The 63,538-nt window shown below is 37.0% G+C and overlaps 1 protein-coding gene across 1 annotated transcript; it reads right to left on the bottom strand.

Annotated features, from left to right (window-relative positions):
- Window positions 1-20,938: 20,938 nt before the first annotated feature.
- Window positions 20,939-55,347, bottom strand: LOC125241706 (beta-galactoside alpha-2,6-sialyltransferase 2). The gene is made up of 6 exons (XM_048150303.1): window positions 55,329-55,347; window positions 54,811-55,158; window positions 23,898-23,995; window positions 23,373-23,518; window positions 23,019-23,149; window positions 20,939-22,249 (listed from the first exon to the last, which is right to left on the bottom strand). The coding sequence occupies exons 1-6, from the start codon at window positions 55,345-55,347 to the stop codon at window positions 22,002-22,004; spliced, it is 990 nt and encodes a 329-aa protein (XP_048006260.1). The 3' UTR covers window positions 20,939-22,001.
- Window positions 55,348-63,538: the final 8,191 nt, after the last annotated feature.

A 63,538-nucleotide genomic window follows, 5' to 3' on the forward strand; every position in this document is an offset into this window, starting at 1 on the left:
CGTTGCGCCCTCGGCACGACCTACCGCAGCCCGCGAGATTGGGAGAGCGAGTGTGCGGCGCGCCGACACCCGCCGCTTATAACGGCGCGGCGGCGGCCGCCTCGCGCGGCCGCGCCGGCCGCCGCAGGAGCCGTCGCCGCCGCCGTCCGCCCGCCCTACACTTAAACTTGATGAAAGCTCGCCCAAGGAAACTGCACTCTAAGCACCCACTTAGTACATACCCTTCAAAAAATATAGTAGACTCTTCGACAGTACTGCAGCCTTCAAACTACTTTCTTCTTCTTTTTCACAATTTGATTTTTTTAAGAATAGAGCTACATTTTGTAATGCCCATCCTTTTTTGCGGTAAGTGCCTAATCCAGTGGTCGGAAGATTTCAAAATAACAACGCTCAGAAAAACGCCCGTCGTTAAGAAAATTTTACCTTGTTCCGTATAACATACTTAAAGTCTCTTATTTGTACTTATATCAAAATTTGAATATATAGGTACATAATATACATATACCTACCCTATATCGGCTTTAGACTGTGCACGAACAATTTCGACTCATAAATGGATCCTGAATTTTGGTTATGATTTCAAAACGATGGAAGTTTTCCCCATTTATTCCGTTTTAAGTATAAATTTTATTATACATAGCATATTCCTCTTTCGTTAAAATTTTGACCAGTCATTTGCCATTTTGAAATAATTTAGGTACAATAATCAAATGAAATAAGTATAATACATATTTTAAAAGAAAGATACTGATTGTCCCAGAAACCTACCTGCAGTTTATTTAAAGCGACTAAACTCTAACCCCTAATGGCGCCAAAGACCTTGTTATAAATCTCATGCAATTTTCATGTCATTGCCGACTAAGTAAATATATCCAAATCCATATATATTTTTGGTGCAACACGAGTTCTGAGTTCTGGACAAACTACTTCTTTACATGTATTCCTATAATTTGTCTATTTGCATACAAGTAGACAAACTTGATCACACTTTGGTCAAAAGGTTGACAAATTTGCCATACAGAACAGATAGATAGTTATAATACCATAGGTAACATAGAATTTCACAGTAGTATTGTTATTTACTTATTTACAAGCATACAAAGAGAGGAAGTCCATTAATTAAAAAATGAAGCAATCAGTCACCAATTATCCTATAATTGAAATAATGTAGGCAGAGAGAAAAATAACAGGCCACTAATTGCACATCTACATGCAACGATATAAGACAATTCATTTAGCTCGAGTCATTTTACTGTGATACTTTTGATATATATATTATACTTTTATTACCTACTATTATATTTAAGCTTGCATAATAACATAAAAAGGACGAATATGGAGTTGCCTGAACAAGAGATTTGCTTTGGCAGAATATAATTTGTGTTCCTGAGATGTCTTTAACAGCGACTCTGCGGGCTTAACCTATACTATAACTATACCTAATTATATTATATTTCTTCACCTCCTGTAGAGGAAGGACCAAAGTAGTAATTAGGAGCTTCTGGAGCATTGTACACTCGAGTTAGTAAATATCGACACGCATAAACAGCCAAATTTATGTAAACCCTACCTTACATACTGTGTAGTACAGTAGTGTACATCTATTTGGCAGTTTGTGCGTGTCCATATGTAATTTAGCTTGGCTTGACTGTACAAACACAAGAAGTACATACTAGTATTATAATATAATAAATATTGTTATATTTCTTCTAGCAATATATATATTTCTACTTAGGTACCTATATGTATACACGTAGGTATATAATTTATAGAATTCTTTAATATTTATTGATATATTCTTCGTTGGTAGAGTCATAACTCAGGTAGTAAACAAATTACTATTAGCTATTAGGTACCACGGATTTTTTCAAGGTAGGTATATCGGACTAGTACGTTATACTTCATCCCCGCAATTTTCCTATACGACGCAGAGTTATTGAAGTTTACCGAGAAACAAAATCATAAATATATCATCATATTTTCCACTAAGTATTTAATCTGTAGTATCAATTGCATAATTGAGGCAAATGTAACACGCGCCTTCCGGTTTACTCACGACTTCTTACAGTTTCAGACCAAACGGAATGTTTGTATTGACATAATTGGATATTACTAGAATGTACTCATAAATATACCTAATGATATAAATTAAATATAGTAGTTACATGTATTCCTTTAACCATGTTTCGAAGAAGAACTTAAACGGTTGGTAGAAAAAACTTTAGCCGTACATCTTGATTAACTTAAAGTACCTAAACAGTTATACTTATTTGGTCCCATGTTCCAAGTATTCCTAAGTATTCCGGTGTCAATACACGAATAATGGTGGACATTACCTGCGTTTTCAAAAGTTAATCAAAGGATAAACTTGTTGGTAACTGACGTTTGATATTTTCCTCTCCATTATTCATCTCGGCCCGTTCCATTAGTAGCTACACAAGCCTCAATTAGAAGTAATTACTCGTGAATATTTTATTTATATAAATTAAACTAATTAGCAGTTTTAGAATTACTCAAGTCAACATCAACAATAATAAATAGTAAAGTGAGACAGGACTATTGTAGCCAATAAGCCTGACATTGTCATAATAGATCGATCGCAACGCCGGGCCGTGCTCGTCGACATCACCATCCCCCATGATGAGAATCTCGTGAAAGCCGAGAAGGACAAATCCAGTAAGGGATGTTGATTCGACGATCATTGTCCCGATAGTCGTTTCAGCGAACGGTCTCATAGCGAAGAGTCTCGACCAACATCTCGAGAGACCTTCGCTAGGTGGTTGGTTCAATTGTCAGATGCAGAAGGCGGTGATCTTGGACACGGCGCGGATAGTCCGACGGTTCCTCTCTCTGCAGCCCTAACCACCAGCAGCTTGGGCCCTGCCCCGCTGCTGGCGGCACCCTAGGTTAGGTTTTTTTTAATATGTTTATATTTTTTTATTGTTTTGTAAGTGGTTTTGTATTTTACTTTTATATTCGTATTATAAATAGCCTAGCCTAAGACTTAAAATAAATAAAGAGAATAATAATAATAGTAAAGTGACAGATAAATGTTGTAAGTTTAAGCGTGAATAAACCGAACTCCGTTAAAAGGTTCCAAAATGTTAAAATGTTTACATATTTTAAACAAAATGTTCATGCATGATTCAAACGTTTGTATATTATATTAAGTAGTTGAGCGCTCGCGCTAGTTGACCCAGTAGTAGACGACGCGACCTTAGCCGATGACTGGGCCATTGTCTGGTGTGACTAAACGGGGGTGGTTCCTCGAACCAGCTTGTGGGGTTGGTGGTGAGCTCAGCGAGGTCAAGGGTGCTGCAGTGCCGCCTTCGCCGCAGCCGGCGGCGGCTGCCAGAATAAATCAATGCCATTATTATAATATCAACATTATCATATATGCGGAAAAGCCTTACTATCTGCTGGTTAATAAGTATTCATTGAGATAACTTAGATGGAATAGTGGTATTTTTTTCAAACTTTCACGATTTTTACACATATTTAAAATTGCAAACGGGACTTACTTAATCGCGTATTTACTATGTTTTAAACACTATGTTTTAAACACTAACCTCCGACGTTTCAAGGACGGCATTGTCCCCGGTCTCGGAGCAGACTGGCTGAAGTTGACATCAACATCTTCTAGCTGTACGAGTTTTTCGAACTACCCGCACCAGGTGCGGGTAGTTCGAAACAAAACATAGTGTAAAACATAGTGTTTAAAACATAGTAAATACGCGATTAAGTCCCGTTTGCAATTTTAAATATGGTATTTTTTTGTTATTAAGACAGATAATCATTTAATCCATTCTACTGCAAACCCGTATCCAAATCCGTTTCACTTACGAGCTTTTATTTAAAATCAGTGTAATGTTCAAAATTCATAATGTTTTGATTTTCTTTCGTATGCTGGATGGCATTCAAGTATTATCGTATCAGTTTGACGTTGATGAAATACCCCGAAGGAAGCCATTAAAAACTCCGTGTTTTCGTTTAAAAACGAGTTGCCTGTTGAAAGGAAAGTACTTACACAATCAGAGCTGGATTGTATAGGGAAAATAAATATTGAAATTGAAACTTTTGTTCAAAATACCTTTGAATTGGAATAGGTCAAGGTTTATAACTGTAGGTAGGTACTAGTATGTATCTAAGAACGTTCCAAGTAAAAATGTATTTAAGTTTTACGCCTAGATAAAATTCTAACATATTACAAATAGTACGTCTAGGCAGTATCTACTACATAGATCCCAAGTTTAGGTAAGGTCAAGCGGGAGAAATGCGACTACTAAAATTAAAGTACAAAAATTGCCTAAAATAGATTCCGCATACTTTAAAATGCGATTTTTATATGGGATGCAGAAATAGTTATAATTATCCCGCTGAGGGGGAATTCCAACTATTGATAATAAGTTTCGTTACTGTGAACCTACACTGGTAAACCGGATATCGTGTGGTTTGTCAAAGCGTAAGGAACCTAAATAAAACACTAATTTTTATGTAGGTCTGTCGGTTTGTGTAAAAAAACACTTACAAGATGTCAGCGGGGTAATTAAAACTGGTCTCCATACTAAGTAGTGATGGCAATTGTGCCTATTAGAAATCTGTCGATACTGTGTCTATAGGTGCATACCGTGTACCCACGCACACCTTCTTCTCTGTTCATAATCAGACCAATAAGGGGCTAAATGCTTAAAATAATCGATGATACACAATGACGTTCAATAAAATATACTTTTAGCCCTTTCCAGAGCCAGAGTCACAAAGTGAGGTATTAATATCGATACCAAACCTCGAATCGAGTACATCACTAGTGTTGTTGATTTTTATATAAAATATGGCGGGGCAATTAAAACTACCAAATAGTCGAAATTAGCCTCCATCGCAACTTAAGCGGGGCAATTTAAACTATCGCTTAAATACTATTAAAACATGAAAATCAGAAGATTGAAGGACATACAAACATTTATTAAAATAGTTTATAATTATGCAACTAATTGTAGAAAAAAATGTTAAATCGCATTAAAACCATATTTTTTATGGAATGTTTGAGAGTTACTATTACCCCTACTGACCTTACCTATGATTCTAAAGTCGTCCTAGGCAAGTATCTAATTAAAAACAAAGTCTACCAAGGTTATTAAGTTGATAGCTACCTATTTTTATTTCGCCAAGATAAACTAAGTAGACTAGATAGAAATCGCGTCAAGTCATTTGAATTAATTTTCAGTATAGTCAGTCACGTCTAACATATTAATACCTAGGTACCGTACAATATTAATGTACCTAGGTACTTATGTATTTGTATTTTGACGCTGTCCATATCAATATCTTTTGTCGTGACTGTACTTAGGTATCTACAGCAGGTACGAGTAGGTAGGGAACACAGTAGGGAAGGTTTGCAAAAATTAGATTCTAAATAACGAAAAGTCAAATGGATTTCTTTAACCTAAAAAACTTTTGGCTAGCTAATCGCATGACGAACAATCCATCATATTGTAATCATGCCACGCTTCCCAATAATCGCATACCTGTCGATATTTCCTAAAAGTTGTAATAGTTAGCTTTTGTTGGTTCTGTGAATCGCGTTGCTGGGTAAACAATTGGTTCACCCCCGAAGCAGCGGGTGAAGGTCGCTGAGTCAGGTCACCCCCTGACCCTGCTTGCCTGCCGCCCAGCGTTGTGCAATCCTTTCCTAAACCGTTATTCACCTCTAAAACCTAACCATTGTTTCAGCTGAACTGTCCTTAGACGGGAAACCTATTAATTATTACATAACTCTTTAATTATTGTCGATTAAATGATTAAATTCAAACAAATCGATTAGTCAGGCTTGACGGATTGTTTGTAAGCACTGTTCGTTACCACGCCAATCAATACATTATGAGGTGAAAGCTGAAAGACTGAACATGTACTGTAAATATCTTACAGGTTGAGTTTTGAATGCTATAAACAACTGTTTGTGTGATTGTGACATAGATTTATGTAGAAATGGCTTTATTACGGTAACTTCGATAAAAGGTGTTAATTACTAATCTAGTTCCTGTACTGATGAAACGTTTGCGTGTCGCATCTCCGCGACATTCTAGGATCTAGATATACTCAGTGACAATGTCCAAGATGTTGCAAATGCTTACATCGTCCTAACAATCATCGTAAACGACTTATAATTGTTAGGATAATGGTTGTTTACCTGCCTTGTCACAACTGTCTATAACAAATGAGTGCCATATAAATAGCTTTTTAATGTTTTTATGGCAATGCCGCTTGGAAGCATTAAGGTTTAATTGAAATATTTTGTTCCATAATCGAACGACACTGTCTTCATATAATTAGGTACTTTAGACATCACTAAAAAATATTCCGGACTTCTGGGCGTGAACGGAGGCGAAGGTCGTAAAGCTTACCAGACCCTGAGAAGACCTCCAATGTTAGGCTTGTGGACCTCTAAGCTGTCGCTAATTGTTATACACATCGGTCCATTTCACATAAGATATATGTAACATCTTCAAATTAGTTCAAATATCTACAAGCTTTTATGTACTTTACAATATTTTCTGTATTTGTTTATGAGATAGGTTGCAATCAATGCCCGTTAATATGTACATAGATAGTGTTTGTGACATTGCAATGTACCTGCTTACTTAGGCTAAATTGAGCCGAAGACTGATAGTGATGACAATCCCTAATTTAAATTGTATACAAACGAAACAACCATATCGACTTCGTTAGAACAGCTTGCCGAGTGCTTAATTGTTCAAGAGAGTCACAGCAATATAACAAAAATCAATAACACAAATCAGTCTCAAGTATCGTACACATTGTCTATATATATGTCTACACACAGGTAGCGTGTTGTAAATATTATTTACATTTTTAATGCTTTGGAAGTGTTGTTTGTATTATAGAATTCGTGTACTTAGAGAAAGTGTTATATTTCTGGTTCAAGGCAATTTATCTACTTTTATTTGGGAAGAATCCTAAGAAGGATTTTCTAGTTTTACTTACGAATAGTTTTTAAGATGTAATTACCACGAAAAGTAATAAAATTACTATAAGTAAATCAGATGTACAATATTCATTCTGACATTTAACTCTTCGATCTATAAACGACGTACTTAACGAGTACTTTAATTTGTTGACTAAAAAGCACCCTGAAGAAAGAGTATGTACTTACCTATTATTACTTGTCATATTTCTTTAAATCGCTTGTATTTTACTTAATTCGTAGGTAATGAAATATAAAATAATATTTAAGTATATGAAATTAAAAGTTGTGTTTACCTCCGGTGTGAGCAGCCTCTATTAAGTTGGGCGGCTAAAGCTAACTGCTAGGGCCGCCAAATCCTCGACATACGCCTCTGAGTAGAAGACAATAATTCAGCCTCGAACTATTTGGCAGAAATGAGTGCAGTGATCCTCTGTTATAATTTAAATGATAATTAGATGGATTAGTTCGTTGAAGTGACTTGTAATTCTAAGAATTAAATTGATACTTGAGGTATGAAATGCACCTTAATCTAATTCAAAAATACATATAGTAAATTATATTAGCCATTTTATTACTTAAATACATTGTGGTAGTAACGCATGTATGTTGCTCATATGTGTACAAAGGTTATTATAAGTAGGGTACGTCACGGGAGCGACCATAAATAAATAGAACAAAATAGTCAAAAGTAATATTAATGAAGTTACTTCCTAGTTAATTATTCACTTGTAATAATTAACCGTCGGGAAATCCCACGACACGCCGAGAACCAAGTTGAAACCACTAATTCCACTACTGTGGTTAGCATCGGACTTGTTATAATGACAACGATTACAGTTAATTAATAAGTAACAAGGCTTGACGTTTGTTTATCCTCGTTAAATTGGGAATCACTAATGCTCTGTAACGTAAATCCGATGTCCATTCGACAATCTACTTAGTTGTAGCAAGGATTATTTATATAGGATTTACATACTTCATACTAAGAATCGCACTTCGATTTTTTAGCGCCACCTATAAAGTACTATCATAAGTACACTGATGATGCCTACAATTTTTTTTTCAAAATGTGTATTGTCGTGATATCATGATTTTAAAATGAAGAAATATGTCATTTGTTTTTATAAAAAATAAAAATACGCAAAAATATTTGGGGAAAATATGATTATGGCCACTTCCTGCGCAGGCGTTGCTGCGAACAGCGCCATCTAGTTTTAAGTCTAAAAGGCCCATACATTTCAGGGGTACGCTTTTTTGTATGGGCTTTGGCAGTCTAGTATTAAAGCGTTCTTGGTTGTAGTAACTATTGTATTGACTTTAGGTTACCAACAAATGTAAGTAACGTAAGGTGGGAGAAGATTGAAGAGATTTACATACGGGTTAAGATGGAAAGCCGCCCGTGGTGCTTTATCACAGAAATAAATCAAGATTCAATCTTGATTTAGTTCTGTGTGCTTTATTATACGGAACATATTTCATCTTATCCTCAAGTTAATCCCTTCAATCTTTCCCCACCTTACCTTACTGTAAAAGCCTGACAGACTAAAAGCCTGACTTTTTGAAGCTCGGCCATTCGATTTCGTGAAATTCGTTCAATAATATCTCCACTACTAGCGATTTCAATTCTACTAACAGAATCGAAAACGAGTGGTCATTACCAGTAGTCTTAAAATTACTAGCCGTTCTTTTTCAAAAATAGCATTTACGGCGTTTTCCACAGACTTTCGAACGGCGAATTCGGGCGTTCGAAATTCAAAAATCGATCCCCCGGTGTCGATCGGTTAAATCAAAGACATATGTAACTCCGTACCTATAGACGGATAAAGTCTAAGAAAAAAACGTACCTCAAAGCCCTAGAGAAAAAGGTGCGGTGATCTAGATGGCGTTACACCTTTGGGGAACGCTCGGCTAGATGGCGCTAATATTAATATTTGACATTTTAACACATACCTATCAAGCTAACAATATGGGCCAAATTGTCAAAACAGGTTCAAAAGTTTTAAGCTTGTGTCGAGAGATGGCAGTCTATGCACTGTGATTACACATTTTACTTCGACAGTAACTCTCTATAATACTCGATCCTCTTTGGTTAAATTAAATAATGGACGCTGAATTTTACCGATAGTGATTTGGTAACTCCTAGGTTTTACGACGGTGACGACATATATTTATTATTAAGTATTTATTGTAGGAGTACCAACAGCTATCACATAAACAATTTATAAGCGTTAAAAATAAAAACAAATACCCAATTACAGGAACTCACACGTGGTAGTATTTATGATTATGATGATATACGTAAACTAAAAGTGTAACTGAATGTAGGCATTATTGCCAATCATGAACTTCCGGTCAGCAGTAGGTAGGTAGTACCTAATGAGAAAATGCTTCACTTGTTCGATCTACGAAGTGGCTATTATTTCAAAATAGTATTATGTCCACACAAGGGAATACTATGTGGGTAGGTAGCTAGGTAGTAGGTACATCCTGCCAGTAAGAAAAATACTATGAAGGAAAATACTTGAAAACTAGGAAAACATATTTACGTGTTTATTAGAGCACAGCGAGGTTTTAATAGTAGGATTACGTAGGACTTTGGAATATTGTAACCATAAAATATGTGTGTGTTCATATTCTACCGAAATATTTTTTTATTGATATTGAATTAAGTATCAAAATTTAAATATTAAGCTAAAATAGTGATCATTTATCATCCTCCTTGCGTTATCCCGGCGTTATTCCAAGATTTGGCGTAAGCACTAGTTTTTACAAAAGCGACTGCCATCTGACCTTCCAACCCGAAGGGTAACTAGGCCTTATTGGAATTAGTCCAGTTTCCTCACGATATTTTCCTTCACTGAAAAGCGACTGGCAAATATCAAAAGACATTTCGCACATAAGTTCAGAAAAACTCATTGGTACGAGCCGGGTTCGAACCCGCGACCTCCGGATCGAAAGTCGCACGCTGTTACCGCTAGCCACCAGCGCTTGTGAAAATGTGAAAATAGTGATCATTGTGATCAAATAAAAAAGTGTGCTTGGACTGGACTTCACGATATACTCTCCCGGCCGATTTCGACCACGGCGACTGTTTCAATTTCCATTTCATTTCCACGATAAAACATATATCAATGTTAAGTTAGTTACATTAAGTAGGGCAGACTGTCATAAGGTCTTAAGGGAGCCCACCTAAATGCCTGGAAAATAATACCTACTACGATGAATATCATATACCAAGTGGTATAAAACTTCTTTATTTACATAATTATATCAGAAACTAAGACTAAACTTAAAAGCTGGCTAATATCTAAAACACGCCCTTACGTACCAAGGATGCTGGCGACATTTCCTCGCTGTATCGCAATGCTGATACGTTGTGCCAGCTCTTCGGTCGCCAGTTACCTCAACTAGACGCCTCGCGATTTCCGTGCTGAGATCCCATGGACCTAGATTTTCTACCCCAAAAGGTACAAAATGGTACTTGTATTATGTCTCAGAAATATCATACCTAAGGAAAACGCCTACGGTTCTTACGAGCGACAAAGAATACCTATATTAACTCATAAATGCACTGTATAAGTGACCTCCAATAAATTGGCATCTTACCTATTATAAGCTCCTTTCGCTCTGTTTTCCACAAAACGCAGCTTGAACTGTGCTTTGAGCGGCGTTAAGTAACTGTAAATTTTATAACAGTTGCATAAATGCGGCGTTACATACCTAAATGGCCCTTAAGCTTCATAAGAATCTTAAGCAGTGAGGACTTGTTTACCAGAACTTCTATTAGAAATTCTGGAAAAGGTTTTTATAGCACTCGTAGCATAAGGACCCTTCCAGAAAGGATAGCCAAATGATAACAAATGCCACAGCCACGCGGTGACTAATTCGAACCCGTTAATGTAATCCAGCCCAGCCTATTGATTAACGCCACACTAAGTACAGGATCGATTCATCATCATCTTTGTAATATGAAGCTTTCACAGCAGGACCTATTTATCTACTATGCCACGAGTTTTGACTACGTACGTCAGTCGATAGCGTAAACGTGTACTTTTTGGTTCTAAGAAGTGCTGAGCCCTGTTCACGTTTTCCATACAATGACTGTCATTTTCCGTGACCTTTAAGCTACCAAGTAACGTATTCTAAAACGTCGGGTTGTCAGAATCTCATGCTCTGGAGTTATTGTTCCGTAGGTAACTATAAATATGGAATAACATTGGTTGAAGCAACTTTCTTGATAGTTAGCAGAGATGTTAAAAAATAGGTAGTGCAATGTATTTAAATACAAAACGCATATACTTTGGTTTTTTACCTATTTCAAATAGAAATACAAAATAGTTTTACAAAAAGGTATTTGAAATACAAAATGCAAAATTTTCAAAATACCTTTATTCAAATAAAATACTTTTTTGACATAAAGTAAAACTTTTATTTTAAAGATGTGTTTAAAACACAGAATCACCAGAGAGCCCAGAAACCTGGCTCTATAGAATTAACACGTTAAAAAGTGAAGCCAAAAATTGACTGTCTTTATGTCTTTTACTTTAATATTAAAAAAATCGAATGAAAGAGTTATATTGAACAATAGTAATATCAAAGAGGATCGAGTATTATAGAGAGTTACTGTCGAAGTAAAATGTGTAATCACAGTGCATAGACTGCCATCTCTTGACACTGGCTTAAAACTTTTGAACCTCAGTTTTGACAATTTGGCCCATATTCTTAGCTTGATATGGTTTAAAATGTCAAATATTAATATAAGCGCCATCTAGCTGAGCGTACCCCAAAGATGTAATGCCATCTAGGCCACCGTACCTTTTTCTGTATGGTACTGAGGTACATTTTTTTTCATAGATTTTATCTGTCTATACGGAGTTATATATGTCTTTGGTAATATTAATAAAGCATATATTACAGCTGTACTAAATAGAAATGCCTACAGTCATTAGGTATAGGAATCAATATGGATTTTCCCCGATTTTTCGATCACGGTCAGGGTGCTTTGGGATCTTGCAACAAATCGCTTACTATTTATCGAACTTTGCAAGACATTAAATTAAGCGCTTCCGAACGTGTTGTTCCGGTCAGTACATAACTTAGACAGACAAAGAAAAAATAGAATACGCGCTCGGTACCACCTACCTTACGTCAAAAAGTGACAAAAAGCATTTTGTATTTTGAAGTGGTAGAAAATACAAAATACTTGTACTAAAAAGTATTTCAAATAAAATACAAAATAGTTTTCGATAAAAGTATTTAAAATACCAAATACAAAATAGGTATTTTGTATTTCTATTTGAAATGCTTTTATTTATTTATCTCTGATAGTTAAGGTAACGGACCCAATCATGGACAGTCTAAGAAAAATTTTCGACTGTTTTTGATATTTCACTCATAAAATGTAAAAATTCTACCGCTAAGCGTGTTAAATCTTGAATGTCCTATCCTTCTTTTACATTTCAAGCGTATTGCAGAATGGATACTCCTATTAGTTTCTTCATACTTAACAAATTAAAACTAGGTGTTTTTTCTCCAATTATGGACGGCAGTTCTCCAGTAATGGATCCCCCATTATGGACAGTGAAATAAGTTTAAAATTTTACTTTTAAAGCCAACTGTTACTCAATGAGTCAATTGTATATACCATAAATACAATTAGTTTGAGTTATTTTAACATAGCATTGTTTCTTGTAAATTTTGGTTTTGTAAATTGTTCCTTGTCCATTATAGGAGGTAGGCAGTTTTTCGACTCCAGTAATGGACACTCGCAAAATAACGCCATTTCTTTATATCTTTGGAGCAACAAACTAGTATGTTTTATACCTTATCTCATGCTTAACGCAGTAATTAAAACGCATTCAAGTTAACGACGAGTATTATTTTTTTATTATTTTATACATGAACTCAACTCTCTTAGCAACATTACTAAAAATTCGTCTTGATATTTTTTTCAGTAAACTGATGAATTTTATCTTGTCGCCAAATCGTTCAGAAATAACCGAATTAATTGAAACTTCAAAATGAAACAGCTCTACAACTCTAGTTTATGGTACATAGCCGTTAGTTTTTGGAAACTAATTTTAGATACTTATTTTTAAGGATTTGTGTTTTTTTGTCCATAATGGCATCACCGTCCATTATGGGGTATTTCACCTTAGTCTAAAGACGTTTGCGAAACCTAGCATTTAAATATTCGTGTATAGCATGGGAAAACAAATATAAAGAAAAGTTAGTGCATAGTTATCACTCCATTCACTAATATTCTAATTAAACATAGTAAACCACACCTAATTAGGGGGGAAAAACCATTTTTGGAATCACGCGCTATTACGCTCTTTCTCGCAAGCGGTTAAGCAAATCTTTGCTTCCTGTAAAACAAATGTAATAACTATAAGTTTTCTATAAACTGTGTCAGTCCAAATCATCATTTTATCTTACAATAGTGAAGACGGCATTTAATTGAGTTTGCGGTCTGCGCGTCAGACAGCGTACCCTACATATCACCCACACGCATGCGTCAATGTACTTATACAGTGAAAAGCTCTTAAATTCAACTGTGGATGATTCAGACGTGAGTCAGTGCACCAATTACTGACCGCGGCATAGCGCCGGGACTCCGGTTCGGGCCGGGAGCGGGACGCTTCTTGGAACATCAACTGGACCACTACTTACGTCACAGAATAAAATAATAGTACTTGGGAACAGGAAGGATGCTTCCTACAAAACTACAAAACCGAAGTTTGACAGCAGTTAGGGTCGAATCGTGTCCCATTCTAATGCATGGCACTATCTCTTTCGACTTAGGTTTATCAAAATTCACGTAGCTAATTATCTAATCTGTGATAGCGCGCGCAAAGGGACGTCAAATTGTACCAACCCTAATAATTGCCATTTAGCAATGCTAACCAAACGTTGCCGGAACCGCCCGATCGGGGAAGTGTCCAACCTCTATTGAAGTTGTATCTTCAAGCAAAGTGTAGAGTCGTATCATCAAGCTAAGTCGACAGCGATTCCAGCCACAGTTCAAGTCATAATAAACGTGACACATTTGCCAGTGTGAAAACCAGATAATCCCAATAAAGGCAATAAGGTTTGTTTTACCCTCTTGGTTGGAAGGTCAGATGGCAGTCTCTCTCGTGAAAACTGGTGCCTACGCCAATTCTTGAAATTACTTGCCCAGCGGAACCCAGCACCCAGTATAAGCTTCCATGGAGCCATGAGCCGTGGCAAAATGAATCAAAATGACGGATAGGACAGACCTTCAGCACCAGAGGAATTGGTGGCTGATAAAATAATACTGTCCGTGCACAATCTTTCTAAGCAACCTATTTGCAAAAGTGTATTTAAATATCATCTAAGTATAATTTGTTTCTTATCAGGCTCCGTAACCGAATGGCATTTCTACGACGTGAAACGAAAACGAAACGCCGCGAAAGGTAGTCTGGCTCTGTCGCACCAATACGCAAGAGCGATAGAGATAGATATCTACGAGCGGTTCGTTTCGTGAGCGTTTGTGCATTCAGCTACGCACGCAGGGTATGTAGCCAAATGCACAAACGCTTAGGATTATTTAGAGGTATAGTAGCTAACTAGAGGTATAGAGATACGTTCTTCCGTTTTAGCGTGACGGAGCCAAACTGCATTTCGATATGCGTCTAGCGTCAACGATTGTCATTTCGGCTAGGCCGGAACGTAATAAAGTGTTAGGAGTATGAGGGTAGAAATTCCTTATTCTGTATCTTAAACCATATTTTATGATAATTATACATTTCATAGGTCACAGTCCGTTATCAAAATGTTCCGTATCTCCTACTATCTACTACCTACCTTAATCACAAAGAATATCTTGACATACCTGTTAGCATTTCCAGCGAAGGCAATGTAATTAATTATCGTGACATGACATGACGCATCCTTTCAATACTAAACCATAAATTGGCGGCCTAGCCAAGGTGACAATACCTACTTTACGCTTTGTAGGGACGATACGTACATAGATGCTGTCTGTATCGCTCCAATACGGAAGAGCGATAGAGGCAAGTATCGTTGGCAAGTATCGTTGAGAACGTTAGTGATTGATAATTTGTTTACGGGTCCAGCCCGTCTAACTAAGGTCACTATCACTGTCGCTTCGATAACAAAACGCTTTATCTCTCTATCACTTTTTTAGATTAGTGCGGCTACGTTTAGATCGCTGCAGTGCGTGCCATTCACGATGACGTACGGGTTTGTCAAATTTCACCTTTAACAATACGACATTACGAATCAAGGAGCGCGTCTACATTAATGACGCGAGGTAAAAGGACCGTAAACCTCACCTTGTCTAGGCCGGCTGATTATTTATCGACGTGCAGAACAAAGCCTTCGATCAGGATGAGTCGGCGCGGGGACCTTTGGCAAGAGTGCTTTAGGTACTTGTGCTATAATGAGTACAATCCAGGTCTAAAGCTAGAGTAAATAGGTATCTCATAGGTAAGCGTGCTCCACCGTAGACCGCATCATCACTTACCATCAGGTGTGATCGTGGTCAAACGTACTATTTATACTACCTATACTAAAAAAAACAATCCATTTGGTAGTCATTTTTATAAAACACCATATTGAGTATACTCGTACTCTACACATATATGTTTTTGTTTTACAAATGTAAAGTGATTGTATTCTTATAAAATAGGAGGCAAACGAACAGACGGATCACTAGATAGTAAGCGATTACCGTCCCCCCAAGAACACTGCAACACCAGAGGAGCTTATTTTCCCAATTTCGAATTTGGAATTTTCTTTTATTTCTATAACAGTTCAAAACTCGAACATAATTTGTACTTGTACAAGTACGCCAGGAAAAAACTATGAATATGAGACTAATATCTATTCCATAGACGTCGTCATTAACGTCTTACCGTGCAACAGAGACTTCCGATGCCTTACTACAGTGGAACCTCAGTAACTCGAACCTCGATTCACTGAGTCCTCTATACACTGAGGGTAACATGCCAACAGTGTCCTTTTGCTAGTAAGTACATAGGAATAGGTACCTATTTGTTAACAATAATTGAAGGTAAACACTGACTAGAGTAATTGAGATGATCTGTGGAAATATCATCGAGAACACGCAAGCTGTTTAAAGTAAGGAATTAACTTATTACAAACACGAACTATATTTTTATCAGCCTCAACTAAACTTTCTTATTCATCCTTAAAGAAATAACTTTTTCGTTTATTTTTAATTTACTTAAGTACTTAATACTTGTTATTATTTAAATACACATACATACAAAATCAAAATAGTTTTTCATTCGTATTTTTATGTTATAAATACTTAAGTATACATATAAATTAGAAACTGAGACATATTCCTCTACAACATCCACGAAACGAAAAGTGTGGTGAAATGTTCAACCTGTCACTGCAACTGGTCGATTACTGTCACATAAATTCTACATAATAAAATTAATCTTCCAAGGAAGCGAGTCATATAATATCGATCGAACTTCGCTTGCGAAGCTCGTTTGATCATATATATTATGTGTAGGCATTACATATACATATAGACACATGACTACAAAGCTGTACATACAAAGAGTGTGTCATACTTGGCAATAGATGATAAGTTTATAAAAGAATTACCTGGACGTTAGCCAGCTAGGGGAGGCACGGGCCCAGCGCTTCCTAGTCACTGACAATACCTCTACATTACGTTTGCAAATTATTGATAACAAATAGACTTCCAAGCAACAATGCCCTACCTACGAGTATGTCCGCCTTCCTGGCGTGACCTGAACAAGGTGACAATCTCTTGCGCTATGACAACGAAATGCTGTGTCTGTTTATCACTCTTTTAGATTAGTGCGACAGCGATCCTTGCATTTCGTCCACGGACCGGAAGGGACTGTCATGTTATTCTACGCAGTCAGAGGCGTACTTGGACGTTTTTGAAAGTTCTTCGATGATAATATTGAGTTTGTTCCCCAAATAAACATAATACCCAATCAATGATACTTAACTGATTTAGTAAGTACCTAATGGTAACAATTCCCTGTCAAAGGTAATACTGAGTCGGCGTTCGTCCTCAACCGTTTTACTTCATAATTTACAATAACATGTACCTACCGAATAACTAATATATATTTACAAATTATTTGTTTGTCCATGAATTTTATGAATGAACCTGTAACACGGACACTTTCAAAAATCGAACTAGCTACTAAGCAGTTTTAAATACCGGTGCTGGTAATTAGTAGGACCAGGTTTTACTTTAAGTCGTAGCGCTTTTAGATTACACTATTGTTGGCATAAATTTAATTAGAATTTTGAAGCTTTTTGTAAGGACTTTATCGGTTCATCGATCAAATCCACTTGCACCCGAAACTAAAACCTCTCCGGTCAGACATTAGTATAGTTTCCATTCAAATTAAGAATCCGAATACTTACCTATCTCAACTAAAGTTGCTATTCGTCACTACTCCTGACAATAAATTCCACTATGGAAATAAAAAATGTAGTCAATAATGATTCTATATTTATGTTACGTTTTATGTGAATAGAATCCAAATCGTTAAAATTACCCATAGATAACTGCGTAAAAAGATGTTCTATGTTAAACGAGCATTTTTGTATACATTAACGAGCGACATAGTTTTATTATGTATGAAGTCTAATGTGCCACACTTGGATGATTGACCTTATCTAAAATCGTGTGCCATTATTACCAGATCTACATCCAGAGCATGGCACGTAATTAGAATTAAGTCCAGACAAATATCATCATTCTTGTAATATAAATACAATATTGCATTTTACGAGAATATTATAGTAATATGGGCCATTTTTTTTTAAAGTTGTCCACCCCACTTTTTTAAAATGTGTTTTTATGGATACCGCTTTTAAGTTTTTAATTATCCAGGGTGTCTACTTTCTGGAAAGTCAGGGAAAGTCAGGGAAAAGTCAGGGAAGCTCATAGTGGTCATGGAAAGTCAGGGAAAGTCAGGGAAATGATTTGGAGGTCAGGGAAAAATTTGACACCAAGAAAAAAAAATTAAAAAGTATTGAAAAAATAATATGATTTCTTGGGTTGGCCACATCCATGACAGCAAAGATCTTCCTAGTAGTGATTGTAAGGCAACTTATAATTGTCTGTTTTGACTTTTTTGACAAATATAGTACCTGCCCTATATCCCAGTGATGATATGAATGAGGGATTGAGGGATATCTTCATGCTCTAGCTGACCTTAATCTGTCCGGCCCAAAAATCGTAAATGTGGAAAAATCCAGATATTTTTTTTTACATTGCGTGCCCCACCCACATATTCCAAATGCGAGGCCGAACAACAAAGACAAAGTTACGTCGCTGTCCAAATTCTAAGTATCTATCCGACAATCCAAAGCGGAGTTCCTCATAAAGCCAATGGCGCAAAACGTCACATAGAGGCGCAATTTTGTATGAGTCAAAGGAGCATAGGAGGATAGTAAGCGTGACGATGAGAAAACTTTAAATTACTTGGAGACATAAAGGCATGTACTTAGTGGCAAAACACCTAAATAGGCATCCCGACGCTGACAACAGAGAAAAAATTTCGCGCTCGCTTCGCTCGCGTTTACTATTTCTACATGGGTAACACCTATGTAATACTTCTTATATTAGTCAATTTTTTTTTTTTTATTATAAATGGGCTTACTCTTGACCACAGACTAGCCAAAGGCAAAGACGTGGCCTACGATGGAGTGAGCTCGCCCAGAAGATGCCTGTTCACTCTTGATTTGAAGGTTGCCGGGTTATATGAGCTCGGAAATATAGCCGGAAATATTTCGCGCTCACTACGCTCGAAATCTCGTTTTCATTTCAAGCTTTTGCTTTCCTGATTCTGCCCTGATAGTACCTCGTTACTTCGGTACTCCGTTTTGTTTGTTATTTTTTGTACATAATAACTACTATCAGCCCCAGGGACGTATAAGAGGGGAAACATTTTCGCGCTCGCTACGCTCGCGATATTTTTTTCTATTGCAGATTATCCAAACTCGCTAATAAAAGTGCACGGGCCGGCAACTGGTGTAGCCAAAAATAAATAGTGATAACTACCAACTACAGATTTCGTTAACTTTCGTTTTATAAAACCAGAAATTGAAGTTTAATAGTTAACCTAAAGATAAAATAAAAGGTAAAAACCGGCCAAGTGCGAGTCGGACTCGCCCACCGAGGGTTCCGTACAAACTTTCTTTCAAACTACCTAGTAAAAATAATCTCATATTTTCATATAACTCTAATGACTTGACTAGAAGACAAAAGTATAGGCACTAATGAGTATTATAGTGTATAGCGCCATCTCCCGGTCAATTTGCGAACTAATTTGCGCGACCTGGTTTTTCAGAGATAATTCTTTATAATGTTAACCGATTTAAACAGTTTTTACTTTATTGGACAGAAGATGGTTTATGTAACATCTCGTATTAATTTGAAGTACGATATACATCCGCAAGGGTGGGTAAATTGAAAGTAAAAATCTGAAAAGTTTTTTGTGAATAAAAAAAAGTATTCAATATACAAACACGATTATATTTTTCCTGTAATATATAGCATAAAACCAATGTTTACTAAAATTTTCATAATTTTTCGTTGGTAAACTTCGGAGATAAGGGGGGGGAACGGTATTTTTTTTTTACATTTTCCTTCAAAATTCTTTTTTTTTCCAAAACAAAAAAATTATAAAAAATAGCTCATTTACGTTCAATTTGAGCTCTTTCCAACGATACCCCACTTGACCTAGTAACTTGAAATTTACAGTTTGCCCCCCTTTCATTTTGGCCATTTTCTACAATTAAAATTAATATATTTAAAAAAATTATACTTTCTATTTGTAGAGGTTTACAATGTTCACAACTATTCCAAATTTCAAGTTGATAGCATTAGTAGTTCTCGAGATATTTAGGAATGTGACAGACGGACAGACAGACGGACAGAGTCGCACCATAAGGGTTCCTGTTGTACCTTTTTGGTACGGAACCCTAAAAACGTAGGTATAAAAGTACTAGCTTTTTGCCCGCAGCTTCGCTTCGTTAGAAAGAGACAAAAAGTAGCCTATGTCACTCTCCATCCCTTCAACTATCTCCACTTTATTCGTCGCTCCGTTTTGCCATGAAAGACGAACAAACTGCTTTTTTTAGTCCAGACTTCAGCCTACATTAATTGCAATGTGTTTAATTTCGTACAAAATGAATTAAGTAAGTACCATATTTTAAAATAGTCACAAAATATTTTCCATATACCTGCTCTAATAAACTGCAAATATTATAGTATGAGATTTTCTCTGCTAGGTATATCAGATTAAAGTGAATTTAAGAAACATTCTTAGGAATTAGAGAAGGCGATATAATGAAAATGTTGGAGGAAGCTCGCACGGCGGCGGCGGCGGCGGCGGCGGCGGAGCGCGGTGCGCAGCATCTCTGATGTCGCGAGCTAATTCCGCACGCCCGCGCTGCATCGCTAATGAGCCTCCAACATCTGTATTCCGCGCCACCGACGCCGCCACACGCACTATATCTACCTAACAAATCGCTAAAAATACAAAATACCACAAGGGCACCTCATGATCGTCATGACCTTACTTTAATCATATAAAAAGGAGGCGCATAGTTGTTCCTCCTGGATTGATCACGTTTCCGCGACGTCAATCTATAATTATAACGACAATCTGACCTTGATCGACATACTATCAGAATTATAGATAGAAGATGAACGGTCCGTGACTTGTCAATAAACTTGTGTTTTAATTTATATCTGTAGGTATATTTTATAGCACATATCTTGTGGTTTTCCATCACAGAAGGGTCTTTAATAAGGACCTTTTTATCAGAATGTCATATTCATGATATTTAATCATCTAGTAATAGTAATACCTTCCTTGCAGGTAGTTAGGGGCATCATAATTAATAATGAAAACTGTTTTATTTTACCAAAAACATTTATTATTGACATTCATCCAAAAAGGAAACACATTTTCAGTTCACTTGGTTTGTTATAGAGTAGGTGTACTAGTCATAGCTAATACCTATGACATTTACTTCTCTTTTACCTAAAGCTTGACCAGAAATATATGACTATTGTCAGGAGGGTGCTGTGCTGTTATTTTGATGTATGGGGTGAAAGTTCAGTTTAGTATGAAGAAATTAGTTCTGATGAAATTCCGCAACATGGAGCGTAGTCATATATGTCTGGTCTCATTAAGACCTACAACAGGCTGGCAACAAAGAGTAGAAATTACTTAAGAAAAGCCAAAACTGTAGTGTCGATATTGTCCTTTTCAAATCAATCTGTGCACATTTGTATTTGTGTAACAACGTTACTACTTCTTTTAAATGTACGTATTTTCGCCAGGAGTACCGTAAACCTTATTTTTAGTTGGTAAGCAAAGAAGTGCAAAAAGAAGTGGTTTTCGCGGTAGGCTCTCAGTGTTGAGAGCAAAGTGTGAAAGTGTCTGTACATGACGCGTCAATATTTTCAGACTGGTATTTATGATATCACACTTAGCTCCAATTTTAAAATTAGCATATTTAAATATTAACACATAATTATGTACTTAAGTACTTCAGTTAAGTACCAATATTAAATATTTAAGTCCTAGCCAGTCTTAACAATACCTAACAATATCAACTTGGCATTCATGTAATTTTGCCCAGTCATCCTAAGCGCAAACAAAGTATCAAATTAGAGGGTCGTGCTATAATATGCTTCATGTAGGATTTGCAAATTTCTGCATCATTTACATCAAGCATAGCACGACCCTCTATTTTGGAGCTTAGTGGATATATTTCTAATTTATTAATAAACTAATAGAGGCCAGGCTTAGTAAGCTAAACAGCCTTTCCATATCAGCTTACTTAAACGTAAGAGTACCACCTACTCTCTTCGACGGCAATGGCCTGTCAGTTAATCAGCATTGTTTTTACCATGTTTTTACTTCTATCTGACAGGCCGTAACCGCCCGACTAACTGAGTAGTCAGTGGGCGCCTTAACATCTAAAATCAATTTGGGCAGTCAAAATTCTCTATTCCCGGTATATTAATAAAACCTCTTTGATAAGTTTCGAAATCCGAGTTATTACGCATCCGATTAGCGATGATTTTCTCTTGAGCCAGCGGGTGCCAAGAGCCGAGCGTGCAGTGGCGGTCTCTGAGCGGCGAGTAGTAGTGGCAGAGAGCGGACGCGCGCGAACTGGGCACGAACTCGAACACACGAACGTTCGTGCAGCGGTGCAGGGCGAACCAAATTCCTGGAAAAAGAAAAATGTCATGTATTTACCTATATTATAAGTAATCACACCTATAAAGAAGACAGGGAATTTTACTGTGTTAAGTAGGACTGAATAATGATGTAGTGCGAAATGTTTTTCCTTCGTATTTTTATTACGGAAACGTACGAACGTGTCATGCTATTTTAGTCAGTCTCAGTACAAGAAGTACTGACATTGTCTGAACTAGCATGACAAATATGAACTACATCTGTCCATCTACAAATTTCTTATATTATTATAAGCTTTTATTTAACTTGCTTTGTTAGTACCTATGCTAGTTTGGGTCAAAACGTTAGAAGCTAAATTTGACGCCCACTTCACGGAAAACTGACGAAGGCGGGTGGATGTTAAAGTTTAGACAGCGCGCGATCTACCCTCATTCGCGCGCGTCGGCTGCGTTCACTTTCAGAAATTTTGAAATATCGGGAGCTCGACAAAAATCAAAAATGTAAATCACGTGACAATGCAATATTACTTATGGTATCATGAAGCTGGTCTGATGATAGAACAGAAAGGTGGTCATAGGCACTCTGTTATGAAACGTCGTATCCCCATCGAGTAAGGGGTTTTTAAAACGTCTCGGAGAGCAGTAGATGACAGTTGAAAGAAAGGTACAGTCGGCGACAAAGGTTTGTGCCAAAAATGGCATTTTTGCAAAAAACTTATTAGTATACTACTGAATGGAAAAAGTAAAGGGAGAGCCTGATAAACTGTTAGGTTAATTAAACGTATCAAGGATAACAAATACCTATGAAGCCAGACGACGGTGGGTTTTTTCTAATTCGGGCAGGTGCGGAACTTTGTAACACATTCCATATTTCCCATAGTACTTGTGGGTTCAATAAGTGGACATCGGCATTTGGATTCAACTCCAAAAACCTGGAACAGATTAAGCCAAACATGTAATTACAAATTTTTTTTAATTAAGTAAGTACTCTTTACTTATAACGGTTATCAAACAGATTTTTGTCACTCCGTAAATTTTGAAGGAACAGGGGGTATGGACATTATACCTAGGTAGGAACTTCAAATTTACAGCTCTTGGACAAACGTAAGAAAAATAGATGTATAATAGTATAATTATGTAGATATATGTACCTACCTCTTATACACTTGAAACAAAGGGTAGTCAGGTGACCGGTACCAGTCATTCAGGGTGGAAGAATAATTGGCAGGATCCCATATTAAGATCGAGATGTTGCTATACAACGAATCCTCGAGGAAGTTGTATTCTGCCTTGGCCACAACCTGACACAAACCAAACAAATTCTGTAAGGTTTACCGCTAAACCAAATTCATTTTCATCAATTGTAATGAATGTTACCTAAATCGTACTGTACATGAAGGGTTGACTTTTACAAATTACTTTGAGTTTGCCCTTTTAGGAAATTATCTCCTTAGAACCGTCTTTGCATGTAGTTTAGTTGCTTTGGGATTAGTTGTCACACCGGACCCCAGGCACCCATGAGCCGCGGCAAATGCCGGGATAACGCAAGGAGGATGATGAGCAGTCTTTACGTGTAGGTACAGCTGCGGGTCTGAAAACTTCCTGCTTTTTTTTTAAATCAGTTAAACCCATATTTATTTTACACGTGCATGCCACATAGCAGCATACAAATACACTTACTTGTGAGTTTACGATACGAAAAGTTGTTTTGGAACCGACGTCTTCGATGTAGTTTTCAGTAGGTGCGTTGTTGAAACGTACAACCATGTCGTGTGAGTCTAAATCAGAGAAATATATTAGTAATAGCATGCGGTGAGGTAAAACGGAAAACACCGCAACAAAAACAAACTCATGCCTGAAGGCCTTCGCCTTAAAAAAGTTTTATGATACAAATTACCTCATGCGCGTTGAAATATTTATGTAGGTATAGGTATATTTTGGCATGTATGTATTTTATCGTAGTAAATGTATGTAATAGCGTCCTATACCTAGCTATAACATAATTACATAATAAGTAAGTACCCACACGTGGGATGTTGTATTGATTTAAGACTAACGGAAGCGCAATACATATTAAGCTCATGCGTAAGGAAATGTAAAATATCATAAGTGTAGGTATTACGTTCTGCGCCATACTCCTTCACAATAAGCTTACACTGTATTTAGACATGTATTCCTGAGCCGGTCTGATGCGGTAAAACTGCAATATGAAGTATTGAATCAATCGGATTTCCCGTATCGGTGATTTCACTTCCGCGATACAACAAATAGGAGTGATTTATAAAAGAAGGTAGGTACTGTTGAATTGTATGTGCAATAAGACCTTTCGCTGCTATTCAAGGTAGGTACGCTATTCATACGGGAGCATTATAAACCTCCGAGTATTGCTTACTAATTTCTCTGTCAATCGACTGAATCGACAAAACCACTTCCAATCACGACGATCGTGACAATTGAAAATCTGTTTTTTTGTGATCAGTGCAAGGCCCAATCAACATAAAACTATGCCTACTAATTGCGAAACTAGAGTTGAGAGCACAATAATAATAATAGAGATGTATTGTTATTTATCGAGACGAACCTTGAAATGTGACGTATTGAATGTTTTAATTTTCCCTTCAAGATTAGGAAATTTTAACCTAGTTTTTTTTATAGAAACCTACTAAAACTATAGTCTATCTACATTAAATACAGTTTAAAAGAGTTTCAGCTTTAAAACTAACTGGTACAAAAATACGCTGTTTGTAATGCATATGCGTTTTCATTTGTTTTTTAGGTAGAAATTAGTTCGATCGTGATGTATAGTACGTACATTACTACAGAGGCCGGGACAAAGGGGGTTGCCGGCCGAAGACATATAGACTGAGGATAGATCTGAGGCGGGCAACCCCATTTCCCGCCGAGGTATGTATAGTGCTTTTCTCAAACATGGTATGAAATAAATAAAGTCTACTGAAAATAGTAACTTTGGATGGCTGTATCTCCTAAACGGTGCGTCGTAGCGCAAAAATAATCGAATTTTCGTTCCCCTTTGATGCCCCGTATACGCTTATAAAAAAATAAAAAGTAAAAAAAAAATTCAAAAAAAAATTTTTTTTTGTATGAAAACGCACACAAAATCAAATATTGTCTAGGGTACGGGCCCTAGACAATATTTGATTTGAGTTGCAGTCGGCACGTCTATAAAGCCCCTTATAGTTTTTTTTTTAATTGGCTAAATACCTGGATGTTATGTCACAATTATCTGTGTTTGGAAATTAATAAAGAAGACTGCCGGCCTTGGCCTGCAAGGTTTGTATGAAATTCCATTATCTATCAATCGTCCTAGCCGCACCTGCAACGTCATACTTCGCTGCCAATTATAAGGCACATAACATCAATATTTCATACCATGTTTGAGAAAAATAAATTATAAAGGCATCGATGAATAATCAAATGTATCGGTTTGAAAATGTTTAGACATTCTTAGTAGAAGACGGGTTCCATACGAGGCCCAACGTAGTTAATATGTGTGCTAGATTTTCCTACTTTATACGTAGTAGGTAAACCATACAGGAAACATGTAGTTAAACTTTGATGACAACGGGTATAAAGCTTGAATACTGATAAAATCAGATATTTAACAACAAAGTACCTATAAAAGCTTGTAAAAATAACTTTGAAAGGTTATAGAATACTTTAAAGGTTTTATTGTTCGTACATCAGCAGGGCCAGTCACGCGTTCGCTCGAAAGCAAAGAAAATGCCGAGACAATCCAGTACAATTTAATGGAAAATAAAACTGTTCAATTATGTATGTGGTGCGTGGAAGCCGCGCTTATTCTATTGTCTGCGGCAATTTACGGCGTGGCGCAATTGCAACACGCCTGCGTACTTATCATAATATTACCCGTGATGTGTCATTGGTCAACTAACTTATAGCAGAAAGATGTATTGTACCTAGTTATCATTATTAAGAGGAATGGATACTGAAATGGAATAAAATTAGTTTTATTTAGTTTTTATGTGTAAACTATACAGGTCCTGTAGATTAATTGGTATGTGTTGGTAGAGTTGATCATGATTTCACCCACTGCGACATCGCCACTTGCAACAGCAAAGTTGTTATGTAGCCAATATTTTGAACCCGCTTAACTGCAGGAATTATACCTATGTAAGTACTTACTGGTTTAATACAGACATGAGCGGCATAATTCTGCTTTCGCCTGTGATCACACAGTAAATCGCAGCAGCGGTCTGAGCAACTCAACGCAGCACAATAGGTCCAGCGCCTCATATGAATAATGCACAGGCCCTTGCACGCGTGGGTTGATGACTCCGCGGCGCGGGCTTCGGCGCAAAACAATACTACCACTACGACTCTACTAACAGATTCCATTATTAATTCTATTCAGTATTAGTTAGTTAAACACCCGTGTTTCTTCAAGAACGGTAACTTAGAGATTTCAGACCTTAAGCTACACATTTCAGTAGATTATACCAAAAAATATTGCAACACGCACTTGGTGTTCCTTTTCTCTCACACTACAAGAGGTCCTTGAATGAAATTTTATAAATCATTTTTAGATTAAGGCTTTGTTACTCTCAAGAACTGTGAGAATAATAAAAGCAAACAGGGAAGGTGCTGTGGAAACATAGCATGTTTGTGCAAAAAGTAAGGCACGTGAGACTAACAAGAACTGTAAGCTGATTGTTGACACCGGACGAGGAATGCAGAACTTGTTCCTCATTATTAGTAAGTAGTCAGAATCTAGGAGATACAGTTAGCTACATACCAAGATTAAACTTGATACAGGATGACAAACATCATGCAAGCATGGGTCAAAAACACTATTAGGTATAGTGTTAGATACATTCAAATTTTATTGAGTTTTGGTGTCTATAGCTAGATCAGTCGGCCTAACCGACCTGACAATCGCTAACGTTCGACTCCGATCGAATGCAGTCTGGTTCTGTCGCGCCAATGCGGAAAAGCGATAGAGATAGCTACCAGCAGCGGCTGGTCCATATAAGCCGATTCCCACCGACTTGCCTAAAATTGATTACTAGTAAAGTACCTAATGTTAAGGTAGGTTTCTTTTTGCTCAGTGTTGCCTAGCAGAAATTTTCACCAGCCGCCACTGATAGCTACCTACGATAACACTATTATCGTAAGCGTTTGTGCATTTGACTACGTACACTGAGGACCTAAGCAACAATACTCATTACACATTCTCTCTCTATTACATATTGGAATTATTTTTATGAATGCGATACGAGATACAGGTAGCGTTTGAATATTGTAAATTCGTAACGTTAAGGGATTGACATCTATGCTAGGATTTAAACCACCTATGACAAAGTAAGTAACATAACTCAGCCAAAATCAGAATAGTCTCATAAGAATTCTGCCATTGACTATACATATTGTTATGTTGTGGGTATATTAGAAGGTCCCTACATTGTACTAGCGTAAAAAGCTGGACCACATCATTATATTCCTTTTGTACGTGAAGTCAGTAGGTATATGTAGTTATAATAAACACAAGTAAAACGCTCTCCCAAAAATGCAGTATGCACAATTGCACAGTGCGCAAATTCAAAGTTTGTACTTATGTCAGTACTCTGCATGCGTCAGAGGTTAAGTTGTATTTTAGTGTACCGGGAATTTCAAAACTTGATTTTATTCACAACGTTTGTTCCATTAGCAAGGGACATTTAAACAGAACGTAGTAGGTAGTAGGAATTCTAAAAAACATACTTAGGTACCTAGTCAAAATATTTAATCAAAATTTATGAAATTTTATATGATTACTAACACTTTCGTATATAAGCATAATTTTCTTGGTTCAAAGCACCTGTTTTATCACCGTAGGTACATTTTCGAAAAAGGACAACGACATTGGCTGCGGTTTCTGCATGACTAAGCCTCCGTCCATGTTGCTTATTTTATGAATCATCTTAACTTTTACCTTTGGTCTGCCGCACAGTGGGCTCTAAATCAACAACACATATTAGTCTTGTGGAACTAATATTTATTATTTAGTTCCGATTCTTATTTGATTTTTATTCTGTTAAACCTCTTTGTATAGTACCGGTCAAAAATTTAAGTTCACTCCTTGTTTTCAGTACAATTGACTGCTTTAGAGAGATAGTTTTTTGTAGTTCAGACGTCAAAATTTGTTTCGTAAACAATTTATATTTTTTTAACATCTGTTTCCCTCAAATCTTATTAAATAATTATTTGGCCTATATTATCTGGCTAAAACTGTGTTTCGTGTAAAGATGTGTCTCAATTAGTGGCAAAGGCAAGGCCATAAATATAACTAGCATTTTGCCGTCATGTTTATTAGATTTTAGTGAAAGAAAGGTACGTGAATTGTGTCTAACTAGTAAAACAAATCTCCACAAAACAATAAATATAAGTTGAAAACATATTTCGACTACCAAACCGAAGATAATTATCGTACAAAAGTACTCATTTGTACCGAAATCAAAGGGTGAACTCAAACTTTTGACCGGTACTGTAGTTATCTGTCAAATGTACTTTTTGATGGATCTTTATAAAAATATGAAAAGTAAGTCATTAAAGTGATGTTTTAAATAAACACGCATTTCTTTCTACAAATCTAATTTATTCTTAATAATAGAATAAACATGGTCCTTCGAACCGGATAGTTAAAATAAGTGAACAATAAAGCGGTGACATAGTGCACGTTAATTATATTTACGTAATTTAAATACAATTTTCAAAATTCACATTGATCATGTCGACGGCCGAGAAACTGATCAGTCTTATCACTCTTCAACAAGACAGCTTAGAAATAACAGAAAGGGCACACGTAAATTGTATTAAGTCGCCTAAGGAACGAATTACTTTTGGTTATGTACAGGGGCGACTGGAAACGTTGGAAAATAATTATAAGGAGTTTAAAACCATACATCAAAAGTTAGTTACGGCCGTTTCAAAGGAAGACGAGAAAGGAAGAAGAAAGGTATCCTATTTTACCGAAGACATATACGAAACGTTTGAAGAACGTTACTATTTACATGTACAAAGGCGAGTTAAAGACAGTTTTGCAAAGGTTGAATGAAGAAACAAGAGAGAACAGAATTACTGAAAATAGCTCAGGCAATGTAATGTACAGGCATCGTCAAGCAATGATATTAAATTACCACGAATAACTATCCCGACATTTAGCGGTGAATACACGGAGTGGCAATCCTTCCACGATTTATTTACTACATTAATCCATAAAAATAACTCACTAGATGATGTACAGCGTATGCATTACCTAAAGGCTAGTGTGCAGGGTGAAGCTAAAGTCCTATTACGCCAATTTCCTATTACTAGTGACAACTACACACGAGCTTGGACTATTCTAAAGAAGCGTTTCGATAACAAGAGGTACATAGCAAACTGTCACTTCAAGAAGTTTAGCCACCGCTCTAAAACATCTCTTAGATACATCTGTAGAATGCCTAAATGCACTTAAGAATCTTGGCTTTCCGACCGCCCAATGGGATCCTATTATTATACATGTCATTGTTTCGAAATTAGATCCTGAAACTCATAAGCGCTGGGAAATGTTGGTCAATGAAGATGCGCAACGTTCCTAGAAAATAGGTTTAGAACTTTGTAAATGGTAGACTCAGTTAACAAGAATTACAAACAAACAAATCCCAAGACATCTCACGTGACATCTGGCGGTGGTAGCGGAGACATTCTATGCGCGTTTTGCAATGAAGAGCATCATATTTGTAACTGTAAACTACGAGTATTTGCAGATCAGCCGGTGGGTAAAAGGTATGTTTTTGTTAAAATTAACAAGTTATGTTTCAACTGTCTTAGAACAAATCATGCAGTAAGGCAATGTAAACAAAATAAGTCGTGTCATTTGTGTAAAGGGCGACATAATTCATTGATACATCAAGGTACACAACAAATAAACAAGAAAAGTAAACATGGAAAACAGGTGTTCATGACTATAAAGGAATCGAATGTCAGATCAAGTAGAGAGGATCGTGAACAAGATATTCTATTGCCCACAGCGCTCGTTGATGAAGCGACGGAGAGTGGACAAACATTGGTCTGCAGAGCGCTGATTCACCAAGGGTCCGAAGCTTCATTTGTCACAGCTCGGGTAGCCGAGTTATTAAAGTTAAAGAAAGGAACAAATAGTAAAGATGCTCCTACTATAAGCGAAGGTAACCTTTATAAAAAGGACAAGGTGGATTTACAAATCTCGTCGAGGTATGTACATGATTTTACTGTGAAGGTAAACGCTTATGTTATAAAATCATTCAATAGCAACTTACCAGCTAAGAAGATCAATTATGAGACATTACCTCAACTTGATAACTTTGAGTTAGCTGACCCCACCTTCAACATTCCAAGTGGGATTGATATTCTTCTCGGCGTTGATGTTTTTGGCAAAATAATTGATTTTGGTTTTAAGAAAGGACAAGGTAATCTTATCGCTCAACGCACACAATTAGGATGGATTTTAACAGATGACATACATACAATTTCAAACATAGGAGGAGTGAAACAAAATTTAATTACTGAGATTTCAACATCAAGACTTAGACCATTTCGCGCTGAGGTAAAAAACAAAGACGATATTCGGTCTCTAATATCAAATGGAACGTACAGTTAACTCATGATGGGCAGTTAACTTTGCAATATTACAATGAGGTAGATATTCGTTGTTATTATTTAACGGGACGTTTGAGTTGTTTATCAGTTAAGTGTGCGTGTGTTTCTATATTTGTTTTTCGAAATCAATATTGGACAATTATATGAAATGTTATGTTTTATTTGTTATTGTGCAAGAGATTTGTGGCATAAGTTGCTATTATGTTAATGTATTTTTCCCCTCACTAGCTCGGAAACACGTGTTTTGTCCTTTAATACCAGCGGGTAAAAACGCATTTTATCCACTAGTGGGTAAAGTAATTTGACCTTGAATAAAGTCAAATTAACTGCTTTAAAATTGATAAAAGTAGGTGAATCTAGTAATAAAGATGATTTACCACCTGTGGAACTACTGGAAGCAGTGATAAACGCATTTTTTGCGTTGTAGTTTCCTCGCTATAGTGAGGGGAAAAGTTTTGTGTTACACTCGGGTGCAAATGTATTTTACTTCTCGTGTGTTAAAAAACTCGCAAGTTCAGGATTCTATTCTTGAACCACTCGCTTCGCTCGTGGTTCAACTATAGAATCCTTTCACTTGCTCGTTTTTCAATTCCACACTCGGCGTTAAAATACAACTTTGCCCCCTTGTATAACAAATAACTATATTTTCTTACTGTCTAACCTATGTATTAAAATAAGTATTTTGGTGGGCGGTATGTTAAACCTCTTTGTAGTTATCTGTCAAATGTAGGTACTTTTTGATGGATCTTTATAAAAATACTAGCTTTTACCCGCGGCTTCGCCCGCGTAATAAAAGTATTCTTATTGAAACTTTTACAAAAAAATAAGATTTTCATTTGGATCCATAGGTTTCTTTGTAGGTACATCTGTCCGCGATTATTTCGATTAAGGTAAAGCGGGGCAATTCTCGACTGGGGGGCCATTGTAACTGATCTATTTGCTGTACGGTCAGCCAAGAACCTTACACTGCTTTTTGGCTGACTGTACCTTACACATATTACAAAGTAAAGTAAAGTAAAATTTATTAATTGTTAACTGTGTACATAAGATGGTATGATATACAGGAAATTCGGTATCAACAGTTACTATTGTTTTAAAAGAAATTCTTGCAATGATTGTAGAATTGTTACACAGCGACCACAGCGTAGGTAGTAGGTACGAATATGTATGTATTTTACCTATATAAATATTTATACTGGGGAAACTTCATACAACCCACATAGCCAGTATCTCGACGCTATGGTCGGTAGGGTAAAAAGTACTTCCTTGCATTATCGCTTACAATTTTTTCCATTTTGCTTATACTTATTGCAAATGTAAACATATAAAAGGCAAGCAAACAACGATCTTCTTACAGCACATTGAATATAATAGTTATCACGGATGCAGGATACTCGCCGATGCCTACTTACTAATCCCTTCCCGCTGAGCCACCTGCATTTTACACTGCCTAGATAGCGATTGCCGACCGGAATAATTTCCGACCCCAATCCCTATTCTTATCCCCGTCCCTATCTGTATCCTTGTCCCCGTCCCCATCCCCGTCCCGTCCCTGTCCCTCCCCTATCCCTATCCCCGTCCCCGTCCCCTATTTTTATCCCGATTCCTATCCCTATCCCTATCCCTACCCCTATCCCTATCCCTATCCCTATCCCTATCCCTATCCCTATCCCTATCCCTATTTATTATTTTGGATATTTTAAGCCCATTGCACAACAACAGGGGAGAAAATATCTTTTCCACCTCATTAGATTTTAAAATCGTTGTATTTATCGTGATCAGCGACCCGATAAACCATAAAAACGATACCCATATTGTGTTTTTGACTTTACCTCCTTTAGGGGTAAAATTTTCAAAAAACCTGAAACATGTATTTAGTCATATGTCTTTAGGAATCCTCCTGTGAAGTTGTCCCTGTCCCTGTCCCTGTCCCTGTCAAATTATCATGCTGGGAGGTGAACTTTGAAAAATCCTTTCTTAGTGCTCCTCTTATGGCTATGTTGGATATTTTAACTCTATTGCACTACAACAGGGGGTAAAATTTCTTTTCCACCTCATTAGATTTTAAAATCGTTGTATTTATCGTGCTCAGCGACCCGATAAACCTTAAAAACGATACCCATATTGTGTTTTTGGCTTTACCCCCCTTGCACCCCTTTAGGGGTCAAATTTTCAAAAAACCTGAAACATGTATTTAGTCATATGTCTTTAGGAATCCTCCTGTGAAGTTTAGTATAAAATAGTCAAACTAATCTTGTTTCCCCATACAAACTTTGAACCCCCATTTGAGCCCTTTAGGAGGCGAATTTTAAAAAAATCCTTTCTTAGTGCTCCTCTACACTATATAAGGAACCTACGTGCCAAATTTGACATCTCTAGGACCAGCGGTTTCGGCTGTGCGTTGATATGTCAGTCAGTCAGTCAATATCTTCTTTTATATATATTTTTGATATTTAAACCCCATTGCACCACAACAGGGGAGAAGGTATTTCACTTCCGCCTCGTTAGATTTTAAAAACGTTGTATTTATCGTGATCAGTGACCCGATAAACCATAAAAACGATACCCATATTGATTTTTTGACTTTATCACCCCCTTTTCACCCTTTTAGGGGTTAAATTTTCAAAAAACCTGAAACACGTATTCAGTCATATGTCTTAAGGAATCTTCCTGTGAAGTTTCGAATAAAATAGTCAAACTAATCTTGTTTCCCCATACAAACTTTGAACGCCCATTTGACCCCCTTAGGAGGTGAATTTTGGAAAATCCTTTCTTAGTGCTCCTCTACACTACATAAGGAACCTACGTGCCAAATTTGAAATCTCTAGGACCAGCGGTTTCGGCTGTGCGTTGATATGTCAGTCAGTCAGTCAATATCTTCTTTTATATATATTTTTGATATTTAAACCCCATTGCACCACAACAGGGGAGAAGGTATTTCACTTCCGCCTCGTTAGATTTTAAAAACGTTGTATTTATCGTGATCAGAGACCCGATAAATCATAAAAACGATACCCATATTGATTTTTTGACTTTATCACCCCTTTTTCACCCTTTTAGGGGTTAAATTTTCAAAAAACCTGAAACACATATTCAGTCATATGTCTTAAGGAATCTTCCTGTGAAGTTTCGAATAAAATAGTCAAACTAATCTTGTTTCTCCATACAAACTTTGAACCCCCATTTGACCCCCTTAGGAGGTGAATTTTGGAAAATCCTTTCTTAGTGCTCCTCTACACTACATAAGGAACCTACGTGCCAAATTTGAAATCTCTAGGACCAGCGGTTTCGGATGTGCGTTGATATGTCAGTCAGTCAGTCAGTCAGTCAGTCAGTCAGTCAGTCAGTCAGTCAGTCAGCTTCTTCTTTTATATATTTAGATGAAAAGTAAGTCATTAAAGTCATGTTTTAAATAAACACGCATTTCTTTCTACAAATCTAATTTATTCTCAATGATAGAATAAACATATTCAATGCACCATTAGGTTTTTTAGTGTTTTGTTTATACGACTGTCAATTAATGTGGGTCGTCTCATTTTTGCTAAAAATTATCAAATTATTTTTATGTCTTTCCCATCACGGAACAATGGTATTCCGGACCTTTGGGAGGCGTGCGCGGGGCCGAAGCCAACACGTAGAGGCCCTTTCGACACTTTAATGAAATGTAAGGGGTACACCGAGCGGATGTTGCCCTTACCCGTATCATGGGACACACGCTGCGCAGAGGCAACACCCGCCAGGGTGTAAGGACTATTTGAGAGTTAATGGAATCTAAAATGAACTGGTCTATTTTGATGAAAGTGATGGACTAAATACTGGGCTATGGATAAAAAACCGGACGCCTGCCTAATAAAACGGTATCCAATTTTATTTCCGGCAGACGGTGACTCGTCCCTACAAGATGGGCCCCCACAAAAATCGACATCCAAGATGGCTCAAGGGCAACACCGGTGTGAGAACTCAAGGGTGTCGAGAGGTGTACACCGCTTTCTGCCCAGTGGCTGTGAAGCCACTGCACCAACTCGCGTCTTATGCAAATTTTCACTTCCACCCCTGGGGCATGTAGCCCTAACGACTCCACTCTGGACGGCCAGCCAAGGCAAGCCAGAGGTAGAGAATACTGTCCCACCCACCCGCCTTACGGGTAACAGAACTCCCAGGAGCACTCGGGTACGTGGGGTCGCTGTTCCCCAACAGCTCGCCACAAGCTGCCCTGCGTTGACTGATTGCACTGGTAAAACCAATGGGCGATGGGGTCGTCACATCCCTACGCCTAAATTATTTTTATTATTATTGATACGATGCTAATAATTGTATTTTAATAAATTCACCAAAAGTTACTCGTACTTATGAACCAATTAAACAGTAACAACATTAATACAAAATAAACATAAAAAATAAAAACAAAGTGTTGCAATAAGTACAGACTATTACTAATCGTTAGGTTTACATACGTCAAACATTTTCTGAGAATAATATATCCCACAATACTAACATTAATAAATTTAATTGACTTACTAACATTAATATTATTACTAATATAGGTACCTACAGGATGACATAGTGTCAATGTGACCCCTGAAGAAATTACTAATTATGACTTACAGCCGGTTATAACACCTCCTTTTACTTTTTAACTTAGCTATGAAAATACAATTCATTATTAATCGATACGATAAGAAGAAGCATTTGCGTGCCGTTTAGTTTACATGTAGAAACAGACTACGAGAAATATCCCAGACATCAATCATTAAAAGTAGATTTTGAGCTCTGGCATTGATAATTTATTTATTTATTTATTTAAAAACATATTTCAGTGACATTACAGATAAATCCAATGCGTCATGAAACTTAAATAAATAAAAAAACAGTAAATAAGAACATGAAAAAAAAACAAACAATAAAGTTTACAACTACACAATTGATTTGGGCGATGACGTAACAGCGTGGCTCCGTTGCGTCGTTTGCCCCGGTGTAGGATTAATATTTGTATATAACTAGATTTTGTCCGCGACTTCTCTGCGTGGAAATAGGATTTGTTGCAGTACATCCAGATTTTATAGTAGGTGTGCTCCGATGCGTAGAAAAGTCGCTACAAATCTTGAACTGTCAAGTTTGAAAAAGTAACGGACAGCAAGAAACACTTTCGCATTCATAACATCGGCTGCCCTACGCAGAAATCAAGTATCTCAAAATTTTCCAAAAAATGGTTTTTTACATCATTCGATTCATTTTTTCAAAATACGTCTTTCAGTATTTTTTTGAAATTTTTATAATGTATATTTTTCAAAATACAGAACTTTAAAAAATTCAAGTATCTTTTTTTAACGGGGTATTCTACGCTAAAGTCAAGTATCTACCCTATTTCTATCTTGAAATCGAGTATCTTACGAAAGATACTTGCAATTCATATTAGATGGCTAAGTTACTTGACTTCAGAGTTGAAATATTGATACTGATTGCGAAATTTGCGAAGTTACTTGACTTCAGCGTAGAAATATTGATATTTATTGATAAGTTACTTGACTTCAGCGTAGAACTATTGATATTGATTGTGAAGTTACTTGACTTCGGCGTCTATCTATGTTATGATGTCAAAAGCTTGTAATTGCTTATACATGTATTAACTAGGGCTCTGGATACACGTGATTCACGCCGAACCGTAGCTACGTGATCTTAACACCGGCGGTACTAAGATCACGAATTTCACGAACACGGCAAGGTACGTACCTCGTACGTACGTACGTACGTACTTGCCTTAGCGCCCGGATTCACGTGACACGCCGCGCGCCGTGACACGCCGCCGCCCGAACCTATGTTCGTATGTAGAGCTTCGGGTGTCGGTTCCCTTGGGTACTTACATGGTACTTATCGTACGTTTTAGGTACGCCCGGGAGAAAACCAAATAATGACTACTATTGATTACCACTTAGTACCTATACTAAATACGGGACGAAAGTTTTTTCATGTGAATTAAACTTATATTTATGTTTTGCTTCGATTTTTATACAATACTAGCTTTTACCCGCGGCTTCGCCCGCGTAATAAAAGTATTCTTATTGAAACGTTTACAAAAAATAAGATTTTCATTTGGATCCGTAGGTTTCTTTGTAGGTACATCTGTCCGCGATTATTTCGATTAAGGTAAAGCGGGGCAATTCTCGACTGGGGGGCCATTGTAACTGATCTATTTGCTGTACGGTCAGCCAAGAACCTTACACTGCTTTTTGGCTGACTGTACCTAACACAAATTACTATTGTTTTAAAAGAAATTCTTGCAATGATTGTAGAATTGTTACACAGCGTAGGTAGTAGGTACGAATATGTATGTATTTTACCTATATAAATAATATACTGGGGAAACTTCATACAACCCACATAGCCAGTATCTCGACGCTATGGTCGGTAGGGTAAAAAGTACTTCCTTACATTATCGCTTACAATTTTTTCCATTTTGCTTATACTTATTGCAAACGTAAACATATGAAAGGCAAGCAAACAACGATCTTCTTACAGCATATTGAATGTAATAGTTATTACGGATGCAGGATACTCGCCGATGCCTACTTACTAATCCCTTCCCACTGAGCCACCTGCATTTTACACTGCCTAGATATCGATTGCCGACCGATTATTCCGACCCCAATCCCTATTCTTATCCCCGGCCCTATCTCTATCCTTGTCCCCGACCCCGTCCCCGTCCCGTCCCTGTCCCCGTCCCTCCCCTATCCCTATCCCTATCTCTATCCCTATCCCTATCCCTATCCCTTACCTATCCCTATCCCTATCCCTAACCCTAACCCTAACCCTATCCCGTTCCTGTCACTGTCCCTGTGCCTGACCCTGTCACTGTCCCTGTCCCTGACCCTGTCCCTGTCCTTGCCCCTGTCAAATTATCACGCTAGGAGGTGAACTTTGAAAAATCCTTTCTTAGTGCTCCTCTAAGGAACTTCCGTGTCAATTTGAAATCTCTTGAACCAGAAGTAAAGATAAAAACTAAACCTATACTTATGGCTATTTTGGATATTTTAACCTCGTTGCTCAACAACAGGGGAGAAAATTTCTTTTCCACCTCATTAGATTTTAAAATCGTTGTATTTATCGTGATCAGCGACCCGATAAACCATAAAAACGATACCCATATTGTGTTTTTGACTTAACCCCCTTTGCACCCCTTTAGGGGTCAAATTTTCAAAAACCCTGAAACATGTATTTAGTCATATGTCTTTAGGAATCCTCCTGTGAAGTTTCGAATAAAATAGTCAAACTAATCTTGTTTCCCCATACAAACTTTGAACCCCCATTTCACCCTTTTAAGAGGAAAATTTTGAAAAATCCTTTCTTAGTGCTCCTCTACGCCATATAAGGAACATATGTGCCAAATTTGAAATTTCTAGGACCAGCGGTTTCGGCTGTGTGTTGATATAACAGTTAGTCAGTCAGTCAGTTTCTTCTTTTATATATTTTTTGATATTTAAACCCCATTGCACTATAACAGGGAGAAGATATTTCACTTCCGCCTCGATAGATTTTAAAAGCGTTGTATTTATCGTGATCAGCGACCCGATTAATCATAAAAACGATACCCATATTGTTTTTTTACTCTATCACCCCCTTTTCACCCTTTTAGGGGTTAGATTTTCAAAAAACCTGAAACACGTCTTTAGTTATGTGTTTTTAGGATCCCTCCTGTGAAGTTTCGAATAAAACAGTGAAACTAACATTGTTTCCCCATACAAACTTTGAACCCCCATTTCACCCTTTTAAGAGGAGAATTTTGAAAAATCCTTTCTTAGTGCTCCTCTACACTATATAAAAAACCTACGTGCCAAATTTGACATCTCTAGGACCAGCGGTTTCGGCTGTGCGTTAATATGTCAGTCAGTCAGTCAATATCTTCTTTTATATATTTTTTTGATATTTAAACCCCATTGCACCACAACAGGGGAGAAGGTATTTCACTCCCGCCTCGTTTGATTTTAAAAACGTTGTATTTATCGTGATCAGCGACCCGATAAACCATAAAAACGATACCCATATTGATTTTTTTACTTTATCACCCCCTTTTCACCCTTTTAGGGGTGAAATTTTCAAAAAACCTGAAACACGTATTCAGTCATATGTCTTAAGGAATCTTCCTGTGAAGTTTCGAATAAAATAGTCAAACTAATCTTGTTTCCCCATACAAACTTTGAACCCCCATTTGACCCCCTTAGGAGGTGAATTTTGGAAAATCCTTTCTTAGTGCTCCTCTACATTATATAAGGAACCTACGTGCCAAATTTGAAATCTCTAGGACCAGCGGTTTCGTCTGTGCGTTGATATGTCAGTCAGTCAGTCAGTCAGTCAGTCAGTCAGCTTCTTCTTTTATATATTTAGAAGACATAAGACATATAACTAGCGGCCCTCCCCGGCTACGCAGGGGGATTATCATAAAAATGGTTATAATAAGTTATCAGTAAAAGATAGACATATACCATCGCGGATTTTTTTGTAGACCTATTAGAGAGACACAATTTCCCTATACATTGTTTTGATATAGCTCAAACGATTTGGGCAGCGATTTCGATTAAACAGCGGGATTCTGTCCGACTCGATTAGAAATTTTCATATTTCAATCAATTCAAACAAAACTTTAACAAATTATATACCTAAACTTTCCTCAAGGATCACTCTATTCATAGGTGAAAACCGCATGAAAACCCGTTCAGTAGTTTTTTTTAGTTTATCACGAACGCACAGACAGACGCGGCAGGGGACTTTGTTTTATAAGGTGTAGAGATAGAGATGATTTTAATTAAGTGATTTATGGCGTTATTCCGTTTTCGATTTTATTGAAATCAAAACTAGCGAACTGCCCGTTGCATTACACCTCCTATATGGTAAATGTCAACCTGTTTTACATCCTAATATTGTTTATTTTGACATGTGCCGTCAGATACTTGACACTAACTTAAAGCCTGACCTGTATGTGGTGACAGTTTATTATAGTATGGAGTAAATAGTATATAAATAGTTTTGATGAAATTCCGCAACATGGCGCGTAGTCATATATTTCTGGTCAGGCTTTATTATGTTATACCCTTTTCACACTTATTATTTCTTATTCTTTCATTTATTAATTTTATTATGTATGAAAATTAAAAAGATTTTTATAAAAAGTTATTTACCTACCAAGTGGATTTAATTAATGAATATTTAAACTTGTTACTATGCAAGAATATAACGTAATCTTAAGTGTAAACAAGGCAAACGGCAGTGTAGCTGAACAAAAGAGCAAGTTTCTGCGAATCTTTAGAACGTATGATACTATACTCCAGGCAAAAAAATATGAATACATGTGCGCGGGGCCACGGCTAAGACAAAAAAATCACACCTGCAGTTCTTATCAGTTTCGGCACATTAAAGAATACTTTTAGGTAGTAATAATTACCATATTCTGTTAACGCACTCTATTGTTTAACGAACGAGGTCAGCTAAGTAAGATATAGTGGTATTTTGTAGATAATAAGTGCAGTTTAACCACGTGGTAATAAAGACTATAAGGTTTACGAGCACTACGAGTAGTCTTTGTACGTGAAGCTGATTGAAGTGAGCGATGTGTTGTTTTTATTTCTTGGGATTTTTTTTTATTTAATCTGGACGGGGCAGTTTAGAATTTTAGTTTATTTCAATTAGTCACTTGTAAGATCCCAGTTGATCAATACTTGAAGCATTACTTTAGCTGTGAATTTCAAAGTTATGGTCGTTGTTGTTTTGTTACTGTTAATGTTTGAATCTCTTAACAATAAAGAGAAGTTTGGTGTGGAGATATGCCACGATAAGATATGTCGTGGTGGCACTACAGGATCTATCGCGAGGCATTTGACATCAGTTAATTTGAAATCTTCTGTCACGAGTGTCACGACATCAAACTAGTACGAGTAAGTCCATTTTTTAAATATAATCAATCTTATACTTTTAAACGAGCAATTCTTGTATATTTATTTATTTATTTATTTATTTATTTATATATATATTTATTTACACTGACGATCTCGGAAACCGCTCTAACGATTTCGCAGAAATTTGTTATGTGGGGGTTTTTGGGGGTGAAAAATCGGTCTAACTTATCCTTAGGTCCCGGAAAACGCGAATTTTCGAGTTTTCATGCGTTTTTCTTCGCGCGCCATCTCGTGTGCAGTAGTTGTACTGTTAAGACAGAATTCTTTCGGTCGATGTAAGTACTATTTATTGCAAACATTAGATGGCGACACAGGTCAAGGCTAAAACGAATAGAAAATACACTATTTGAGTTTTTGTGGCGAAATGCGCGCCATCTCGTGTGCAGTAGTTGTGTTGTTAAGGCTGAGAATTCTTTCGCTCGATGTAGGTACTATTCATTTTTGAACTAGATGGCGACACATGTCAAGGATACGAAACAGAACCGAGCGAAGCTCGGTTGCCCAGATATAATATGTAAAGCAGTGCAAATTATCTTATATATAATAATATGAAAACTTAAGTTTTAAATACATTTCTATGAATGAGACATTGGACAACCTAAGTAATTGTCGAGAAAATATTTTATCGAAATTTAAAAATTGTTTTGATGTCACGTTACTTAATAATGGACGACGAAATATTTTATGATATTTTATGACTCAACAACATAGTGGTTATTCAATAATAAGTTGAATTTCGAATTACAACTGTTGAAAACCATGGGTAGAGTAAATAACTGAAATGACTGGAGTTTGTTTCATAAGAGGTTAATTAAGTTAACTCTACTTATCTGAAACGGTTACTAAATCAAGCAGTTACCCTTACAAAAGGTAACCTACCGATATCGTTGGGGTTTTAATAAGTTTAATAACCACTTCTAAAATAAGCCCATCGAAAACCCCGGATATTTTATAGTTTGGTTATATTTGAATATTCATATTTGAAAAACCATACTATTAAAAATAAAATTTAATTGAAAAATAATTAAGAGCTACGCATAAGAAAACTCACGATACATTTTTATTCATACCTCTCAGAGACTACATCCGATCGTATCTTCACTAAACGCCGCGCCGCTGGCGAACTAATCGGACGTGTCACGTGAATTCGTGTCACGCCTACACGGATCTACACGGATTCACGTACCCTAATTTCACGTGATCTAATTTCACGTGACGAACGAACCAGAAATCCGTTGCCGTGTATCACGGCAACGGACGTACGGCTACGTGTTCACGATACACGGTCACGACCGCGAGCCCTAGTATTAACTTGGGTTTTCAGGTAGAAATTGCCTTAGTATTAAAACAACCAGATGTAAACAGTAAAATCACGAGGATTTTGTCTTATTTAATATGAAACTTATTTTATCCAAAATACGAAAATACATATAACGATCATAATATGTACTTACATAATTATTGCATGTTGGTTAGTTGATCAATAGGCTACTTGCCTCCTAATCAAATCAGCTTCGTTTTAAGAACTGTCAAAACGAATTTGAACGGCTTGCTAATATGGAATTTATATGAAATTGAATTGAGTGACGTCACGTTCAACTCAGTTACTTTATATATTTCTACCTGACTTATTAAGTAGAAATTGGATTTAAAAATAACTGCTGTCCATGTTTTCTCATACTTATTTGCTCATAATCAGATTCAGATTCAGGGGGTAACTCCAGCCAGCAGATCCTGCTGCAAGGACTAGGAAGGGGAGATTACAGGGGGAGGAGATTTTGTTACGAAATAGCACTGTAGGCTCACGTGACTCTGATGATTGAGCCTAAGAGGCAGCGAGTCGTTGGATATGTCTGCGTCACATCTCACCGACTAAGACTCGAACGCAGAATCAGACAGAGTACGTTTTCATACCGACTCATTGCGCAACAACCCCTGCTGCCCCGCCGTAGGCCCCCGCAGCCTGTCCAAGACACCGGAGCACCCAGTAGATAGGGTGGGGAGTGTAGGGTTTGCAGTCAGGATAGTAGGAGAGACGGGAGTTTGGAGCCGACCCGAATACAAGGCATCGTAAAGTCAGCGTGGGGTGAATAGATATTATACTTGGTGTGTAATAAATAGTAGGTATGTGAGGATAGGTGACTGCTTTAATTGTTATAACAAGAATTATTTCTTCCCCTTCGTTGTGTGTCGGGGTAGCAATATATCGTTTTTATTAGGTGGTATCTAATTCAAACTCCGGCGTATTAGGTCACCTGGGGGGTGTTAGTGGTGCTGGTGCTGCAGCCGGTTTCTGTTTCTTCTGGCTCTGACTCCGTGTCCGTTTCCGGTTGCCTGTAAATTCTCTCAGCTTCTTTCTTTAGTCTACTTCTATTTTCTGAAATCTGTTCCCAATAGCATCTGGGTCTGTTAGTGTAGTGACGAATGTCGTGGTTTAGGGAGTCTTCCCAAGTGTATATTGGGCGTCCCTCCTTCCTCGTATTTTCTTTATATTTTAACGCTGCGTGTAGAAGGTGGGGGCTTTCTCGTCTAAGGACATGCCCGTAGAATGAGAGTCGGCGGACTTTAATGATTTTGGTAATCGTTTTACCTTCTAGGATGTCGTGTATCTTTTGTTTCGGGCTATCCCTGGCTACAAGCAGCATTTCCTTGAGTATGTGCCTTTCGTACCGTCTTAGGCGGGCTCTATTGGCTTTTGTCAGGGCGGTTACGTTTAACCCGTACGTCATGGCGGGGGAGATGACCATTTTATACATAAGTCGCGCTATTTTCCACTCAACTTTCTTTTCCTTGATGAATTTTGTCAAGATTTTTGAATTTCTTACGGCCTGATCGCATCTAGTCTTAATTGTGGCTCTCCTGTTATGACCTGAGGTGATGTATGTGCCAAGATATTTCATTTCCTTTAATGGCTGTATAGGTACCTCGCCAAGGTATCTTATCTGTTGATCGATTGTCGAACCTGCTGTTGGGTCTCTTATTATTAATTTGGTTTTACCTGCGTTTATTTTGAGTCCTACGGAGTCCAATAGGGTTATTAGCTTACCAAGTAAACGGTCGATGACGTTTATACACTGGCCTAGTATAATTAGATCATCTGCATAAGACAGAATGATTGGCAGTCGGATTTCTTTGTCTTGGTCTAGTCTGACGTCTTCGTCTTCTTCTTCGAGCGTACGAAGTACGTCGTCCATTAGAATGGTGAACAAACGGGGAGACAATGGGCAGCCCTGTTTTACCCCTTAACCTTTCTGAACCGTGTCCGAGCATTGTCCGCACCAGGAAACAAATGTTTTTTTCGTTCATGCATGCTTCTACAATCCTATTGGTGAGAGGGGCGTTCGTGCGAGAGTATATAATGTCCCTAAGTGCATTTAGATCAACGGTGTCAAATGCTTTCTCGATATCTAATGCCGTTATAAACAGTTTCGTTCCTTCCCTCCAGTTTATATCTAAGACCCGGCGAAGGGTAAAGATGTGATCCTCGGTGGATCTATTAGCCAGGAAAGCGGCTTGATAACTTCCAAGTGGTTTTATTGTAGCATCCAGTTTTTCTAATAAGAAACTAGCATAGATTCTGTAGCCTACATTGCAAATTGATATTTTTCGAAAATCGCCTATAGCTTTGGGATGGCTTTTTTTTTTTGGTATAGGAACTTGTTTGGTGAGTGCCCATTCTGCTGGAACCTTGTTGTTAATCCAGGCATCTTTCATGATGTTTGTGACATGTGAGATAAAGTCTGGGGGGGCCGCTTTGTACAGTTCTGGGACAATTTGGTCTGTGCCAGGGACTGTTCCGTTTCTCATGCGCCTGATTATACGACTTATTGTCTCACTGTCGGGGCTGTCCGAGTCCGGCAATGTACTATTGTGGCAATCGATGGGCGTCACAATCGGGCCTTCACATTTTCTAAGATCCGAAATCCACTGGGCCATCGGGATAAAGTATTTCTGCTGCGATCGCGACAGTTTTGTGCGGTGTTTTTGCAAGTATTTGTACGTTATTTTCATTCGTACTGCCCTATGTTGGTCACTGAGGTTTCGGAAGAAGTAGGCGCATTCTTCTTCGTCGTCCTGTTCTATTGCCTTGCGAAACCGTTTTCTTGCTAGGCTGAGGTTTTTTGTATACAAATGTACATTCGGAAATTTGTTTTTTAGAAAAAGGGCCTTTTGTAGTTGCTCTTGGGCCATCTTGCTTCGTTCGGATCTTATTTTGCAATCCTGCGGAATGACCTTTGTTGATCTAATTAGAATCTTGTTAAGGTCCTCCCAGGTGGGGTTCTTGTTAGTTTTCCCGCTATCCTGCGCGATCGCATCTAAGCAAGATATGAGATTTTTACTTACTTCTTTTTGGAAAGTTATGAGATGTTTCTTGCTTTGAAGTGCCTCATAATTAACTTCTTTATAGTTGAATCGAGTGTCTAGCTCGTTTTTTAGTGGATTCTTGGGTTGGGTCCCATGTCGTGGTGTGTTGCGAGCAGGGTTTAAATTCCCGATCGTTCCCCAAATAAGTTTGTGGTCTGTTTTGATCTTGTTGGACCACTTACCTTGGATGGATGTAAACATGGTTGCGCTAGCTCGACTGCATATTATGTGATCTATTTGGGAGACTTTAGTTCCCATTCTCCACGTTACTTTACTCGATGGTCGGCCCCATAAGCTTTTAACCACTAAATTGTGTTCCTCGACAAAATTCGTTAGAAGGGTGCCGTTAAAGTTAGATATCTCATGAATTAAGTTTTTCTTGCATATATATGGCGACTGGTGCGTGACATCATTCTTGCCAATGCGGGCATTGAAATCTCCTAATAGAATGGGCGTTACTTTTTTGGGCAGCGTCTTAGTATCGTCCCTATTGTACTTAAACATGTCGTAGAGTCGGATGGTACGTGTGTGTTAATAAACAGTATGTCTTGATCTTTTTGATTTCCGAGTTGTAGTCTAATATGTATAGCTAGTATGTTCTCATGTCTATTGTATGTGTTTATAATTTCGTACCTAGCTGCTTTGCTAATAAGTATTGCTATGCCTCGTCTTTCACGTGCGCGTTTCCCCCCGCTCAGAATCCAGTCATAATTATTCGAGGAGAAAGTTCCCCGGGCAAGGTGTGTTTCCTGGAGACCAGCAATGGTAATTTGGTGCCCGGCTAATTCTTGATCTATATTCAGTCTGTCATTTTGCGAGGCACATCCTCTTACATTCCACGTTGCAACAGATAAGTTACTATATGTGTTAAATCGTGGCTCTGCTTTGGTTACCGTTTGTCTTATTAATCTAAGGCCTGTGGCATCCGCTTCTTGTTGTTCTATGGAGTTATTAATACTCAGCGTTGATTGGGAGCTAGGAATACCCTCCGCGTTTTCAAGTGAGCTGGCGGTTGGCATCGAACTGTTTGCGATTGCGCTGTTGTTACTAAATATTACGCTATCGTAGTGATGGTTTTGAAAGTATAAGTGAATAGGCTTGGCCGGGGCTGTAAGACATGGCGGTGCCTTGTAGACTAGTGGTTGGTTTGGATAAATACCGTGGATGTACACATCTAAGACGAAAAACTCTGATGCGGCAATAATAATATCTTCCCCACCCCAAAAACCATCGTGGAACTGCTTGCGAATGTATGTGTCAATCTCATCCTTACTCGCTTGTAATGAATAGGCATTATTGCTATGTGCTTCGGTGACGCTATATAATAGGGCCTGCTTAATTCTGGGATCCTCTCTATTAACAGAAACATAGCTAGCCAATTCGCTCCGAATTATTTGATGGTCGTATTGGTCGGGTGATGAGGCTAGTACCCTGTTAAGTTGGTCTGCTATGGATCTATATAGACAATTACCATCTCTTTCCATGGGTATTACTTGTATGGTGGTCATGATAAATCGTAATTAGAAAAAGAAAAGATATTTTGATGAGCCTAAAGCCTAATTAGACAAATGAACAATTATCTAAAGAAAAATACGAGGGTCTCTGCCCTTTGGGGCAACAACAAAATTAGCAAAGCTTGTTGTCTTTGTCGTGGTGATATTGCCCAATTGCGGAGCGTGTCCGTTGTTTAGCAGCTGAAGGTATGTGCCATAACATAAAACAACTGCTTTTCTTTTATACTTCCGGGGGTATTCCGTTTCGCTTTTTTTTTGTCCGGGTATCTGACAATGGTTCGGAGTTTTTAATGTGCAGCCCTATGATTGTGCAAAGCTGATCTCTCTACGTTGTTTACACCGAACACATGTTTTATGATGCGTTTTTTTGTTTTAAACTAGCCGATATTTACGACTATTGATAATGGTACCGGCAAGTAGAAAGCGCCCTTACATTAAAAAAAGAGCTTTAATGGCAGTGCCTAATTCCTTTACTAGTATTGCATTGTAAGTACACACCAAATGTGTACTTTTTTTTTCGGTTGTGTATAATAGGGTAAAATACGTTTGAATTAAAAACAGTTTTATGCTATTCTTTTTGTTTTTACTTGCCGGGCGGCACTATCTTATTTCCCAAACAAAAACGTAGAATGTAAGAAAAAAAAAGAGAGACGCGTAGGTATGTGTTCTAGAGGGTTTGACTTTGCTTAAGTTGAAAGGGTGAGAGAGCCCTAATTCCAGAACTCACTTAGCAATTGCACCGCGATTTGATGAAGAGAGAAAAAGACAGTCTTATGTACTAAGCACCGTAATCTACTTATTGGTTGATGTTGCAAGTTAAGGCTACCAAAACGGACACTAAGTAGTTAGCGCGCAGAATACGTTTCAGTATATGTGTATATAAAATTTCAATATGTGATAATCTAGTAAACTTACTATAGTATAGAGTGTCTTACGATTATGGAAATGGCAGCAATAACCTACTGGTTTAATGAGGAATGGATATAGCAAAAGATAAAGAAAATACTGTGCTCTGTAGCTAAGGTGATTTTGACCCCAGGCTGAATAATTACCGCGGAATTGATTGTTAGATAGGGCTTGTCTAGGTTCGCGTAAGTTTAGGGCTAACCTACGAGTATAATATGGGAGTATTCCTTTTGATGTAAGTAAATAAATATTAATATGAATGGTGTTGATATGAGTGGTGAGTGTATTTGGGCGGGGTTTGTGGTTAGGAATTTGTATAATAGCGTTCGGTCGTATGTGTATTAGCTGTGTGTGGCGTATGAGTGTGTTTGTAAATACGATGTGTTTTGTGTATCTATACGAGTATGTAACTTGTGCCCTGTTGGTTTTCCTTACGTGGTGTTGCCTGGAACGTTAGGGGGTACGTGGCCTGTGGGTCTATTTCTATCATGTGTGTGGTTGCTGATAGCGTGCAGTGCCCCTTACTAAAGTCTTGAGATATAGGATCAGAGCGGGACTGTTACTAATCTACTTCTAAAATCTAGTAACCCTTTTTTTCCTGCAAATAAGTGAGATTAAATGTAAGTCCGTACTGCCGTCCTGTGCTGTCCCTAGTAGGTACTTAGGTCCTGAGTCTCTTTGCACTTGGAATAGGCCTAGTTCTTTGGCATAGCAGAGTTGGAACGGGCTCACCAAGTTTGCTGCGGTGTTGATGGTAAGGGCCGTCGCTGCCACAGCTCCGTGCCAGGCCGCTGGTGCCGTCGCAGGGGTACGGTCCTCACGTCGCGGGTCGCGCACCAACACACATCGAACGTATAGGTACACGTAAAAAGATATTATAACTATTCACTGTCAGACTTCACTATAAACACTTTCAAACACAGGGTTTCGGAAATAGATAGATAGGCAGCGTCGCGGGTGTTACGGTTCGACGCGGGATAGCTCTTGGGTGTAGGCGCGGCGGCGAGAGCATTACCATCTGTCGATGGGTCTATCTATTGTTTTCGCTGGACTTTTTAGTTGTTTATGAGGCTTATTTGTTCGCTCCGGGCACGACCGCTCGGGACGGCGTCCAAAATGATTCTCCCCGTTTTCTCATACTTATTTGCTCATAATGCTTTATTTCGTACATGGTACAAAATATTTTATTTTAACTACAGTTCCCTATTATTATAATTAAGGAAGACTATAGGTAACTTTCATAATTTTTTTCTGTCTTCGAGTATTTAGGCACCTACCTATTTACTGTACTTAATTAATATTGTGCGTTCCACGGGAAATCCCTTTCGAGGATTTTTTTATTATTTAAATAGTCTCCTACAACGTGAGTAATTGATTAAGTTTAATGAGTATTTTTGAACTCTTCGTGACAGAAAAACCTCTTAAACCCATAATCTTAAGACAACTTGCATTCAAACACAACTAGAGCTTCTTTTCCGTGGATTACTCCAATATTGCATTTATATTAAAACCTAATTTACACAAGCATGACATACACTACATTGAAGGCATCTATCTAAAATGTATATATTGTAAACATATACTAGCGTTCCGCCCCGGCTGCGGACGGGGCTATCATAAAAATGGTTATAGTAATTTATCCTGAAAAGATAAACATATGCTATTACGGACTTTTTTGTATGTCTATGAAAGATACACAATTTCGCCATACATTGTTTTAATATATCTCAAACAGTTTGGGCAGCGTTTTCGATTAAAGCTCTCAGCCATCAGAATTTTGACCGACTTGATTAGCAAAAATTGACGTATTTCAACCAATTCAAACAAGATCTCAACAAATTATATACCAAAACCTTTCCCAAGAATCATTATATTCATTGGTGAAAAGCGCATGAAAATCCGTTCTGTAGTTTGTGTTTTAGATACAGTTAAAAATAACAAGCATACCAAAGCTAAATGAAAACAGTTCATGATACTTGCTTTCTTGTAGAAAAGCTTTAAAATTTTCTTATCGCATTCTACGCAGAAAGCTGTTTTTGTATTTTAAAATGATTGTGTTAATAATTTTGAAAAAATAATTATAGTACACTATTAATGATATCTAGTATAATAAAGTTCGACTGTTTTAAAGGCTATCAATTAATTAATAAGCATATAATCAGGAAAAATAAAAAAAAATCGTTTTTTCGCTCTACTGTAAAATTTGACAAAACCCAGATACTTGATTTCTGCTTAGGGCAGCCGACATTACTTAACTATGAATGAAAATACATAGGTATATTCTCACGCAACTATGGGAACATACCTTTAAACTAACATAAATACCACATGATTAGCCTTTTTTACTTTATACATCCTTTATCAACTGAATATCTTTCGCACTATTAAATGGATTTCCCTGGAGATACGCGAAGGTTTTACAGAAAAGTGAAGGCGCCACCGTATTTCTTTATAAACTGCCGGTACATAATCAACTACCATATCAGCATAATATCGAGCTGACGCGCATTTCAGAGCAGCGCGAGCTGAGTAGAGTAGAGCATGAATAAACCAACGCAGAACCCACATCGGCGCAGATAGATAACGACTCTGCCTGCCATATCGGCATTAAGAGATACTAACACGCAACATAAACGCAAACCAGGATAACTAACTCAATTGCTTGAAACCGCGTGAGATAGTAAAAATAGATGGATTGTTTCCTTTTCGACTGAGTAATCGGTGAAGTCCTTTGAACATTAATAATTCAAGTAATTCGTGTTACGATTTGGGCCGTTCGGCGAAGAGGTTTGGTCGCGCATGCCAATGTGGCCACAAAGCACACGCACGCGCAGATCCGATGATAAGTGCACAATGCTCGGTCGATCACCTGGCGCTTTGCAACCTCCGACCACTAAACACCACACCGATACTGTAAGTCATGTAAGTAGGACTGCCATGCTGTAAAAGTAACTAACTTATTAATCTGAAATATTGTATCTCGAATCAAAGCTCGAAACCGCTCAAAGAAAGTAATTAAATTCGTCTATTGTTACTTTACGACTGTTACCTAGCTGTTAGGTTGTTATTGGTTAGTTCTGTAAAACCAATCCAAACTACACTTTAATGCGAACGGACGACAGACAGACATTGTGAAATCTAATAACGATTGATAGAAGTCTACCAAATTCCACCAGCAAAATGTAGATTGTCGTTATGACGTTCACGTTCGCTGTGGGTACCAACGCAAATAGATCCTCTTTCATATCGTGATCCATCCTCCTCTTAAGTACCTGAAGGTATGAAATAAGGGGTATAGTACCTTGGCGAGGCCCCTAAATGGCGAACGGAAGGACTATTATTCTATATTAGGTGCAGAGTTTTCCTGTGTATTATTGTCTCTGTGAGTAACAAATTCGCGCTAATTGCAGGCTATTGCCCCAACAGAAACGAGTCAAGTTATGTCTACCTACTAGGGTGTGCAAACCGGTTAACCGGTTTTTCGGTTAACCGGTTAACCGGTTTGCAGACTTTTTGGCCTCTGTTAAAAACCGGTTTTTATAGTCTCTAACCGGTTAATAACCGAAACTGTATTTATTTCTCAAAATTTGGAACGTAATTATTTAATGTTTAAGATTTATTCATTACTTTTCATTGACAAAATTATTATCTGTAATTATTTTATTTTAAAAATTAGTCCCGAGTCTACTACCGAGTATACATTTTATACAATAGGCTACTAGACTCGTATCGAATTTAGCACATCAAGTTATTGTTTTCTGTAGTATTTGACTTAAGAAATCAATATTTATAGCTTGCGGGCATTAAAAGTGCGTGATGACTGCGTATTTTTAATTAAAGATGTGTGTATGTTTTTTTTTAAATTATGGACTCCGAAAACGGTGTTGGCCAATGGAGTGACGTCACATAATTCAGATCAACTATGGAAATAAGAGGTAGTAATCTGATCTCCATAGAAGCAACCTCTATTGTATTAAAATTGTGACTTGTGTGTGTGACAATGTGAAATATTTTTTTCTAAATATACTGACGTCATGTCATAGATATTCTATAGATTAATATGGCTGATGTTGTTTTTGCCTAATCACGTAAAAGTAAACTTAAAATAATTTTTTTGCGGCTTTTTAAGTCGTAATAAAATATGGTACTATTTTTTTTCGTTTAATTAGACAGTAATTAATAATATAAGACATACTTTGAAAAAGGGTCAAGTAGCCTATACAGTAGAGTCCGGTTAGTATATTACGACTCCGCATAGACTTAACGTCCAACCTCTTATAACGACATAAGCACAGGTATTTATTTGGTTTTCGTATGTGATAGTATGAAAGTACATCGGTTTATTACGACTCCGATTTTAACGACCAGCCGCTTTTTACGACACATTTTACACAGAATCCATCCATCAAGTCCGGTTGCAACGACGAGCGACAACGTTTTTAGTTTTACTAGTAAATTGAGGAAACAAAACTACTTCCACCCAAGCACGGCCCCCTGTCTTGCCTACAACAAGTAGCAAGATTACATTGTGGCCATTTAACTTTTTGGAGTATTGCTTTTATAACAATTTGTTCGCCTCGGGTCTAATCTTATAAGCTAAATAGAACCCAATTTGTATTTTTCGATTGCGTATAAACTAGCTTTACTTACAAATGATAAGCAAGCACGCATACTAAAAATGACTTTTTCACAATAAAATAAGGTATTAATACTATGATAATAATACCCTGTAAATAAACCTATTGATTGAAATGTTTTAGTAATAGAGATGTAGATATTACTTTTAATTAAAAGAAATGAAATTCGTTTTGTACGACATCCGGTTAGTACGACGTAATATCAGCGGTCCCTTGAGCGTCGTTGTAACCGGAGTCTACCGTATATTTCAAACTATATTTTTTTAAATAAAAGTAAAATGGAGATCTTGGTTTTCTTACATCAATTGCTTGTATTACTAGGGGCTCTGGGAGCTGTAGACCCTCGCGACATGCCTAGAAAACGCAAAACTGACGAATCACATTCAAACCACACAAACCTTTTTTTAGCAATTTCCACATTTTACAAAATTTCCAAAAACTGGATAAAAATGATCTTCATCGTGCAAGTAATACCTGCTACGATATCATCAACATCAGATTTTTTAAAGGTAATGGTAATTATTGCGTAGTACGGCCATTTACTAAAAATCCTCAAAACCGGTTAATAACCGGTTAACCGGTTTTGAAGGAAAAGTCTCGGTTATTAACCGGTTTTTTAAGTTAACGGTTTTTGCATACCCTACTACCTACACAGATTAGTTACCAAAACATATTGAGGACACTAACTGTATGCAAACATAGAAGTGTCTAACGAAAATATACTAACATATACTAAAACAGCGCTGCACAAACGTAAATACGGTTATTACTTAGTTGAAAACACGATGATTCACTCGGCAATAGGTATCTAATGGCGATGAACGAAGTGACTAAAAAAACAGGGCAAGCCGATGTTACCGGTTTTATTTGAAATGCATGTGACATTGGTTAATTTCGACCCTACTAACTGATACATACAATACCTACATATGAGCGTATACATATAAGGTCCTAATTTATTAGATGCAGATATTTTTACAGCTGATAGTACTCGGTCTCTGGAGTATATTACCTAAACCGTGAAACATTATAGCTTTTACGATGTTTTTTTGGAGAAAACGGAAAAACAAATTTGCTACGTAAAAACACACAGATGTCATATATACCATAGATCAAGCAAACGTATCTACTTAGCGTGTCAAATGAACTCAGTGAAATCCACTGAGTTGTCCGTCTTTAATCGCAGCTTGCAGCTTTCGGGCGTCAATTTTTGTAAGTTGAAGTGAACAAAAACATTAATAATGCCTCTTTAAGTAATATTAATTGCAACAACACAAAAAAAATATGAACACTCAAGGGCCTGAGACATATTTAAAATCATAGGCAAGTAACAACTTCAGTACAAAATCTGACACGCTCGGCCGCCATACAAATGAATGAACTTGTTTCTTCTATCTAAATCTAATTCTGTGTAAAAACACCCTGTTTATGTGATTATTAAATGAAAACTCATTGAACAGATTCTAGTACTTACCTCTTTTACGTACCACTTAACTGTAACTGGCCACTTCAATGACATGTGCAGTTTTCCCGCCGAACCTTTACGACATTTACAACAAACAATTGTTGACATGACAGACAGTGTTATTGTGACATGTGATAATTAATACACATGATGATTTTTTTTTAGGCGAAATTATAATTAATTTTTTTGTTAGGAAAATGAAATCAAAAAAGTTACATGAAAAGATTTCTTAATTTATATTTAAAGTTAATTATTTTAATGTAAAGTATCATGTGTTAAAATATCTGCAACTAATAAATTAGGACCTTATATACATATTATTATTATACAATACTATACGCGCCCTTGGGATACAAAGGGTTTATTAGTCACTTTCTCTTGCTCATTCAGGTGCTTCCTCATTCTAACGCCCAGGTTTACATACCTACCTAAGTATAAATCGCAAATATACCTATTCGTCATACAAGTGTGGCCTTGCCGATACGGTACGTCGGAAACGCCTGCGGAAGTAGTACCCAAGTAGGTATAATTTTTTTTTTCAATGTCACTCTCACCACGTCTTAGCCAATTTTAAGATAATATTCAAACGTAAGTATTATACCTACATATATAATGTTTTTTACTATTCAGTCAGTCGTCATTGTGTTATCATTGCAGAATGGAGACAGAAAGAGGTTCATAATCTTATACTTTTAAACGAGCAATTCTTGTATATTTATTTATTTATTTATTTATATATACCGACGATCTCGGAAACCGCTCTAACGATTTCGCTGAAATTTGTTATGTGGGCGTTTTCGGGGGTGAAAAATCGATCTAGCGTAGCCTTAGATCCCGGAAAACGCGAATTTTCGAGTTTTCATGAGTTTTTCTTTCGCGTTTGTAAACGTAAAATATGGTCGTTAATTTCGCCGCGCGCGCATCGATTCCGCTTAGCTCAGTCGTACGAGGTCGGTCTAATGTACGCAGATAGATCGTAGGTGTCAGGGTTTCGAATCCCGGCCAGAAATTAAGTTTTTGTTTTTTGTCTTTTTTTTTGTTTTTGTATTTATAAGAGTTTTTTTTATCTAAAGACGTGATATATTAAAATGGAACCGAGCGAAGCTCGGTCGCCCAGATATTTACCAATAAAACGTCCTAGATGGGAGCCGAGCAGTGCACCAGCGCTGGAGACCACGGCGCAGGTCGAGTAGCGGCGCCCGCGCCGGAGCGGGTCAGGCGGCGCGGCCAGCCCGTGCCGCGCCAGCGCCTTCTCCTGCCCCGTCACCGTCCGCAAGCGCACCCGGCCCAGCCCGCACATCAGCTCGTCCCGCGACACCAGTTGTCCATATGAACCATTAAATCGCACTCGGTAAGTGTTCAGCTTCTCCAAACCGGAACGAAAAACATTACTGTCGTAGGTCAAAACTCTGGACAACTCCTTCTGAATCGATTCCCCGATTATAGCTGTGAGAGTGGCACATTCAGCTGATTCTGAATCGTTGCAAAAGTATTTGGTGCTGTCTAGTTCTAAAACGGCATCATGTATGTTTGGAAATCTAGGACTGCCTTCAATCTTCCTGATTACGTTGGTCGATGCAGCTGACCTGTTTTGGCCGGTTTCCTTTGCAATTTTGTTTCTTATATAAGGAGCAACAGCTAACCGGCGTTGTCTATTAGCATTTAGTCTGTTACTCGATACATTCAGAGTTACTCTTGAAACAATCTGGAAACTTCGGTTCGACAAAGATGATGTATTCATAGGCCTGTCCTCAAAGGTTCTCCATAAGTTAGTAATGAGTATGTTTATGCAACCTATTACCGAGATCGTAAAAACTACTATCAAGATAATCACTTTCATTCTAGTTATTCACGGAATGAAGTGAGTCGAGACGGGATGAGCAGGTGTTACAGTGCCACCCGAATGAGGCACGATCGGGATTTAATGTGGTGGGCGCCGGGCGACAAGCAGCTCCTCCCTCCAGAGGACGGGGAGCAGCGCGCCTGCGCGACTTCACTGTCAAACCGTCTGAATTACCTATTTTACTCGGCTAACCCCACTAATTCTACAAATATTAGATAAGGGTCTTATTCAAATATAAATTAAACCAATATAATCATAAATATGATGTATTTAAAACATGGTTCATTTTAATAAGATTAAAAAATAACAACCAACGTAGAGGTACGTAAAATGCAGCATACAGAAATAAGCAAAATTATCATCTTAGCTTTATGAGTGGGTCATACGAAACCCGCGAAAAAGGCAGTCGGCGTTAACAAATGCTGTTTACATTTCTCAATAAAATAATACATAATTTTTACGAAAAAAAACCGCCGCCTTTGGGGTTCTGGTGAAAGCTACTTGCGAATGTTGGATTATGTAGAAATGTGCAGATATTTTTTTAAACTGCTTTTAATACTTTAATTATTTGATGGGAACTCAAATGAATATACGTATACCATTAAAGTTTGAGGAGTTTCCTCAACAATTCCTCATAAATCCGATTATAAGAAATCGAAGCTTGACAAAATTTTACAGTTTACTTGAAAACTCAATATTCTTAACAAACATAACTAAATAAATGTCACTGTTCTGGACGTAAGTGCATTCTGTTCTTATAAAAATACCAAAGTCACTATAAGTGGAACGGCACACTTGAGAACAGTGAGATTTGAGGAGTTCGGTTCTGACCATCATCAGCAGTTCCACTGCACCAAATGTCACTATTCTGGCCGTAAGTTCATGTTGTTCTTATAAAAATACCGAAGTCACTATAAGCGTACCGTTCAGATTTGAGGAGTTTCGTTCTGACCATCATCAGCAGTTCCACTGCACCAAATGTCACTGTTCTGAACGTAAGTGCATGCTGTTCCTATTAAAATACCAAAGTCACTATAAGTGTGCCGTTCAGATTTGAGGAGTTCGGTTCTGACCATCATCAGCAGTTCCACCGCACCAAATGTCACTGTTCTGGACGTAAGTGTATGCTGTTCCTATAAAAATACCAATGTCACTATAAGTGTGCCGTACAGATTTGAGGAGTTCGGTTCTGACCATCATCAGCAGTTCCACTGCACCAAATGTCACTGTTCTGGACGTAAGTGCATGCTGTTCTTATAAAAATACCAAAGTCAATAAACGTGCCGTTCAGATTTGAGGAGTTCCGTTCTGGCCATCATCAGCAGTTCCGCCGAATATTCATGAGGAATTGTTGAGGAAACTGCTCAAACCTTAACGGTATACGTATATTCATTTGTGTTGTCATCAAACAAATAAAGTATTAAAAGCAGTTTTAAAAAATACCGACACATTTTCTACATAATCCAACATTCGCAAGTAGCTTTCACCAGAACCCCAAAGGCGGCGGTTTTTTTTTTCTTAAAAATTATTCCTCTAAAAGACAACAAAGTAATTCTATCCTAAATGTATACGTTCGTAAAATGTTCATACATTCACAATTACTGTCAGGAAACTCCTTGGATCAAATGCCGCGAGCGGCTCATTGGAGGCAGACGTATCGCTGATCGCTCCACGTTGACGTTTAATTTTGACAGAAAATGATATATTTTTTTTGTAATTTTATGGCCTGGGGCCCGTTTCTCGAAAGGTGCATGCCTTGTATTACAATTGCGCGAACTGTCAAATCGTATGGGTTGTCATGGAAACACACTTGTAATACAAGGCTTGTACCTTTCGAGAAACTAGCCTAAGAACGGTGCGATATTTTTGAAAATAATTCTACAACAGTAGTTTTTTTTCATATACAGCGTTTAATCGCAATTTAAAAAACCTATATTTTCGAATCCACCAATAGTTTGGAATGGAAGATATTAAAAAAAACTACGCTCAAAAAATAAGCGTTTTCTTTCAGCAAAATACCTCACAGTAATTTAATGGTGGACACATGTAAAAAAAAATCAGTTTTAAGGTTTACAACCCGAAGCCACCTAAATATATGACGGGAAATAAGACTTTTTTTAATGATACAGAATTTTTGATTTTTTTCTAACGTGCTCTAGAGCAAATATAACAACAGATATTTTTAAGCAGAAATGAATAGCACATAATATTTCAGATATTTAGCATATAAAAACCACCAATATATTTATATGGAAATAAAAAAATCTAAATATTTGACCGGGCAAATTAGGAACAGATAATAGTACGAGGTTGACTTTTACTGTCCCTATTTAACAATATTAACAGCATGATAATCCACCCAATAAGTTTGACCTTTATTTAATACTTTAATTTAATAATATATTTACATTTTTTGCGTGGTTTGGTTTGGACCTTAGTGTCTTACATTTAGGAATCCATATGGCAAATCACCACGCCAGTGGAGCTGGGCCGAGAGTAGGTGATGAGCCGTGTCGCATGCTTTTTATTCTGTTCTTCTATTACACATTAACGTAAATGAGGAGGCACACTGACATTTTACCCCGCCAGGCGGCGCCTATGCAAGAGTCTAGGCATGTCACTGTCATTCATATGTGAGAGAGAGAGAAAAAAACATAATTATCAGCTTCTCGCTCTCACGTCTCACGGACTAATAGGGTGGCGCCATCTGTCGTATCCTTTGAGTGTTCCTCCTCATTGCATGCCTATTTCTACATAAGTAATATTTTAGGTAGATTAAAAACAGACGTTTCCCACCGATAATAAAGTCCAAAGTAATTTAAATAAATACATATTTATTTTAGGCATGCGATTTGACAGTCGTCGAAAAGAGTATATACTTGTCAGTACATACATCTATCTCACGTTTTTCTCTTCTACCATTTGACAGATCTCCGTCATCTTGTGAAATGTATTCTTCCATTCTTCAGAATCGTTGAAGCAACGCTTGTTACAAACACGCGAAAGCTATGCAAAGTCTAATTTCGACCCATATGTCACGGCCAGGTATAGCCCCGGCGATTATCGTTAGACTTACAAGCTTAGGTCACGGGTTCAAATCTCAGTCGTCGCATACGTAGGTCGTAGATATTACAGCTTTTTTAATTCAATTTTTTTATGTTTTATTTATATTATAAGTTGATAAGTACAAGCTACTGCAATGACATTAAATACAAGGACGCACAATTCATAACAAAAATGTTTTAAAAATCTGGGTCTAAATTGCATTTATAACATTCTTGTTGATGCTAATAACGTTAACTTCTTATCTGCTTAGGAAAAAATCGTTCATGCCATAACCAACTTAGTGTATAAAGACCTAAGTATCAAAATTGCAAATGGAACTGCGACACACTAAAAACTCTTAATCAAAATACCTTTTGTCATAATATGCTCAAATGACTTAAATGTCAAAATGAATTGCGAACGAATATTGAACGAATGGAGCGGCTACCAATATATAATAAGTATGTAGGTATTAGATATTTCCAATTTATTCCATAAATAGAAATACCTAAAAAAGGCCGCAATTTTACTTCTTCATTACATAAACTTTAAAAATACCCTACTGTATCATCTTTATCTTGGTCACTTGTACTATGTTTATTACAATAAATGTATGTAATGTATGTAAGTATGTGTAAATTTCCTGACATGTCATATCTTGTTGTCACAAAGAAAAATTTACAGGGCTTCCAAGAATCTCGAGCTGGAAGGACACAAATTAAAATATTTTCTATGAAAATAATTAAATTCGACAGCAGACAACCCAAAAGTTAATCGGATTTATTTATTATAGGTTTTAAAATAAATACCAGTGGCTCTGATCTGATAGTGGGATATTCTTAAAAATTTATTTTCAAAAGGAGATTTAATGTTGGTAATGCCATTCAAATAATATTAGAAGTGTCTACGCGAGTGTCCGAATTTAATTATAGGATAGCACATATTGAAAGTACTGTAATATGGGTACAGAAGCCTGCCTATTGAAATATAAAATACATAGCAAAAAGTATAGAAAGAACCTACTACTTTTCGACTTTTTATTTACACTACATATCGACCATACAACTGACTCTAATTAATCTTGGTTTTCAAAAGTGTAAAATGTAGACCTAAGTGCGTTTTCGCATTATCCGATCCGATATCGGATGTCGGACCGATATCCCATACATTACAGGCGGAATCTTGGATTCATCTATTGATATCCTTCCGACATCCGTTATCGGATCGGATAATGTGAAAACGGTCTAATAGCGACTCAATTAGTTTTTGTTCCTTGACGGTCATTAATTTGAACTAATAAAATTATTTATTTAAATCTATACAATTACAACAAGTATTATAATGTATTATACATTCATTTTGTAATGTAATCCAACGAAATAACTTATAGAAATATATTCTACCCTTTTTGCTTGTTTTCTGATTACTATTTAGCCAATTTTTCATTGAGTCATACCATGGACTTTCCATAGGGACTGAGCTCACACTTTTTTTGCCATAATAAATTGAACTTTATCACCGGTGCAGAAAAACGTTTTTATTAGGATAGTAAAAGTGTATCCACATGAGAGGGTCAAAGTTGGGGCTGGTGTCCCTCTCGCACGTGTGACCAGTGTTAAAGAGATTACTATAGTAGTAGTGTTTTTACCAATTTTACTTGTATGATAACTAAGTTAATAAACTTCTTAAATGATTTTTGTATTATATCGAGGCAAGGATATTAATACCTTGTAGCGAATTGGTAAGTCATTATTATGAAGCCATAAAACCAAAGATTTGCGCAATTAAAAAAAACCTTTAATTCGGTATTAGTAGATTTGGTAGTAACTTTGAATATTGACTGGTATCCCCAAATAATGACAGTGATGACGTCATTCAAATAATTTTGACAGTGGCAATAAGTGCGAGAGGGACACCAGCCCCAACTTTACCCTCTCAGGTGGACACACTTTTTGGCCTAACAACTCAATCTAGCTTAATAATAATATATAAATCTATGAGTCATAACGGACAACTGTCACTGTACATTTGTAATCCTTATTACAAGGGCATAACGTCTAGCGATGGTTAGCCAGAGTATTGCGGTTGCGGGGAGGAACGGGAATTAAATATCTTGACTGTACCTAAATTACTCACAGCATTAAATAAAATGTTATATAATACAACAAAAAAAAACAATATTTTAAATAAAGGGGGTAAAAAGGCGGTAAAAGAAAAATAAAATAAAAATAAAAACCAAAAAAAGTTCATTTCAACTGCCGGGAATCGAACCCACGACATCAGGACCGTCCGTCATTTTACGTTACGCTAGTACAACCTGAGCTATTTAAGCGATAGTAGTGGTGACGAAATATATTATTATACCATGATGTAATGAAAATGCGGTTGAACACATGAGTCACTTTTGAAATAATGCAGGAAATTACATCGTCAATGGTAGAGAGTTTGTAGGTAAGAAGAATATGAAAATACTTATTTCAGTACGTACGTATGTGGTTTTAGCGCTTCTTGGCGAGCATTTAAAGGTGGATTAATTTTTATTCTTCTTTATTATGATCCTAACGAAAAGTCTGTTCCAATTTTTTTGCTTATGTAATTTTTGCCGTGAATGTTATTCCGAGCTAGTAAAATATTGAACATCCGTCTTGTTTTTGGGGTGGTTTCAGTTTTCATAGTGTTTCAACACATAATGTATGTACAAAACAACCATAACTTCACTTGTCCTTTTATTGCTTGTGTCATAACTGATTTAATTAGTCCGCTTTTTGCTACTACGAAGTATCATTTACAAAAATAGGTGGTTTCTTAATGTGTTATAAAGGTCATAAATTAAAGTAGTCGAATTTAAAACAAAAGTCCTGATTCCATTTTCGCCTGATTTTTAGTGAATTAAAATAATATTTTTTTAATTCTATTATATGTTTTTTGTCACAAATTTTGGTGGCTTAACTAAAAAAACTATTTCAAATTACCAAACTTAATTTTTGGTGACATAAAAAGTACTGTTATAGAATTAAGTTATTTTCCCAGTAGTAGCAAGACCGGATGGTTCCTAGGCTATACACATTAACGTAAATGAGGAGGCACACTGACATTTTACCCCGCCAGGCGGCGCCTATGCAAGAGTCTAGGCATGTCACTGTCATTCATATGTGAGAGAGAGAGAAAAAAACATAATTATCAGCTTCTCGCTCTCACGTCTCACGGACTAATAGGGTGGCGCCATCTGTCGTATCCTTTGAGTGTTCCTCCTCATTGCATGCCTATTTCTACATAAGTAATATTTTAGGTAGATTAAAAACAGACGTTTCCCACCGATAATAAAGTCCAAAGTAATTTAAATAAATACATATTTATTTTAGGCATGCGATTTGACAGTCGTCGAAAAGAGTATATACTTGTCAGTACATACATCTATCTCACGTTTTTCTCTTCTACCATTTGACAGATCTCCGTCATCTTGTGAAATGTATTCTTCCATTCTTCAGAATCGTTGAAGCAACGCTTGTTACAAACACGCGAAAGCTATGCAAAGTCTAATTTCGACCCATATGTCACGGCCAGGTATAGCCCCGGCGATTATCGTTAGACTTACAAGCTTAGGTCACGGGTTCAAATCTCAGTCGTCGCATACGTAGGTCGTAGATATTACAGCTTTTTTAATTCAATTTTTTTATGTTTTATTTATATTATAAGTTGATAAGTACAAGCTACTGCAATGACATTAAATACAAGGACGCACAATTCATAACAAAAATGTTTTAAAAATCTGGGTCTAAATTGCATTTATAACATTCTTGTTGATGCTAATAACGTTAACTTCTTATCTGCTTAGGAAAAAAATCGTTCATGCCATAACCAACTTAGTGTATAAAGACCTAAGTATCAAAATTGCAAATGGAACTGCGACACACTAAAAACTCTTAATCAAAATACCTTTTGTCATAATATGCTCAAATGACTTAAATGTCAAAATGAATTGCGAACGAATATTGAACGAATGGAGCGGCTACCAATATATAATAAGTATGTAGGTATTAGATATTTCCAATTTATTCCATAAATAGAAATACCTAAAAAAGGCCGCAATTTTACTTCTTCATTACATAAACTTTAAAAATACCCTACTGTATCATCTTTATCTTGGTCACTTGTACTATGTTTATTACAATAAATGTATGTAATGTATGTAAGTATGTGTAAATTTCCTGACATGTCATATCTTGTTGTCACAAAGAAAAATTTACAGGGCTTCCAAGAATCTCGAGCTGGAAGGACACAAATTAAAATATTTTCTATGAAAATAATTAAATTCGACAGCAGACAACCCAAAAGTTAATCGGATTTATTTATTATAGGTTTTAAAATAAATACCAGTGGCTCTGATCTGATAGTGGGATATTCTTAAAAATTTATTTTCAAAAGGAGATTTAATGTTGGTAATGCCATTCAAATAATATTAGAAGTGTCTACGCGAGTGTCCGAATTTAATTATAGGATAGCACATATTGAAAGTACTGTAATATGGGTACAGAAGCCTGCCTATTGAAATATAAAATACATAGCAAAAAGTATAGAAAGAACCTACTACTTTTCGACTTTTTATTTACACTACATATCGACCATACAACTGACTCTAATTAATCTTGGTTTTCAAAAGTGTAAAATGTAGACCTAAGTGCGTTTTCGCATTATCCGATCCGATATCGGATGTCGGACCGATATCCCATACATTACAGGCGGAATCTTGGATTCATCTATTGATATCCTTCCGACATCCGTTATCGGATCGGATAATGTGAAAACGGTCTAATAGCGACTCAATTAGTTTTTGTTCCTTGACGGTCATTAATTTGAACTAATAAAATTATTTATTTAAATCTATACAATTACAACAAGTATTATAATGTATTATACATTCATTTTGTAATGTAATCCAACGAAATAACTTATAGAAATATATTC

Source organism: Leguminivora glycinivorella, chromosome Z, assembly GCF_023078275.1.
Source record: "Leguminivora glycinivorella isolate SPB_JAAS2020 chromosome Z, LegGlyc_1.1, whole genome shotgun sequence".
Taxonomy (NCBI): domain Eukaryota; kingdom Metazoa; phylum Arthropoda; class Insecta; order Lepidoptera; family Tortricidae; genus Leguminivora; species Leguminivora glycinivorella.

Excerpts from the sequence above, each read along its gene's own strand:
- LOC125241706 (XM_048150303.1), bottom strand. Across the intron at positions 23,519-23,897 it reads TTCGTATCGTAAACTCACAA|GTTGTGGCCAAGGCAGAATA; the intron begins GTAAGTGTATTT and ends GGTTTGTGTCAG. Across the intron at positions 23,150-23,372 it reads TTGTTTCAAGTGTATAAGAG|GTTTTTGGAGTTGAATCCAA; the intron begins GTAGGTACATAT and ends AATCTGTTCCAG.